This window comes from Lycium barbarum, chromosome 10 (genome assembly GCF_019175385.1).
Source record: "Lycium barbarum isolate Lr01 chromosome 10, ASM1917538v2, whole genome shotgun sequence".
Lineage (NCBI taxonomy): Eukaryota > Viridiplantae > Streptophyta > Magnoliopsida > Solanales > Solanaceae > Lycium > Lycium barbarum.
This window is the reverse complement of record NC_083346.1, coordinates 61,706,758-61,778,846: the sequence shown is the minus strand read 5'-3', so window position 1 is coordinate 61,778,846 and position 72,089 is coordinate 61,706,758. Positions and strand designations below refer to the sequence as shown.

Sequence of the window (72,089 nt, the reverse complement as noted above, 5' to 3'; positions counted from 1 at the left end):
AGTGAGCAACCATATGCAAATTAAAATATTTTCAAGGACTCAATGGAATAATCAAAACGAACTGTCATTTGAAAATCAGGACAATAGTCATATCAAATACCTTTTGGATGTCACTGTGGATTATATCAGAATAGAACTTCTGGAATCATATATACGTATCAAGGTATATCAAAGACTCAATGGAATAATCAACACGAACTATCATTTGAAAATCAAGACAATAGTTATATCGAATACCTTTCGAATGCCACTCGGAAACATATCAAATATCCCTCGAATGTCATCATGAAGTATATCAAAGAGCCTTAAGAATCATAATCATATGTCGATATAGTATGAAACATCTTATAGAAGGCTGGACATTAGTTATCATAGAGTTCCTAAGAATAGGAACTGATATATATCGACTATTATCCAACGTACAGAAAACTGAAGAGGGAAGCTCAATCACTTAAGAGTTCTAACATCAAGAAGTGAATAAGAATCATAAATCACACTCAAAACTTATGAATAGAATTACCCCAAAGTTCATATCATTCATCGCTTAGATCTAAGACATGCCAAAAGAAAGAAGGGACAGCTTTACATACCTGCTAACGACTATTCGCAAACTCGTTCGCTTCGTCGCTCTTTTAGCCTATTTAATATAAAAGTAACGTTATCGTTAGTAACTACACCTTCTAGTTCATAAATCCGTAGCCCATCGCTTATAGAACTTATTCTTTAACTTATACTATCTCGTTAAGGGTTTTTTATTATTAAGGATTTAACGAAAATCGGGCAGTATTTCCCCTATATATTCGCCTAACCTGAATTTCCAATTATTCTCCTGTTAACACAGAGATACCAACAACAGAGATATACATATAAAATTCTCACAATTCAGCCCATAACAATTCCAACAACCTTTCTGAATCCATTTCAATCCACAATTTCCTATAACATCGATTTCATGCATTCTCTAAATTCCAACTTCGTCCACTCCAATATTAATAATTCCATTACAATACTATTAACACAATTATACCACAAAAGAAGAAAATCTTACCAAAATTTTCTCGGAGGAATTTCTACACTTAATTGCTCCAATTTTACAATTTCTTCTTCCTCGATTCAATACTTTATGTCGTACTTTCTTGAACGTGTAGAACATCTTTGGGGCAAGAATTTTTTTTTTATATGATGATCAGCCATGGCCGTAGCAGCCATGGCCATATGCTTCACATATTTCTTTCCTTTCAATTAATTTGAAAGTGAAGATGAAATGCACAACTTAATAAGTCATCCATTTCACTTTTATAAGTTGCCTCCCATGTGGACACGTTGCTGCCACTAATCCTTGACCAATTGGTGCCACGTGGCAGCCTACTTGGTGCCACATGGCAGCCCTTTTTTATTTATTTATTTATTTATTATTTTTCTGTGGAGCCCACTTCTATTAATTAAATTAATTAATCACTAATCCCTTACTTAATAATTTAATCTTAATTAATTAGTTCCAATTCCCCAATAATATTTTTACACTAAATAAATTTTATGAACGATTTATGTTCTAATTAAAATTGAAAATTGAAAATTAAAGGTTCCTATTTCATGTCCGAAAATAATTCCGCCTTTAAATTAAGTCGATTTGCTTGCGAATAATTCGACGTATAAATAGACGGGGTATAACATCCTTCCACCCTTTTAGAACATTCGTCCTCGAATGTTAAACTGATCCTGAGTTCCCAATACTTTCTCAAGTGTCCTCTTATTCAATTACGCCCTTCACATACCTCTTCCATTGGTCGATTCGCTGTGATTCATTATAACGCATTCCAGGCCTCTACATAGTCATTCCTGTAATATCTCCTCTTTCTGTTGCTTCCTGAGGTAATAATTCCACGTCATTGCCTTTACCCTCCTCTTACTTCGCAGTCCATCGTCAGTTGTATTGTGAGCTCTTCCGTTGAAATCTTACTTTCTTCCTTGTGCGCTTAGTCTTAACTTGGCCCCTTCTTCTCTTATAGTTATTCCCTTAAGGTATCGTTTCCTTTAGCTTACCTCTCAATCTTTAAATATGATTTTAATAACGCGCAGAGGTCCCTCGTCGGTTCATTAGACTTTAATATCCCTAGAGTATCACATGTCTCTGGTACCTGTGAACCCTTCGCAGGTTCTACGAGTAAAACGAAATTTCCCGGAGGAAAACATTTTTGTACTCCAATATCCTTGCTTTACTCCGCTGTGACAGTCCGTATTCTGGAATCCTCAGCATCATGTGTCACTTTCTGACTTTCTTTTAAAGGTCTTTAACTATCACTTGTTTTTACTTCTTGATTTCCATCTTTAGGGTTGGCTATCAAATAGCACTAGGGTCCCCTCATATTATAGTTTTACTGTCATCCAGTAACCCGTAACCTGCTTGTTCCGATTGTCTCGGTTAAATCATTTCGTAATTTCCTTTACTCTAATTGGCAATACTTTAGGCATATTACCTCGTGTCGTTTCTCTATTTTTGACTCAAACTCTTCTATTGCCCCTTTACTCAAATTTGCTCTTAGTTCTCCTACCACGCATCCTATTGCAACCTTTACACGAATATGTGTAGGTGCTCAAATCAGCCCAGAAAAATACCTTAGCGTCGCCACGCTAGTCTTTATGCAGACCCTATATCTTTCTCCTATCTCTTTCGGTTGATATCAAGGCTCAACTATGGCTTCTGCCCTCAATACTAATTATATCTCTGTAGTTTTGCCTCAAACCATCTTATACCTTTATTTGATGTATCCGAAATATCGAAATCACATTATTGTTACTGAATTCTTATTCTTCTTATCAAGTACTCACTTGGTCTTATTCTTCGCATACAAATATTCGTAGGTTGCATAACTATTCTTGTACAATTCGTACAAAGTGCATCCAATCTTAGTCATAGTCTTTCCTTCTCCTAGTTTATTCTGCTCTACATGTCTTATTGTACTAACACTCACTTGCTGTCTATTTCGCCATACTTCTTTCCCTTCCTCTATTTACCATTTGGTTTTCTCATATCCTACTATAGGAGAGGTTTCCTATCCTTTCTCCTTTGCTACTTATATGTCACAATATCATTAGCCAATAACTCCGTTGCCAACATCTTAACCTCTAATCCAGTATAGCCTTGCTATCCTTTATAATATCTTTTAAGTTACTCGTTACCATTCTCTTGTCGTATTCTTCCTTTTTATAAGCATCCACCTTCTGATGTTATATTATCAAAGATCTTTACAAATAATTCTCAGCACTGTCTCAAATGCCATCTTGGCTTCTATCCGTTTATTGCTGGCGTTCAAATCTCACTAACTTGTTTCAGCAAGGGATCTCACTTGAAGTTAAAATATCCACATTAAATGTGTTGCAGTGCCGGTTGTTTTCATCTTACACTTGCATCTCTCTCATCCGCTTCCCCCATTTTGGGTGTACCTACATCATTATCTATTTATATTCTACTCTATGTCCCCATTTCCAATTTTCAAATTAATATGATTCTTTTCCAATACATTTGGTATACTGCACCATATCCATGTCTTTTCTTTATCATCTATAACTTAGATTACCCATGTATGAAACTCCAGCGCAATCACGAGGCGATGAGAACTCTCGATATATAGTACAAAATCTTATCTGATGGTTGGTACTCGAGTAATGTAACTAATGTAGCAATTTATCCGAAGCCACATTCCATTCATTCCAATCAATAATTAGCTAGTGCTTATAGTTCTTTCAAATTCTCAATTAGGTAGCACTTATATTCTAATGATAAGTGTCCCAAGTTTTCTTATAACACTATCTTTATCCCAACGGATATCACCTGTTTCCTCTAGTAAACTCACCATGCATCAGTTGTTTCACAAATCCACAATCCTTGTCCTTTAAGGATTTCACTATTTTCGAGGTGAGGTCACATATACGCAGTACTCCTTTATGCCTCATACTTTTTCTCTCTTGTTGTATATCCAACGCTAACTTCTAACTTACTCAAAATCATATCAAATTCGTCTTAATGGTGGTCTTGTCTTATCACCTTCTCGTCATACTACACCTTAAGTTTGTAGCTATATATTTCCCTTTTGTCCTATACTCATACTTAATTAACTACGTCTATCTTGAGTGCTTCCTTTAGTATTCCTTTCATTTCTCCAGTCTATGTCCATCTTTTATTTCGTGCACGAGGAATCTCATGCTACCCCTATATCCTTCGGAAAACACTGCTTCTACATAACCCCTTTCTCGTTTTCAAAACATATTCTGTTCATCTCTATTTGTTTTTATCATACCAGTCATTTCTGGCATTCATTCTGTCTTGTTGCTCATCTTCCTTTAGGTTGGTCTTTCACAATTCTGTCACTTGTATTACTTGTTTTCCAAACTATACATGTCATAACGTATCACTACACTGTAATCCCACTCGCTTTCTTCTTATCTTCCTCTTTCTATTAACTCCTTCTCTTCCTGTGCTCGCTTTCGCTTTTGTTACCACTTGACTTTTATTCTGAACTTTCCCTATAGAACTTTGTAAGTCTTTCTTATTCGTTCTACATTTGTTTTTCTGTTTCACACTAATCACATCATATCCTTTAGTTACTTCCTTGCTAGGCTTTACTCATTTCTATAACAATCCTTATGGTATTCATATTACATCCTGCTCGTAATCCATCCTATAACGTAATACTTTTTTTTTACATTATTCACGATTCTTACTATGTTTTAATTACACTCTATGGACTAGGCGTACTTAACCCTTCACCCTTTCTGATCAATCTTACCCTTAATATCTCACAAGTTGTCTTATCAATACCTTCATAATTTGTCATAATTCTTCCTCCTCCGTACTTTTTTCTCAATCATACTACTACTCCTTTTAACTGTAAACTCGTCGTAATTTATCCCTACTTATCGGTTCACTCGATACCTCAATAAAATATTTTGTTAAGAGTTGCCACCTTTTTCTAAGTCATCCCTTAGTATCACAAGCCCTTCCGAATCATCCTAGCATTTCATCAACAATCTATGAAATACATGATCCTAAACAGCCCACAAGTTTGAGCTTTCCTTCCACAATTTCCATCTCCAATTAGTTGATTAAGAACTAATAAAATGTCACCATAAAGCATTCTTCAACCACCACCAGAAGAAAAACTAGAATCCGACAAGCACCATAGGACTTCTAGTGCTTGATTCACATGGTTTACCTCCAAATTTGTTCTTGGGTCACGAACGAACTATTTAGTTCACAACTACTTGTCGTATGCTTTGTATTCTTCCAATGAAGTGAAACTTAATTGCTGGACGTTTTTGAATATGAGCTTTTCTAAGGTAAAAATGTGGTTGGAAAATATTCTGGTCCGTCCAAATGAATTCCAAACTTTGCTGCTCATATATGCTTTTTCGAAATAAAATTTTCTGAATAAGAATAATGCCTCTTACGGATGACATGGAGGGTACCTCTTAAAGCTTTAGTCCAACATAATAAATTTACCCTATCGGTATCACTTTCAAGACATATTATGAACTTATATCTCATTCTCTTCTTTTTCCTATTTCTGGGAAAATTTGGGCAGAGTTTCCTCTGTACTTCTTACTATCCCAAAACCTACACGCAGGAAATACCAACAATGCCTCACAGGGCCAACATATATACATATATATCATATCGTATCATAGCCTCACAGGGCTCCCAATTTCCAGTAAAAAGTATAAAGGTGTCGAAACTTACCTAACATATTGCACCTCGAGACGTACCTGATCCTTTAACGATCCGTCCTGTTATACTTTCCTATCTGCCTTCTCTTTCATCCCCAACTTTATAATTCAATCATATTGCAATATTCCTACCTTATCTGACATACATCATACGTGTCGTTGCTTACCTGTGTACTTTTTAGCTTCCAATATCGTCAGTCGCTTCCTTCTGTCGATGTCGTTCTTCAGCTGAAATCAAAGGTTAGTATAAGGAATTTCATTTCCTATGGCTGGGCTCTATCGCACGATCTTAGATATGTGAAAGGTAACATCCTAAATGTCATGTAGCTTCCTGTTTATAGAAGTGGTGCACAACACACCGATAAACAAGACTCTCTACTAGACACAGTCTGTAGACACTCCGAGGACGAACTGCTCTGATACCACTTTTGTCACGACCCAACCCCGTGGGCCATGACTAGTGCCCGAACTGGACACCCGTATACGAACCTGTTACATATAATCAAACTGAATCTATGAATAACATGGAGACTTGCAAAAGAACTCCAACGGTTCATCACATCGTCATATATGTATATTCAGATAAACTGTTTCCTGAGGAGTCACAACTGATCAAATCATAAAACGATACGCAAGCTGACAAGGCTGCCACTACTCATCAATATCATGTCATATGCAAGCCGACAAGGCTGCCACTACAGACGTACATCATATCATAGCACATCGTATAGACACAGCTGAACAGAACTTATACACAACCCACACATATGTCTACAGACCTCTAAGAGTACGAATAGCGAAATATGACGGGACAGGGCCCTGTCGTACCCCTGGATAACATATACATATATATATCATAAGATCTGTACTAAAAGTCTAGACTTCAGAACAATGGAGCTCTCCCAAAACAGCTGAGTAGAAGTCCTATGCTGAAAGGTCACCAACCAACTGACTATCTGTACCTGCGGGCATGAAACGCAACCCTCGAAGAAAGGGGGTCAGTACGGAATATGTACTGAGTATATAAAGCATGAAATACAGTAAGAAGGATCATAACTGAAATACGGAGTACAGAAAACAAGTACAATGTCCAGAATACCAAAACACTTGCCTTTGAAACATAAATCATGCATGTCAATATCATATATCATATCCGGCCCATTATGGGACTCGGTGAACCCACCACCCCGTCTTTGGCACCATAACACAGCATAACACTATAAACACATCATAACTCCATAACACAGCATACTCCATAACACAACATAACTCCATAACACAGCATAACACCATCATACATATATATATATATATATATATATATATATATATATATATATATATATATATATATATATATATATATATATATATATATATATATATATATATATATATATATATATATATATATATATATATATATATATATATATATATATATATATATATATATATATATCATATTCCGACCCTCTAGCGAGGGACTCGGTGAACAATGCAGTGAGACTGTGCACGATAACATATCCTGGCCCGAGACTCAGTGAAAGACATATTGAGACATGCACGAGTGGAGTAGTGAGCAACCATATGCAAATTAAAATATTTTCAAGGACTCAATGGAATAATCAAAACGAACTGTCATTTGAAAATCAGGACAATAGTCATATCAAATACCTTTTGGATGTCACTGTGGATTATATCAGAATAGAACTTCTGGAATCATATATACGTATCAAGGTATATCAAAGACTCAATGGAATAATCAACACGAACTATCATTTGAAAATCAAGACAATAGTTATATCGAATACCTTTCGAATGCCACTCGGAAACATATCAAATATCCCTCGAATGTCATCATGAAGTATATCAAAGAGCCTTAAGAATCATAATCATATGTCGATATAGTATGAAACATCTTATAGAAGGCTGGACATTAGGTATCATAGAGTTCCTAAGAATAGGAACTGATATATATCGACTATTATCCAACGTACAGAAAACTGAAGAGGGAAGCTCAATCACTTAAGAGTTCTAACATCAAGAAGTGAATAAGAATCATAAATCACACTCAAAACTTATGAATAGAATTACCCCAAAGTTCATATCATTTATCGCTTAGATCTAAGACGCATGCCAAAAGAAAGAAGGGACAGCTTTACATACCTGCTAACGACTATTCGCAAACCCGTTCGCTTCGTCGCTCTTTTAGCCTATTTAATATAAAAGTAACGTTATCGTTAGTAACTACACCTTATAGTTCATAAATCCGTTGCCCATCGCTTATAGAACTTATTCTTTAACTTATACTTTCTCGTTAAGGGTTTTTCATTATTAAGGATTTAACGAAAATCGGGCAGCATTTCCCCTATATATTCGCCTAACCCGAATTTTCAATTATTCTCCTGTTAACACAGAAATACCAACAACAGAGATACATATAAAATTCTCACAATTCAGCCCATAACAATTCCAACAACCTTTCTGAATCCATTTCAATCCACAATTTACTATAACATCGATTTCATGCATTCTCTAAATTCCAATTTCGTCCAATCCAATTTTAATAATTCCATTACAATACTATTAACACAATTATATCACAAAATAAGAAAATCTTACCAAAATTTTCTCGGAGGAATTTCTACACTTAATTGCTCCAATTTCACAATTTCTTCTTCCTCGATTCAATACTTTATGTCGTACTTTCTTGAACGTGTAGAACATCTTTGGGGCAAGAAAAAAAACATTTTTTTTATATGATGACCCCTTAAATTTGAGGACAAATTCTTTTCAAGAAGGGGAGAATGATACAATTCGAGTGGCATCAAGACCTTTTACAAGGAGCCAAGCGAGGGAACTTCAATCTATGCAAGCATTGTTCATGAGGAGGGACATACTTGAATACACTCTAGCACCTTTCCGGGGATTTCAAGTGTTCATGATAGCATGGGAGGATGGTTTGGAGAAGAGGGTGGAAGATGATCATACTTGCAATGTGGCTATTACTTGAAGATTTGCAAAATTCAAGCTTTGTTCCCAAAAGAAGACACCCAAACAAGGCCCTTACTTCATTAAGGGTAAAAGTGTAATAGTGTAGTTGTCTTCTTTTTAGCCTTAGTATAAGTAGTAGTTTCTTTCATTTTAGAAGACTTAGATTATTTTGATTATTATTACTTGATATTTGGATATTGTAACTCTTGAGAGTTGAGTGATTGTTAGCCTTGGATTGGGTGTTTGTTGAGAGGATAGCTTATTAGGGATTTTAATCCCTCTTGGTCATCCTAAGAATTTGGTTGCTTCTTGTTCTTCAATTTAGAGGTCTTAGTTTTCTATAACTTGGGTTGCTAAATTAAGTCTAAGTTGTGTCAAATTATCTATCTCTTTTATTTCTTGCATTTTCCTTGTTGTTTCGTTTCCAATATTGTATCAATTGGTATCAGAGCTTAGTTTAGGTTTGTTCCACCAAATCTAATCTTGGGTTTTGATTCAACAAAAAAAATCGAAATTCAAAAAAAAAAAATCGAATTTTCTTGTTGATTTTGTTGAATCTAGTGTTAGATTAGAGTTTATTAGTGTTTCTAGAGTCTAAATCTTCAATTTCGAGTCAATTTGGAGTTAGGGCAAAGTGTTCCACCATTGTTGCTTCAAAGCTTCAAGAACAAGGTTGGTGGGTTTGAAGAAGGTGAAAAAAATTGAGGGTTCAAGTTGATTGGGGTTTGTTCTCATGTTGATAAGGACTCTAAATCCGAAATTTGGAGGTATTTGGCTAAGGATTGAAGGATCTACCATTTTTGAAATTTGAAGCTTTAAAAACTTCAAGAACTTGAAAGTGGGTCTTGTTGAAGAAGGTGAAATTGAGGGTTGAAACCTATTGGGCTTTGTTCTCTACATTAAAGAGAACTTAAATCCGAAATTTGAGCCAATTTGGAGTTGATTTGAGGGTAGTTGAATTTTTGAATTGTTCTTGTGTTCTTGAAGACCTTCATATCTTCATAAGGAAGAAGACTCTCCAAAGGGCCATTTGATCCAAAAGTTGTCAAATAAAGTTGTGAAAAAGTGTTTGTGGGCCCAACAAAAACAAAAAAATCAGAAATACCTTAGTCTAAATTTCTGATTTAGCAAAAAAAAAGAAAGCATCGAATTGGCCCATATGCGACACTACATGCGAGTCGCATGTTGAACCTGCTAGTCGCAGGTGGTGTCGCACCTTGTGACAGAGAGTTGAACATTTTGGGAGCATCATCTGCGAGACGCGGATCACCATCGCAGGCAGAACCTGCGAGTCGCAGGTGGTGTCGCACCTTGTGACAGAGAGTTGAGCATTTGGGGTGCATCATCTGCGAGACGCAGACCACCATCGCGCGTTGAACCTGCGAGTCGCATGTGCTTCACAGGTGTCGCAGGTTGCGCATTTCAGGTTTTTCAACTCTAATTCTCTTTGATTCCATTCCTAATCCTTTTATTCGATTCTTACAACTAATTAACAACTAGTAATCAACCTTATTAGTTGCTAAATTAGTTCTTGTGTCCGCATTTCTTTCGTGCCAATTCTTTTCGTGCTTTTCGTCGTTTTGCTTCGTTGTTAATTTCTTGGTTCAAGTTCATTAGATTGAATTGAGTCGTCCGTATTTCTTAGTCTAACAAGAATCTATTCCGACCAAGAGTAGAATTTGAACCCTTGTGACTGGTCGACATTAACAAGCACACAATCTTTGGCGGAAGCAATTTGTGAGGCAATCAAAGGTGCGCATACTTGAGCGATTGTGAGTTGATCTTACTAATCTAACGTGTTTGCTTGTTTTGTTGAGTGTCTTAATAGGTACCATGGCTACGGAGGACGAAACTCGAGTTCCCACCGGGGAACTCACACTAGCTGATGTAATGAGGGCCTTACAAGCCTTGAACGATAAGGTGGATAGTATGGGTGGTCGAATGGAAAACATGAATGGTCGAATGGAAAACTTGGGAAGTAGGGTGGAAGCAATTGAAGGAGGTAGTAGGGAGGTCTCATATTCGCCCCGAGTGCAATACCAAGGTGGCACAAGTGGAGCTACTCGAAGCACTTCACTTACATTGTCACCCGGCACCTTCCATCATCTATATAACCCCACTCCCCAAAACACGACTCTCACCCCACCAAACAACATTCCCATAGGCCAACGGAACAACCCACCCCCACAAGATCAAACTCCAAATGACCCACATCCAAATGACCCACCCATAAATGCACCAATGCCACCCCAAAACCGTCTAAACATCCAACAACCAAATGAGGAAGAGATAGAGGAAGCTATACTTGAGCACGAACATTATGGTGACCAAGGTTGGAGGCCACGAGGGCAAGCACAAGGAGGTTATCGAGGGAGAGGTGGAAGGCATGGTCCTAACCCTCACATGGGTAGGCAAAAAGGGTACCAAGGTCACGACCATCAAGGTTATGATGACGATGGAGATTTCAATGGGAATCATGGTTATGGAGGAGGGCGAGACATGAGTCTCAATTCCATCAAGGTTACTCTCCCAACCTTCAAAGGAAGTAGTGATCCCGATACATTCCTTGATTGGGTGATGCATTGTGATAGAATTTTCTTGACGAATAACATGTCCGAGGTGAAAAAGGCGTCTTACTGGCATTGCTCAATTCGAAGGTTATGCCTCCACATGGTGGGAAACTCAGTGAAAGCAAGAAGAATTATTGGACTCCCGCCCACACCTACTTGGGATGAATTGAAGGAGGCCATGCGGCGTAAGTATGTCACCGAACGCTACAAACAAGAACAACTCAAGAAGGTGTATACCTTAAGGCAAAACAAAAAGAGTGTGGAAGAATACTATGATGAGTTCCAAATTGTCAAGATGAGAATCGACTTTGACGAGGATGAGTTAAATGCTATGACTCGGTTCCGAGCCGGGTTAAATGGTGACATTGTCTCCCAAATGAGACTCCACAACTATGGGAGCATTGAAGAAACCCTTCAAGCGGCTATTGAAATAGAGGAGGGTCTCAAGGAAGACAAAATCAATAAGTCAAGGGGCTATGTGAGTTCATGAAACAATAACAAAGAACGAGGAGCCTTCTCCTCCAATTGGAAAAAGAATAAGGGCCCCATGCAAGAAGCCAAGAAACCATTTGTGAAGAATGCTCAAGTTGAGAAGCAAGTTGACCTCCGAAATTTGCTCCAAAAGAAGGAGGTACGAAAACTCCTATTCAATGTTTTAAATGTCATGGCTTCGGTCATAGAGCAAGCGAGTGCCCTAATCGTAGAGCGTTTATTTTGAGAGACACTTATAGTGAGGATGAGGAAGAATGTGAGGAAGGGGACGATGAGGGCAATCATGAGAATGAACTTCATAATAGTGAAGGGGATGGAGTTGAAGGTGATGATGAGCCTATTGTACCTCTCTATGTGGTGCGATGGACCATGATAAGCAAAGCAATGGATGACCCAAGTCAACGGGAAAATCTCTTCCATTCCAAGTGCATCATTAACCAAAACACTAGCATCATGATCATTGATAGTGGGAGTTGTGCCAATGCTGCTAGTACCACCCTTGTTGATTTCTTGAAACTTTCCACCACCCGCCATGAAAACCCATACAAACTTCAATGGCTTAATGAATGTGGTGAGTTGAAGGTGACTAGGCAAGCTATCATCAAATTCGCGGTTGGGAAGTATCACGATGAGGTGTTATGTGATGTTGTTCCCATGCAAGCGTGTCATCTTCTACTTGGCCGACCATGGCAATATGATAGGTCCGTCAACCATAATGGGAGAACTAACCAATACACCCTTGTCCACAATGGTGTCAAACATGTCTTGAATCCCATGACCCCCTCCCAAGTGGGTGAGATCTATAACAAAATGAGGGAGTTAAAGGAGAAGGGACATGTTGCATTGCAAAAGAAGAATGGGGGGAACGAGGGAGTAGAGGAAAGTAGTTCTCAAGAGTTGAGTGGAAAGAAAGGAGAGCTTAGAGGAAAAACCAAGGTGTCGCTTTTGGCGAATTGTGGGGAAATTAGGGAGGAATTAGGGGAGCGTCAACCGGTGATTCTCCTCATGCATAGGGACTATGTATTGCACACTAATGAGCTAATCCCTTCTTTTCCTAGTTCTATTTCTTCTCTTTTGCAGGAATTTGATGACGTGTTCCCAACGGAACTCCCAAAGGGGTTACCACCCTTGAGGGGAATTGAACACCAAATTGACTTTGTTCCGGGGTCTCAATTGCCAAACAAACCGGCTTATAGAGCCAACCCGGATGACATTAAGGAGCTTCAAAGGCAAGTGGATGAGCTTCTTGAAAAGGGAGTTGTGCGAGAAAACATGAGTCTGTGTGCCGTGCCCGTGATCTTGGTGCCAAAGAAAGATGGATCATGGCGCATGTGTGTTGATTTCCGGGCCATCAACAAGATAACGGTAAAGTATCGCCATCCCATACCTCGTCTTGACGACATGCTTGATGAGTTGAATGGTTCATGCATATTCTCTAAGGTAGATCTTAGGAGTGGGTATTATCAAATCCGGATGAAACCCGGAGATGAGTGGAAAACCGCATTCAAGACCAAGTTTGGTCTATATGAATGGTTGGTGATGCCTTTTGGTCTCACTAACGCTCCTAGTACTTTCATGCGTTTGATGAATCATGTCATGAAACCTTTTATTGGCAAATTCGTGGTTGTGTACTTTGATGATATTTTGGTGTATAGTAAAACCATGGATGAGCATGTCATTCACTTGAAATGTGTGTTTGAAATGCTTAGACAAGAACAACTTTATGCTAATGTTGCTAAATGCTCTTTTTGTGTTGATGAAGTTGTTTTCTTGGGTTTTGTTGTGAGTTCAAGGGGCGTTGAGGTTGATGAATCCAAAATAGACGCTATTAAGAATTGGCCAACTCCTAAATCCATTGGTGATATTAGAAGTTTTCATGGACTGGCTAGTTTTTATAGGCGGTTTGTTAAGGGGTTTAGTACCATAGCCGCTCCTTTAACCGAGGTAATCCGAAAGGATAAACCTTTTCTTGGGGTGTGGAGCAAGCAAAGGCTTTTGAAACTCTAAAACAAATGCTTAGGTACGCCCCGTTGTTGCAATTACCCGATTTTGACAAAATCTTTGAAATTGAATGTGATTCTGCAAAGTAGGTATTGGTGCCGTTTTGATGCAAGACCAAAAACCCATTGCCTATTTTAGTGAAAAGCTTAAGGGTGCGACGTTGAACTACTCCACCTATGATCTTGAATTGTATGCTTTGATTAGAGCTTTGGGTAATTGGCAACACTACTTGTGGCCTAAAGAGTTTGTGATTAGGACCGATCATGAGTCCTTAAAGCATCTTAAGACCCAAGGAAAGTTGAACAAAAGGCATGCTAAATGGGTTGAATTCCTTGAAACCTTCCCTTATGTAATCCAATACAAAAAGGGAAAGGAGAATGTAGTGGCGGATGCCCTATCAAGGAAACATGTTTTGATTAATACCTTGTCTTCCAAAATGATGGGTTTTGAAAGCTTGAAGACATTGTATCCCGAGGACCCCGTCTTTGCAAAAATCTTTCTAGATTGCGAAGAGTGGGAAAGGGAGAGGTGGATTAGGGATAGGTCTTCTACTCCCTATTCTAGATTTGATGGTTTCTTGTTCAAAAACAAGCGTTTATGTGTGCCCATGAGCTCTTGGAGAGAATTATTTGTGAGGGAGGCATACAATGGGGGATTGATGGGACATTTTGGGATTGATAAAACTTTGGGAATTGTTGAGGAACAATTTTATTGGCCTCATATGCGGAGGGATGTGGCTAAGATTTGTGGCCAATGCATTGAATGTCGCGGCGCCAAGTCTAGACTCCTTCCCCATGGATTGTATACCCCTCTCCCCACCCCTCAACAACCTTGGGTTGATATTTTGATGGATTTTGTGTTGGGTATTCCTAGAACCAAAAGGGGTAAAGATAGCATCTTTGTTGTGGTTGATCGATTTTCTAAAATGGCTCATTTCATTGCTTATCATAAAGCTGATGATGCTCCTCATGTTGCCTCTTTGTTTGTTGAACATGTGGTAAAGTTGCATGGTATTCCCAAAACCATTGTGAGTGATAGGGATCCAAAATTCCTTAGCCACTTTTGGAAAGAATTGTGGGGACGGCTTGGTACCAAATTGTTGTTTTCTACCTCTTGTCACCCACAAACCGATGGCCAAACCGAAGTTGTCAATAGGACCTTGGGTTCTATGCTTAGGGCCATGGTTAAAGGAAAATTAGCATCTTGGGAAGATCAATTACCTTTGGTTGAATTTTCTTACAATAGTCATTCATAGCACTATTGGCATGTCACTTTTTGAAGTGGTTTATGGTTTTAACTCCCTAACCCCTTTAGATCTAACCCCTTTATCTCAAGATGTTGTGTTGAGTTTAGATGGCAACAAACGAGCCGAGGCCATGAAGAAGTTGCATGAGAAGGTGAGGCTTCACCTTGAGAAAAAGAATCAAGAAACGGCCAAGAGAGCAAACAAGGGTCGCAAACGAGTTGTGCTTGAACCGGGTGATTGGGTTTGGGTACATTTCCGAAAAGAGAGGTTTCCCAACAAAAGAAAGACCAAGTTTATGCCTAGAGGAGATGGTCCATTTGAAGTACTTGAACAACTCAATGATAATGCATACAAAATTGATCTCCCACCCGAATACCAAGTTCATAACACCTTCAATGTGTGTGATCTCTCTCTTATGGTGGTGCAAGATGATGACCCCTTAAATTTGAGGACAAATTCTTTTCAAGAAGTGGAGAATGATACAATTCGAGTGGCATCAAGACCTTTTACAAGGAGCCAAGCGAGGGAACTTCAATCTATGCAAGCATTGTTCATGAGGAGGGACATACTTGAAGACACTCTAGCACCTTTCCGGGGATTTCAAGTGTTCATGATAGCATGGGAGGATGGTTTGGAGAAGAGGGTGGAAGATGATCATACTTGCAATGTGGCTATTACTTGAAGCTTTGCAAAATTCAAGCTTTGTTAAAGAAGACACCCAAACAAGGCCCTTACTTCATTAAGGGTAAAAGTGTAATAGTGTAGTTGTCTTCTTTTTAGCCTTAGTATAAGTAGTAGTTTCTTTCATTTTAGAAGACTTAGATTATTTTGATTATTATTACTTGATATTTGGATATTGTAACTCTTGAGAGTTGAGTGATTGTTAGCCTTGGATTGGGTGTTTGTTGAGAGGATAGCTTATTAGGGATTTTAATCCCTCTTGGTCATCCTAAGAATTTGGTTGCTTCTTGTTCTTCAATTTAGAGGTCTTAGTTTTCTATAACTTGGGTTGCTAAATTAAGTCTAAGTTGTGTCAAATTATCTATCTCTTTTATTTCTTGTATTTTCCTTGTTGTTTCGTTTCCAATATTGTATCAGTCATACAATCAATCATCGCTTCATCATTATTACACATCTCATAGGCATAACATAATCTTATCATCATTATACATTTATCATTTAAAACATACATTAGGATTTGAAGATAGTTATGGCTATGTTGGGGTGACATCAGGTCGTGAACCCCCGATCATACTATGGAGTAATCATTGATATCATATCTCACCTTGAAAGAACTAACAATCTAAGGTGAGTGTACGCAAAGAGAAGCATCGATGGAAGAATACTTAGAATTATTAGCTTCATGGACATCCTTTGTTATACTAGGATTTCTCACACTTCTGTTCATCATCATCATTATCATGCTTGTATCGTATTTCCTTCCTTAATCACATGCGCGTGTAGTTTCGCATATTCATGGACTCATAGTCTCTATCGTATAAGAAGATCATGGAAAAATTTGAAAGATTCATGCCTTAGAAAGAAAGGATTGGTCTTACATACCTTTTCGTCTAGTTACTCTATCGCTCGAACGTTCCTCTTCAATATTCGCGTTTCTACCTTCAAGAGAAGTCGCACGAACGTTAGCTAATTGATTACTTAAACGTGCTCACTATTTCTAGGAAAATTTGGGCAGCATTTCCTTTGTTTGTAAAACTTTTCTCATATTCTATATCAACTCCCAAACATTCATAACAACGTTCACAATATAATAAACAACAATCGTCATCCATCTATACTATTCACATTTCACAATTTCACTTCAATTTCCCCATAATCATGGTCATAATTCACTATTACGTTCTTTCACGTATAATTCTCATTCCATGTTCTAAATGTCATTCATAATCTACTTACAATCACAACATGTCCATATACATGCTTCATTCCAAACTACTACTCAACAATAGCACTATTCCCACATTTATGACCCACTTTCTATATTCTTCAACAATTCAAGTGTTCTAACTCCTAAATATCTTAAACATCATGAGAATATCATAAAACTTACCTTATATATTGTAGGAACAAGCCTTGAGTAGCTTCTTGCACCAAAAACCCTAACTCACGTCCTTTGAAATTTCTTGGCTTAGATGACTTTAATGGGTTTTATACTCTTGATTCTTGTTGGTTTGATGAAGTTGATCATCAATTTCCTTTGAGTTCTTGTGGATGAAGTGTATGGAACCTTCTAGAGGTCTTGAGAGATGAAGAAGTGTGTGTGAAATGAAATAAATGAAGTGGGAACATCATTATATAATCAGAACTTATTCAATACGTCGGGACTTCCACGGACACTTTCATGGTCCGTGGAATATTATATGGTTCGTGGTTCTGGTAGTGGTTCACCACCAGAGGACCATCATCTCTACTGGGTATTCCACGGACCAGTATACAGTCCGTGGAAAGTTTCACGGGTCGTGAAACTGGTCGTGGAACTCACAGCTTCTTCCGAAGTTGTTCTCGTCGTTTCGTTATGTAAAAAGGTCATAACTCTTGATCCCGATATCGTGTGAGGGCCCACGACCTATGGTTGGAAAGATCTTTCAATTATTTACAACTTTCATTCTTAGTGTTTTTCCAAATCCCAAACTTATAATGGCGTTTTGGCCCCTCCAAGTCAGATCATCCGAAAATGTTTCCTTAAATCGTCCTTTTGGATGGCTTATGCCCATATTTGGCTTATGCGTCCTTCTTATGACTTGCTCAACTTTTCATGCACTACTCATATATCTCTTCATTAATGATCTAAACATCCCTATAACTCGTCCTCAAAGCCTTACCAGACAATCATTAACACAAAATTTTACGGAACCTTTCCTAAACCTCACTTCTCCACCTGTCCTTATCAATTCTTATCTCATCAATTCATATAACTTCAAGATCTTAACGTATGCATTCTAAAACCACTAATTATCCATCTTATAATCCTAATAACTTCCTACTACCCTTAAGATCGCGTTGGTTCATTCGCTATGCGACGACATGAAATTTCCAAGGCGTAACATTCTTCCCCCCTTTTGGAACATTCGTTCTCGAATGTTTAACACTCCGGATTCCTACGAAAATTTTGGAAGAGTTTCCCCTGTAATATGGCGCTACCATCCTGTCACAAAAACCCATAATAATAAGGCCTCACAGGGCCACAACACAATAGAACTATAAATTAGCCACACACAACCAAAAGCATGAAAAGTAAGCATACATAATGTTGGTGTTTCATCTTGAATCTCTCCTGGGGGTTGGAATAAGTGCGGGTACTTGAACTTCATACTCTCTTCAGCTTCCCAAGTCATTTCTTCTCGGTTGTTGTTTCGCCACAACACTTTGACTGAAGCTACTTCCTTATTTCGAAGTCTCCGTACTTGTCTGTCTAATGTAGCAATGGGCACTTCTTCATACGTTAGCTTTTCTGTGACTTGAACATCATCAATTGGAACAATTTTTGTGGGATCTCTAACGCACTTGCGGAGCATCGAAACATGGAAAACTGGGTGGACTGATTCCAGCTCTAAAGGCAAGTCCAATTCGTAGGCTACATGACCCACCTTACGGATAATTTTATAAGGTCCAATGTATCATGGACTCAACTTCCCTTTCTTGCCAAATCTCATCACTCCTTTCATTGGCGACACTTTCAGAAATACTTGGTCTCGCCGGCGATTGTCCGCATAAGATTTTTGGCGACTTTAGGCTGTCAACAATCGATCTCGGTTCACTTTGACTTTTTCTACTGCTTGCTGAATCAATTCAGGGCCTATTAGCTGTACTTCTCCTATTTCAAACCATCCAATCAGAGATCTGCACTTCCTTCAATATAATGCTTCATATGGAGCCATTTGGATACTGGAATGATAACTATTGTTGTATGCGAATTCGATTAGAGGCAAATGATCATCCCAACTACCTCCGAAATCTAGAACACATGCTCTTAGCATGTCCTCCAAAGTCTAAATAGTACGTTCGGCCTGTCCATCAGTCTGCAGATGAAATGCCGTACTCAGCTTCACTTGGGTACCTAGAACTTCTTGGAAGGACCTCCAGAACTTGGCTGTAAACTGTGCTCCTCTATCCGTGATAATGGATATTGGAATACCATTGAGTCCCACAATCTCCTTGATATACAACCTGGCATAGTCCTCTGCTGAATATGTGGTCCTGGCTGGAAGAAAATGAGCTGCTTTCGTGAGTCTGTCCACGATCACCCATATAGAATCATATTTTCCTCGAGAACGAGGTAACCCCACAATGAAATCCATGTTGATCACTTCCCATTTCCAAGTAGGGATTCCCATCGCTTGCAATAACCCTCCTGGCTTTAGATGTTCGATCTTTACTTGTTGGCAATTTGGACATTGGGCTACAAATTCGGCTATGTCTCTTTTCATGCCATCCCACCAATACATCATCTTGAGATCATGATACATCTTTGTTGTTCCTGGATGAATAGAATACCGAGAATAATGAGCTTCTTCTATAATTCTGCAACATTTGGAACACACAGCCTGCCTCGGTGTCTAAGAATCCCATCAATTGAAATTACAAAGGGAGACTCCTCTTTTTCATGAACTGTGTCCCTATAATGGCTCAACTGAGGATCTTCATATTGTCACTCTTTCACCTCCATATTCAGAGACGAAACTACGGGATTATTAACACTAACTCCTGCACTACCCAAATCGATTAGACGTACTCCAAGATTAGCTAGTTGATGGAGCTCATTAATCAATTCTTTCTTCTCCGAAGGAACTGCACATAGACTGCCCATTGACTGGCGGCTAAGCGCATCAGCTACTACATTTGCTTTTCCGGGGTGGTATAAGATGTTCACATCGTAATCTTTTAACAACTCTAACCACCGCCTCTGCCGCAGATTTAACTCCTTCTGCTTGAAAATGTATTGAAGACTCTTGTGGTCTGTATAGATATCAACATGCACGCCATACAAGTAATGTCTCCACATTTTTAATGCATGACCAGCTAATTCGAGATCATGAGTCGGGTAGTTCCTTTCATGTTTCCGTAGTTGTCTCGAAGCGTAAGCAATAGATCTACCATGCTGCATCAACACACATCCTAACCCAACGCCGGAAGCATCACAGTACATAACATAACCATCTAGCCCTTCTGGAAGTGTTAAGACTGGAGCTGAGGTTAATCTGTCCTTTAACTCTTGGAAGATGCATTCACAATCATCATTCCACTGAAATTTGACTGACTTCTGGGTTAGCTTTGTCAATGGGGCTGACATAGAGGAAAATCCCTCTACGAACCTTTTGTAGTAGCCTGCCAACCCCAGAAAACTACGAACTTCGGTAGGTGTCGTCGGCCTTGGCCAAGTCTTCACCGCTTCAATTTTCTGAGTGTCGACTCGAATGCCATCATCTGAAATAACATGACCCAGAAACATTACAGAGTTCAGCCAAAACTCGCACTTTGAAAATTTTGCATATAATTCTCGGGCTCGAAGAATTCCAAGAACGATACATAAATAATTTGCATGTTCTGATTCTGTGTGAGAATATACCAGAATATCATCAATGAATACTATCACAAATAGATCCAAGAGTGGCCTGAATACATTATTCATCAAATTCATGAACACTGCCGGATCATTAGTCAACCCAAACGACATCACCTGGAACTCATAGTGGCCATATCTCGTTCTGAAAGCTGTTTTAGGAATATCCACTTCTCTAACTCTCACTTGGTGATACCCCGAGCTCAAGTCTATTTTAGAAAACCGCTTGGCACCCTGCAGTTGATCAAATAAATCATCAATCCTTGGGAGAGGATATTTGTTCTTTATTTTCACCTTATTCAACTGCCTATAGTCGATACACATCCGTAGGGAACTATCTTTCTTTTTCACGAACAAGACTGGTGCTCCCCACGGTGATGAACTGGGTCTAATAAACCCCTTCTAAAGCAAATCTTTCAACTGGATCTAATAAACCCCTTCTCAAGCAAATCTTTCAACTGGGTCTAATAAACCCCTTCTCAAGCAAATCTTTCAACTGTGTCTTTAACTCTTTCAATTCTGTCGGAGCCCTTCGATACGGAGGAATAGAAATAGGCTTGGTGTCCGGCAACGCATCAATGGCGAAATCAATCTCTCTTTCTGGAGGAAGACCTGGAAGTTCATCAGGAAATACATCCGGAAATTCATTCACTACCGGAACAGATTGGAAAGTTGGTGACTTTGCTTCGGTGTCATGAACTCGGATTAAGTGATAAATATAGCCCTTGGCTATCATCTTTCTTGCCTTAAGGTAGGAAATAAACCTACCCTTTGGAGACGCTGTCTTACCCTTCCATTCGAGCACGGGCTCTCCCGGAAATTGAAATTGAACTACTTTCATTCGGCAATCAACGCTAGCATAACACGATACCAACCAATCCATACCCATAATCACATCGAAATCTAACATTTCCAGCTCAATTAAATCAGCTTTCGTCTGGAGATCACATATCACAACTACACAATTTTTATACATTTGTCTAGCTATCACGGGATCACCAACCGGAGTAGATACCTCAAAAGGTTTAATTGGCTCAGGTTTCACCCCAATACGACCAGCAACATACGGAGTAATATAAGAGAAAGTAGAACCCGGATCTATCAAGGCGTACACATCATGGGAAAATATGCATAATGTACTTGTAACCACATCTGGGGAGGACTCCAGATCCTGTCGTTCGGCTAAAGCATATATGCGCGGCTGAGTGGGACCTGAAGTAGATGCTCCCTCTCTGGCTCTACCTCGAGCTGCCGACATCTGAGGAGTCTGCCCTACCAGGCGCACTGAGGAGGAACCCGCTGCTGATCCTGTGGGCTGAACCCCACCTCTACCATACCTCGAGGGACACTCTCGCATCAATGCCCAGTCTGTCCGCAAATATAGCAAGAATCTGTGCCCTGGCGACATGGCCCTGAGTGTAATTTTCTGTACTGGCTACACTGTGGAACTGGTGGTCTCCTCTAACTATAATCACCCCCAAACTAAGAGCCTGATGCTCTCGAACTCTGACCCTGTCCTGAAGGAAAGGAGCGATCAAATCTCCTATCTTCAATTGGTAAGAGTCGATTCCCTCAGGGGAATGTAAAGGGCTTGAGGTCACGGGTTCGAGGCGCTGCAGCGTGCTATCTCGAATTGTCTGTGATTTCCTGCCGTACAATACCTCCAGTAGTCATGACTAGTCAGCAGGGCGCAGATGCCACAGCAGTCAGTTCATGGGGTCAGATACCCAGAGGTTCACAGCATGGTCAGCGCCCAGCTGTGGGTCCTCACAAAAAAGGCGACTTTTTGTCGAGGATCCACAGTGATCTGCACTGTAGGTTGCCCCCTCTACTGACTGCTGTGGGTATCTGACCCTGCTGACTAGCTGACATGCATCTGCGCATGGACTACTGAGCTATTGTGGCAAGAAATCACAGACAATTCGCACACGCTGCAGCGCTTCGAACCCGTGACCTCAAGCCTTTTGTCCTCCCGAAGGAAGCGCCTCTTACCAGTTGAGCTGCAGCTCAATTGGTAAGAGTCGATTCCCTCAGGGGAATGTAAAGGGCTTGAGGTCACGGGTTCGAGGCGCTGCAGCGTGCTATCTCGAATTGTCTGTGATTTCCTGCCGTACAATACCTCCAGTAGTCATGACTAGTCAGCAGGGCGCAGATGCCACAGCAGTCAGTTATGGGGTCAGATACCCAGAGGTTCACAGCATGGTCAGCGCCCAGCTGTGGGTCCTCACAAAAAAGGCGACTTTTTGTCGAGGATCCACAGTGATCTGCACTGTAGGTTGCCCCCTCTACTGACTGCTGTGGGTATCTGACCCTGCTGACTAGCTGACATGCATCTGCGCATGGACTACTGAGCTATTGTGGCAAGAAATCACAGACAATTCGCACACGCTGCAGCGCTTCGAACCCGTGACCTCAAGCCTTTTGTCCTCCCGAAGGAAGCGCCTCTTACCAGTTGAGCTGCAGCTCGATTGGTAAGAGTCGATTCCCTCAGGGGAATGTAAAGGGCTTGAGGTCACGGGTTCGAGGCGCTGCAGCGTGCTATCTCGAATTGTCTGTGATTTCCTGCCGTACAATACCTCCAGTAGTCATGACTAGTCAGCAGGGCGCAGATGCCACAGCAGTCAGTTATGGGGTCAGATACCCAGAGGTTCACAGCATGGTCAGCGCCCAGCTGTGGGTCCTCACATAAGTCTGCCTCGATCCCCCTCTATAATCGCTACCTGCCCCCAAAGATCTGCCCTTTTGCTTTGCCTTCTATCAATGTCGCGATCACCCTTTTGTGGATGTCGTTGTCCTTCTAAATTATGAGCATGGGCTTGTATCCGGAAAATATCCATCCCTTCTTGTAGCGAAGCCGTCAAACAATCCTTGAACAAATGTGGCCTCAAGCCACTCACAAATCTATGTACTCGATCTCCCATGTCGGCCACCATAGTCGAGGCATATCTAGCCAAGGAATTAAATTGCAGGCTATACTCCCGGGCACTCATATTTCCTTGCTTAAAATTTAGAAATCTATCCGCTCTAGCTCGGCAGACCTCGGGTGGCAAATAATGGCGAATGAAAGCATCTACGAATTCTTGCCAAACGGGAGGAGGTGCATTCTCTTCTCTCGATGCTATCCAATTATTATACCACAACACCGCCATATCTCGGAGTCTATAAGATGCCAACTCCACAGATTCAGTCTCGGAGGCATGAATGATCTTCAATGTCCTCAACATCTCATCAATGAAACCTTGTGGGTCTTCATCCGGCTTTGACCCGAAAAACTCCGAAGGATTTAAACTCATAAAATCACGGGCTCTGGTACTAGCTGCCCGATCACCTAAACTCACATTTTGCCGTTGTGCCTGGGCAGCAACCAACTGCGACAATAGATCACTTGTTGACCCGAAGCACCCGGTGGGGGAATTGGAGCTGAAGCTCCCCCTTGTTCTTCTACATTGGGCGGAGTAGAGGAAGTATTAGATAAAGCCTCATTATGTGACACGTCCTCGTCTACATTCGTGGGCGGCTCTCTTTCTACCCGCCTTTTTGTCGTAGTCTTGCCTTTCTGGGCAGCTGTAGCTTTTCCCGTTGGCGGCATTCTGAAATCACAACACACTATTAGGGAGGATAAAATCTTAGACACGGCTTTATCGCACGATCTCATAAGAAGAAAGATAGTCATTTTTCCTAAATGCCCTGTAGCCTCTTGTTTATTAGCGTGGCGCGCAACACAACATAAACAAGACTCTACTAGACATGGCTCGTAGACACTTCCTAGGACTGAACTACTCTGATACCACTTTTGTCACGACCCGACTAGGGGCCGCGACGGGTACCCGGGGCTAACCACCGAGCACCGCTCATTCTATTACTTATCATACTCATTTAACTCTCTTTTATCAAACTTATACTCAAATCGTAAGAAAATCATATTTCATTTGGGAACATAAATACTTTTATAGACATAAGCCTCCCGGCTATCAAAATGATAATATACACATATACACATATACACATATATATATAGTGGTAACCTTGTGAGACCATGTAACCCACACTGCGTATCTACGAGCCTCTACTGGAGTGCTAGACATAAAGACGGGACAAGACCCCGTCGTGCCCAAAATACATATACATATCTACACAAAAGAATAAACCAAGTAGCACCTCCGGAATAATAGAGTGCTCCTGTAATCTACTAGTGGCTCCTATGGATCTGCACCGTCTCCCTGTCTACCTGTGGGCATGAACACAGCATCCAAAGAAAACGAAAGTCAGTACGAATATTGTACTGAGTATGTAAGACATGAATGAAATCAGCATAATAGAAGAATCATAAACCATAGGAGAAGGATAAAACCTGCATGAGTTCTATAGGTGAGTACATTTCATACATATATCGCATTTTTCATAATCATGGACCATGTATTATCATAGCACATATAACATCACATCATCATCATCGTTAACCCACGTCCGGGTAACCATCATGCGCCGCCCACTAGTGGTGTCATGCCCGGCCCTCTAGGCATGGTGTAATCATAGCAGCCCACTAGTGGTGTCATGCCCGACCATCTAGGCACGGTGGAATCATAGCAGCCCGTATTAGCGGTAACATGCCCAGCCATCTAGGCACGGTGGAATCACATCGTCATACAATCAATCATCGCTTCATCATTATTACACATCTCATAGGCATAACATAATCTTATCATCATTATACATTTATCATTTAAAACATACATTAGGATTTGAAGGTAGTTATGGCTATGTCGGGGTGACATAAGGTCGTGAACCCCCGATCATACTATGGAGTAATCATTGATATCATATCTCACCTTGAAGGAACTAACAATCTAAGGTGAGTGTACGCAAAGAGAAGCATCGATGGAAGCATACTTAGAATTATTAGCTTCATGGACATCCTTTGTTATACTAGGATTTCTCACACTTATGTTCATCATCATCATTATCATGCTTGTATCGTATTTCCTTCCTTAATCACATGCGCGTGTAGTTTCGCATATTCATGGACTCATAGTCTCTATCGTATAAGAAGATCATGGAAAAATTTGAAAGCTTCATGCCTTAGAAAGAAAGGATTGGTCTTACATTCCTTTTCATCTAGTTACTCTATCACTCGAACGTTCCTCTTCAATATTCGCGTTTCTACCTTCAAGAGAAGTCGCATGAACGTTAGCTAATTGATTACTTAAACGTGCTCACTATTTCTAGGAAAATTTGGGCAGCATTTCCTTTGTTTGTACAACTTTTCCCATATTCTATATCAACTCCCAAACATTCATAACAACATTCACAATATAATAAACAACAATCGTCATCCTTCTATACTATTCACATTTCACAATTTCACTTCAATTTCCCCATAATCATGGTCATAATTCACTATTACGTTCTTTCACGTATAATTCTCATTCCATGTTCTTTTATGGCATTCATAATCTACTTACAATCACAACATATCCATAATCATGCTTCATTCCAAACTACTACTCAACAATAGCACTATTCCCACATTTATGACCCACTTTCTATATTCTTCAACAATTCAAGTGTTCCAACTCGTCAATATCTTAAACATCATGAGAATATCATAAGCCTTATATATTGTAGGAACAAGCCTTGAGTAGCAATACCCTTCTTGCACCAAAACCCTAACTCACGTCCTTTGAAATTCTTGGCTTAGATGACTTTAATGGGTTTTATACTCTTGCATTCTTGTTGGTTTGATGAAGTTGATCATCAATTTCCTTTGAGTTCTTGTGGATGAAGTGTATGGAACCTTCTAGAGGTCTTGAGAGATGAAGAAGTGTGTGTGAAATGAAATAAATGAAGTGGGAACATCATTATATAATCAGAACTTATTCAATACGTCGGGACTTCCACGGACACTTTCACGGTCCGTGGAATATTATATGGTTCGTGGTTCTGGTCGTGGTTCACCACCAGAGAACCATCATCTCTACTGGGTATTATACGGTCCGTGGAAAGTTTCACGGGTCGTGGAACTCACAGCTTCATTCGAAGTTGTTCTCGTCGTTTCGTTATGTAAAATGGTCATAAATCTTGATCCCGATATCGTGTGAGGGCCCACGACCTATGGTTGGAAAGCTCTTCCAATTATTTACAACTTTAATTCTTAGTGTTTTTCCAAATCCCAAACTTATAATGGCGTTTTGGCCCCTCCAAGTCAGATCATCCGAAAATGTTTCTTTAAATCGGCCTTTTGGATGGCTTATGCCCATATTTGGCTTATGGGTCCTTCTTAGGACTTGCTCAACTTTCCATGCATTACTCATATATACCTTCATTAATGATCTAAACATCCCTATAACTCGTCCTCAAAGCCTTACCAGACAATCCTTAACACAAAATTTTACGGAACCTTTCCTAAACCTCACTTATACTCCCCTGTCCTTATATTGATCTTATCTCATCAATTCATATAACTTCAAGATCTTAACGTATACATTCTAAAACCACTAATTATCCGTATTATAATCCTAAGAACTTCCTACTACCCTTAAGCTCGCGTTGGTTCATTCGCTATACGATGACATGAAATTTCCAAGGTGTGACAGCCGTCATTAACTTGTTACTCATCATTCTCGTCCGATACCTATCGTATGCCTTGCCTTCTCTTCAAAACTTTCTTTTCTGACATCGGATGTCTTTGAAATCTTACTTAGGGTCATCTAATGTCATTATTTACTTATTGAAATACCATACACTTCGTGTTCTTCGTTAGCCCATTCACTGTGCATCAACGGGAAATTTTCTGAGGATAGCTGGATCCAGGGTCCATGAGAGCTTAACCATCGAAACTAAAAATGATGAGTATACCTGTGACAACATCAGTACGGGCATCGATATCCTGACGCCCGGTCAAAGCATACAAACGGTTTGGGCCACTGCTTGTGTTGCCGGATCTAGCTGGTGCACGTCCTGCCTGAGTCTGGTTATTATGAGGAACTGACGAATTTACTGACTGAGTTCGATTACCTCCTGTGCCCTGTCTGATTGAAGGGCAATTTCGATGAACATGGCCCGGCTGGCCACACCCATAGCAAATATTCAATCCAGAGCGGCACTCCCCAGGATGCCTCTTACCACACTTAGCACAAATCGGATTGGTTAAATTACTCTGAGTCATACTGTCCTGAGACTGGGAGCTTGACGACCTGAAATTCTGCTGACAATCTTTCCTCAACTTGGAAACTGGAGCACTTTCTGTGGACGGAGCAGGTCCGGCTGACCTGTTCTTAAAGAACTTTCTGTTTTCATTACCGCTGAACTGTCCGGTAGACTTGGCCCTCTTGTTGAACTCCTTGTCTTTCTCTTTCTGCAAGGCTTCCTCCTCCTTCAGCCTTGTCTCATTCTCTCGTACGAAAGCAACTATCTTAGAGATAGTCATCCCCCCATTCTGTGCGGCAATATGTGCCCCATCGTACAAATAGGGATCAAGACCCCCAAAAAAACTCCTCACTCGTGCCCTCATGTCCGGTACCATATTTGGAGCATGCTTAGCCAGACTGATAAATTCTAAATAGTAGTCCTGAACTGACCTACCATTCTGTTGCTCAGCCTTATCTTTTCTGACTTCTATTGGCATGAAGTGGTCTAGGAATGCACTTGTGAATTCATCCCATGTAGCATTAGGTGCATCCTCACCTCGGGATAATTCCTAAGATTCATACCAGGGGTTAGCAATGTTCTGCAGCTGATGAGCTCGAAAAGTAGCTGCTTCGGTTTCCGTAACTGTCATATTCCTGAAGATTTTCTGAAGGGCATCAATGTAGTCCTAAGGGTCCTCATCTTTCTTTGTCCCCGTAAAGACCGGGGGATTCATCCTGAGAAAGTCCTTAGTCTTAGAAGACTCTCCATTACCTCCTGAACTTGACCCAGATTCTTGACGTTGGGCCTGAGCTGCTACCACTGTGTGAGCATATTGATAGCATTCCTAACATCCCCATCCGAATCACTAGGAGGTGTAACTGTAGGAGCGGTTGGGGCTGCTATCTGAGTCGGAACGGTCTCTTCGCGAGTTGCTTCCGCAGTAGCCCCTTGGCTGGTGGCTGTGGCCTTTCTGGTGTACTTCCTTTTCGTAGGCATTTTCTGAAAATACGTACACGCACGAATTAAAAAGGCATCCTGAAAGTACAGCTTTAACTGCACAATCTAGAGTATGAAGGAAGTGAGACAAATGCAAGCAAGGCCCGAGTGCCGTGCTTCGCTCGGACACATGCAAGCAAGGCCCGAGTGCCGTGCTTCGCCCAGGATACCAAGCTTTGTCATGCCCTGAACCATGGCCTGGGCGAAGCACGGCACTCGGGCCTTGCTTGCATGTGTCCGAGCGAACATCATGGCTTGCTTGTCAACATGGGCATCAAAATAATATAATTTATATGATGCAATTTAAATGAATCATTAAAATGTAATTGCGGAATAAAGTCTTGAAATTATCTCATAGCATGAAAAATCATGAAAACGTAATAGTCTGCAAACATAAAAGCATAACTGACTCTGTGAACTAACATTTGTCTATGAAGCCTCTAAAACATGCCTGAATACTACTTACCAGGACATGGCCCTGGACTACAATAAACTGAATACTAGTGCAGACTCCATGTTGAACCCCGAGAGAAGTGGGGCTCACCAATAAGCTGATAACTGAGGTGATCCTACTGCGCAGGTGTATGCTCCTGAAAACCGGTATCTGCACCGTGAAGTGCAGGCCCCGGGAAAAAGGGAAGTTAGTACATGGTGAATAGTACTAGTATGTAAAACCTGCTGAAATAAAGAACATGGCACAACATAGGTATAGGACTTGAACTGAAACTGAATATAACTTGAACATGAGCATGAAACGTGAGTAAAGTCTGAAAACAGTAAATCAATGGAAATACAGATATAAAATTGTTTGTAACGTGGGGAATGCTATAATATAACCGACAACATGATCTGGTGCTTGCGTCCTACCAGCAGAACACTCACACCTTGCTAGGGATATGAGATTTAAGTAATAATAAGCATGTAAGGATCCAAACTGCATAATGAAGGTGTTGCCTCCTTGCTGACAACCCTTATCCTACGGTGGCTACGTAGTTTCAGGATTTACTGAGCCTTCTCGGTTAACTAAGCAAATCCCAAAAACATGAACATTATATAGTTGGTTAAGAAGCCCATGATTTTCGTGAAATAACTTGTAACATGGTTTCGTGAAATAACTTGTAACATGATTTCATGAAATATCTTGTAACATGGTTTCATGAGATAACTTGTCATAGTCTTGCAAACATGTTCTTGATTCATGAGTAATAACAATAGTTCATAATTATATAATAATTGACTTGAAAACATGCTTGTAACTTGCTAGATAAAAATCATAAAGTTTCATATAAACATAATGAGAACACATGAGGAAGAATTCATGATTCATGGATTAAGCTAGGGTTCCTAATAACCGTAATGGAAGATTAGGAATACAATAACGAATATAGATACAAAATTCATGTACATAAATACGGGCTACCAATATGTTGGCTTTAATGCCCTAGGATTTGAACTTCATGGATATCAAGAAACAGAGCATGGGGAAGAACGTAGAGATTCCCACATGTGGATAGAAGTTCTACATACCTTAATTGCTTCAAAACTTGAATTAAAGACTTGAATTTTGGAGAAGATTTCCTAAATCTTGATTCTTGAACCTTGAGATGGGTTTTCTTGAAAACCCTAGATTAGGAACAATAATTTCTTGCTTAGATTATTAGAGTATATGTTAGAATTGAGTTGGAAAGGTTTGGATTGACTTACCTTGATGTTTTGGATTGTTGCTAGGGCTTAGAATAGTGAATAATGAAATAAAAGAACTCAAGGCTTGAATTTATACAAAAGTGAGGCGGAAATTATGTGGACATATTATACGGTCCATATAATATGACCATATTTTATCATGGCACAAAACAGAACGTCGGGTTGAGGTTTCATGAAGTACGGACGAGTTATACGGTCCGTATAAAATTATATGGGCCGTATAACCAGTTCGTATAACATGACCAGTGAACAGACTGCTCTGTATTCCTTCAGTAAAATGGCCATAACTTTTTGTACAGATGCCCCCCCTTGACCCCCATAATATACCGTTGGAAAGGTATTTCAAAGGACTACAACTTTCATTTAGGAAGTTTTCTCAAATTCCTAATTAATAAAAGGGTTATGGTCGTTCGAAGTAAGACCCTCTACAAACTCACTTGCAAACATGCCCCGTAGAGTGGCTTCCAACTTTGCTTTTCCCAAAGACATTTCTTATGACTTGATTAGTTTTCAAAACACTTCTTATAACCCTCATATTGGTTCCATTATATTCTCATGTTACTCGAACCTTCGCCCGAAGCTACAAGGTGTTACACCTTCACCTTGTAGACAAGGGCATTTTTGAAGGTGGGAATGTTATATCCATAAAGATTAAGGGAATTAGTCCCTCAAGGGTGGATATTATTCTCACAGGTTGGATCATCCAACAACTGAGATGTTAAGAGGAACTGATTTCTTGACATAACTAAGACAATTGATACCCATTTTTCTACTCTCACTCACAGGTGGAGATTGCTCGACTTATTTGCAATCGTACTGAACTATTGAAGTAGTAATAAGGATCCCATTTGATTACTTCATTCTTGGCGATTCTTGTTTGATTGTACAGGTTTTGACAAACCATAATGGATATCCCTATTCAACACAAAGTTCCAATCGGCATTGGACATCTACACTTCTTGAAGGAAAAGATGCACCTAAACTACTACTGTAAACAAAGTAATCACAATTGTCTCCTGGTAGCTATCATTCAAAATTTTCTCTGTACAGATAGATTATGTAAATTTATTACATACAGCTCTTGATTCGTTAAAAAACAACTACTTTTCTATGCAAGAGGTTCCAAAATTTCAAAGATCCATCATGTCAACAGCACTGAGGTCAAGTAGTCCAACTTTTGATGATCGTCTAGACAACAGATAAACTCAACGCACAAGAACATCTCACACTCCAACAAACTTAGTTAAGGCAGAGGTATCAAGAGCGGTGAACTCTTTCACGGCATTAAGCACATCATGAGCAAGTTTTACAACATCCTCATTGCTTGGTGCCTAAAATGATTAGATAGTATATATCATATTATTGTAGTTGCAGAAAATTGCAAGAGCTTAAGAAATAATCAAAAGGAATAGTTCCAACCTCAGTATTAAGGGGTAGAACGGGGTCATGTAGTGAAAGTCTTAGAAGGAACCACCCGCCCTAACCAGAAACTCTAACCTGTCATCAAACAAAATTGATTGTTTGACTACTATTCCCAATATATATATATGCAGATGTCTAAGGATTAGCAAATGATAGTAAAAGAATGGCAGACCAACAATAGGATACATATGCACATGCAGCAACTACGACTAAACAAATGAAATATACTGGCCATAAACAGTTGTCGTTCACTATGCTCCAATTTGAAGGAACTTTTAATAAAAAATCAATGATATCAACAAGAATAATTTCATCTGCTTCTGCCTGGACAAAAATTGTTAAAAGCTTACCCCTTCATAGTTAACGGGTGCTTTCAGAAGCCTAGCATCCGAGTCCACTGTATTCTCAAGTTGCTTTAACCCTGCTTCACCATAATCACGGAAGGATCTGGAGGCACAAGCATGCTCCTCAATTTACAGAAATACAATAAGCTCAGCCAAATTAAATTGCAAGGGACACCTTATCATACCCTCCTTTAAGATCTGAGTGATTCGGATCAATCTTTAGTCTAAGTTCAACAGCAACAGCTGGTTCTTCGAGACCCTCCACCATGTCAGTCAAGACTTTGCTGCCGCCGCTTAGTCAGGATGTTCTAGCTGATGCAAGCTTATTCAGTAACTTCACCTGCAAGTGTTGAAAACCAGCAAACGAGTTCTAGAAAATGTACTGAAAACAAAAATCATAGATAGAGCCCAGAGACTGGTTTTGGCAGAATTGTACCATAAGATATGCACCATCATCAAGCCAATGATTCTCCTTGAGAGCTCCATGGCCACTAGTTTCAATAGCCAAATGTGCTTCTTCTTCACCAACTGAGTTCTGTTAATATTCTACTATTAAGCACAATCTGTCTCAGATAAACTTAAACAAGGCAACAAAGGTTTTGAAACAATATTAGAAAAGCAAAGAAATTGGAAATGGCCATAGTTTTAGAAGTTCAAATGTACTATACTAGACTTACTCTAAGGTCATTGAGAAAAAGATGATTAGTTATCAGAGGATTCCAGTTTGTCTCAACGCTCAAGCCTGAAAGTTTGTGATTGTATTCAAGAGAGTGCTCAATTTTAGAAATAAACCCACAAGTTTGTGTTGCTAGCTTCTCTCCTAGATTGATAATTTTCAGGTTGCCCTATCACCCCAGGTGAAATGAAGTTAAAAAATTTCAATAGAAGCAAGCAAAAGTTTAAATGACAGCAGTAGCTCCTAAAACTAGTCACGTGTTTGTGTAGTTGAAGACTTCATAAAAGTGTTATAGCCCGTATTTTGTACGTTTGGATATTTCAAAGTCGTCGTGGAAAGTTAAGGACGAGACCATTTTCAAAAATTATTTTAACGTACAAGTTGTTATGAATATTATTTATGACTATTATTGGTATGGAAATATTGTGAGAGGCTAAGGGCAAAAAGAGAAATTCGCAAAATGGTTCATGGAAATAACGTGGAAGGCTAGGGGCAAAATGGTAATATTGAGAAGAGTCGAGGGGCAAGTTTGGAATTGGGAAAGAAGAATAAATATATAGGTGTCTTGAAATAAATTCTCTAGAAAATTGAAGAAGGAGACCATGTGACATGCATGTGGGGTGTGGGCCACACCCCACTTGGATGAAATATGTATATATATAGATATAATATATTAGTCATCTTTTCCTACTTAAGAAAAATCTAGAAAATTGGAGAAAAAAAGAGCACATGACCGGCCATGTGCTATATTATATATATATATATATAGCAAGACATACTAGTCATCTTCTAACTCAAGAAAAATTTGTAGAAACTTCAAGAAAAAAAATGGGGCATTCGGCCATGCATAGGAAAAATTGGCCCTATGGAGAATTCATCAAAAAAATATTTTCTCCTAATATTCCAACTAACTTGAAGGCTCTAATTAACATGGAGGAGTTGTTGGAGCAAGCAAAATATTCATTCTTGCAAAATACCGACCCTAGCCGAGAGTTGATAAGTCAAGTGGTGGAGGTAAGAATTCATCCCCTTTTATATGTTATGGGTGATTATATTGTAGTATGTCACGCCCCGAACCTGGGCCTGGACGTAACACGGCACCCGGTGCCTGACTGCATGTGACCGAGCGAACAAACTGGCTGACTGAATCAACATGTGATATCAAAACATGACTGAATATGGAAACAACTAAACACATGATGATATACTAAAGGTCTGGCTGAGATCATAATGCGGAAATACTTAGACAATCTGAAATATATCTGACTGTAGCCAACACGGCTAAACCAAAACGATTGAACAACTGCCAACAAGGCTAACATAATAAATGTCTGACTGTCTGAACTGTGTCTATGAAGCCTCTAAGAGTACTGAATAATAGAGCTGTCTATAAACTGAAATAACTGGATAGCTGACAACGCCCCGAAGAAATGTGGGGCTCACCAGTAGCTGATACGTGCACTCCTAATTAGCTGAGTCGTCAACCTGTGTATCGTTACCTGCATCGCGAGATGCAGGCCCCCAAGCAATAAAAAGGGACATCAGTACATTTGAATTGTACTGGTATGTAAAGCAACTGAAGCAATAAAATACTGGAACTGAAACTGAAACTGAAACTGAACTAAACAGGAAAGCAAGAAGCTGAAGTACTCCCTGTTCTGGATGAAGAATCACTTATAAAACTGTAAATATAACTGTGGCCTGGGGCCCAAATAATGTGCACAAAAACTGTGGCCTCTAGCCCAAGCAATACGTATGCATAAACTGTGGCCTAGGGCCCAAAAATACAGATACAAGTGTTCAACATTAACAATTTACAAGACTGAGACTGGCTATAGCTGATAGCATGATAACTGTTTCTGATTATAGGACTTATGCAAATAACTGGTTATACACTGACTGAGACTCATGTGATAACAATGCATAAGTCTATAAAGATTATGTGCTGAGTTCATGATGTTCAAAGTGACAACCATGAACGAATTCTGTAACCAAGTTGGCATAAAACACAAATAATCCTCAATTGTAAAAAGATACCATTCACACAAAGTGAAGATTTCACCGGGGTCAAAAGGAAAAGATACCCACATATCACGGGAAAGGAAACAAGAATCACCTTCCTTTTTCAAACAAAGACTCCCCCAAGATAGTGCTCTCAAATCACACAAGGTGTCGCCCGGATCAAAGGGAACGAACATCCATCTAGTGTGGTCAAGAACACAATCGACTAGATCATAAGAGCCTTCTCCCACATAAGATGCACACCCTATTTGCTCAAGAATGTCATCATATGCAAACAAGTAATAAAGAAAGGTATCACGTAAAATGACTTCCTCATCAATATCACTCCCCAATGTAACCTCACCATACGGTTCAAGGACAAGTAATCCAAGGGGTTACTATGAAGTTGAACATGAAAGGAAGAATTTGCAATTTCTAGACAAGAATTACCTTCCTTTGTAACACTCTCCTTCTCCACAAATGGATCACAATTCCTCAAAGGAAGATCTCCATCATAGGAAAGCGTGTCTTCATCCCATAGTGGGTTACATATCACATTATAGCCTCCAAAGGAAACTAAACGTTCAGCATTACCAAACACCCCACTAGCTTCATCACTCTCACTAGTCATGTCATCCTCAAATAAAACATTATCCTTTACAAGAGAGTAATCAATGAACAATGAGGAGTCAAAGCATGTCATTTCACTCTCAAAAGGACCAATGTTATCTTTCAATGTATTTTTGCTCACATGACTATCTACATGACACATATCACCACTACAACTTGGAGTCTTATCACATGACACTAGAGTACGATCAAGAGACCCATTTTGACATGAAACAAATAAGGATGAGATGTCACATTCTTTCAATTGACCAACTATATCAACATTATCACTAACTAGAGGTACATTAAACACATCACAAGGATCCTCAAGTAGTGAATTATCATTAGAAGCAAGTTGATCAACACTAGTTGGTAGTATGTCAAACTCGCAAGGATTACTAACATGATGACCACATGACATTGTACTACCAATCAATTCACAAGTGTCAACACTAGGTGGACACAAATCGATCTTGCAAGAAGAATCAATTTTGTCATCTAAAGGATCAACTAGTGTTTGAGCACCTTCATTCGATAATGCACTATCATTCAAAGCACCAGTGTCAACACTAGGTGGACACAAATCGACTTTACAAGAAGGAACAATTCGGTCATCAATAGGATCAACTAGTGTGGGGACACTTTCAACAATGGCATTATTAATACAAGGCAAAGAAGCATTAGGCTTAACGCAAGGTAAACTAACTTTCATGCTGGTCTTGACATTAAAATCACACAAAGATGTAGGAGTATAAGGATAAGTGATCTTACCTTGGTGTTCATGCAAGCTCCTTTGACCAATGGAAAGAATGGTTGTGGCCGCCGTCCTTGCCTTCAAGAATGGGGTTCTCTCGAAAGAGGTACCCCTCAAAGATTCATTTCTTCTCACATGTGACTTGGGATATTGGCTTCTCAATATCCTTTTAATGTCCTCCCAAGTCTTGATGGGACTCCCCACTTGTCTCCCACAACATTTCACATACTCCCAATATTTGACAAGCTTTGAGTCAAAAGTTTGAACGGCTAAGTCCATCTGCATTTCTTGTGAGTAGTTGTAGCTAGCGAAGATTTCATCTATTATGGACTCCCATTTCTCATATTCTTCTCCACTAGCTTCCTTAGCCAAGGTAGGCCATTTCACATGGGTATCTCGCACTTTCGAACTTGGACTCTTCCTAGAAAGTATGCATGGAAAGAGAAATTTCCCTTTCTTGTCCACTACAAATCGATGCCAATCTTGTTCATGTGGGATTCCATACTTTTGGAACCAAGGGACTCCTAAACATACATGACAATTATCCATTGGAAGAACATCACACCAAACCTCCTCTTGGTACTCGCCAAGTGAAATGGATACCATCACTCTCTTATCAACCCAATACCCTCCCTCGTTATAAGGATTTCGCCTATTCACACAAGGTAGCCTTAACTCTTCAACCGCACGAGGGGTGATGAAATTGGTGTAACAATCATCATCAAGCACAAGGATTCCCTCTCTACCACAAAGGTTCACCTTGGTCTCCATGAATCTTCTCTTTGGAACCACCTTCTTTTGCATAGGACGACTCCAACTAGTACTCACATTCCCACTCATGCCTCTTTGCGTCGGATAGGAAGTACTACAAGAAAAAGCATACGCATGCCTACTAGAAGTTCTTCCGTAATCAACATTAGCACTTCCACTACCTTCATAGACATACTCTCCACAATTCTTATTTGTATAAGGATTTTCCCCATAAGACCCATAAGATACGTGTGAAGGAGAGTTATACCTCAAGTCGTCTTCATCATCGTGATGTATAGCACAAGAACCTTCACCTTCATCATGTGAAGCATAACAAGTTTCTTCTTCATCCCCATCTTCTTCATGAGACACATGAGTACCACTCTCTTCATATTCTCCTTCAAAATGGTAATTCTCTCCTCGAACTTCCTCATAATCACCATTTCCCATATAGCCCTCATATTCCTCATCGCCACACTCTTGATAGCTCCCATAGTCCTCCCCTTCATAACTACAGCCATTATCGTCATAACAATCATAATCGCCACCACATGAATCGGAATCCATGGAGAAGTACCTGCAAAGAACACTTAGCAAACACGTTAGTAGTAAAGAAACCTCACCACACTCGTGTTTACACTCGTTTGTGCTTGGCTAGCACCACTCAAATGAACTCACACACTCTTGCCTTTTACCACTCAAATGGATTGGCCGATGTTGATTCTCGATTGGATTGGTTGCTTGTAAGGTGCACAATTACTACTCGAGATCGGAATGGAATCTTGTAGACTCAAGAAGAATGAGGACGACTCAACAAAAACAAACGCACTTGAGCCAAGAAATTGACAACGAAGAAAAGCACGAAATAATTGGCACGAAAGAAATGCGTACACTAGCAAACACAAGTAGGAACAACTACTAAATGGCTACTAGTTGAGAGACACAAGAAAATGGAGTGCAAAAATCGGGAAAATAACTAAAATTTCGGACCCGGGTAGGTGATAATTTGAAAACACGATCGGGAAGCCCCAATTGATCCAAGGTATCAATTTGAACTAATGAAATTTTTTAAATTTCTATACTCTTTTTTTTTTTTTTTTTGTTCCGTACCAAAGGATTAGGGACACAATACCATCAACTAAGGATCAAGAAATTTTTGTTTTTGAGAAATGAAATCAAAGAGAATTAAAGTCGAAAAAACCTGAAATGTGCAACCCGCGACGCCTGTGCAGCACCTGCGACTCGCGGTTCAACCTGCGATAGTGATCCGCGGCTCGCGGATGATGCAGCCAAAATGCCAACTCTCTGTCACAAGGTGCGACACCACCTGCGACTCGCAGGTGCAACCCGCGATGGTGTTCCGCGACTCGCAGATGAGGCACCCCAAAACGTTCAACTCTTTGTCACAAGGTGCGACACAACCTGCGACTCGCAGGTTCAACATGCGGCTCGCATGTAGTGTCGCATATGGGCCAATTCGATGTTTTTTTTTTTTTTCGCAAAAATCAGAAAACTTTGACAACTTTTGGATCAAATGGCCCTTTGGAGAGTCTTCTTCCTTATGAAGATTTGAAGGTGTTCAAGAACACAAGAACAAGTCAAAAATTCAACTACCCTCAAATCAACTCCAAATTGACTCAAATTTCGGATTTAAGTTCTCTTCAATGTAGAGAACAAAGCCCAATAGGTTTCAACCTTCAACTTCACCTTCTCCAACAAGACCCACTTTCAAGTTCTTGAAGCTTTGAAGCTCAACAATGGTGGAACACAAACCCTAACTCCCAATGTATTCGAAATTGAAGATTTAGACTCTAGAAACACTAAGAAACTCTAATCTAACACCAGATTCAACAAAATCAACAAGAAAACTCGATTTTTTTTTTTTTTTTTTGAATTTCGGATTTTTTTTTTTTTGAATCAAAACCCAAGATTTAGATTTGGTGGAACAAATCTAAACTAAGCTCTGATACCAATTGATACAATAACGGATACGCGGAAGCAACAAAATAACAAGGAAAGTAAAGGATAGATAGATTGACACAAGAAAATGGAATTAAAAGCAACCTAAAGGTGTATCAAACCTAAAGACCTCAATTAATTAGCATAAACAAGCACCAACCTCTTAGGATGACCTCAAGGGAATTGAATTCCCAAGCAACCAATCCTCTCACAATCAAAGATTCAACAAGAGCCATCCATGGCCTCTCTCATAAGTTTCTCTCTCTAGAGACAACTCTCAAAATCACTCATCTTTTCTTCCAAATGTCAAAAGTCCCTAAATGAAATGAAAGACTAACTATTTATACTAACTAAATAATAGAAGACCCTATTATTACATAAATGCCATTAATGAAGCAAGGGCCTTGTTTGGCTTGTCTTGTGGAGATGGAAATCTTGAATTTCCGAATGTGGCCTCTCGTAAACATAGCCTTCCCTGCTCGGTGGCTACTTAATGCTCTTCCATCTCGCATCCGTCCTCTCCATGCTATTATCCAAACTTTGACTCCACGGGACGGTCCTCGAAATGTCTTTGAGGCAACTCGGCTTGTATCAGCGGTGAACTCTTTCACGGCATTAAGCACATCATGAGCAAGTTTTACAACATCCTCATTGCTTGGTGCCTAAAATGATTAGATAGTATATATCATATTATTGTAGTTGCAGAAAATTGCAAGAGCTTAAGAAATAATCAAAAGGAATAGTTCCAACCTCAGTATTAAGGGGTAGAACGGGGTTATGTAGTGAAAGTCTTAGAAGGAACCACCCGCCCTAACCAGAAACTCTAACCTGTCATCAAACAAAATTGATTGTTTGACTACTATTCCCAATATATATGTGCAGATGTCTAAGGATTAGCAAATGATAGTAAAAGAATGGCAGACCAACAATAGGATACATATGCACATGCAGCAACTACGACTAAACAAATGAAATATGCTGGCCATAAACAGTTGTCGTTCACTATGCTCCAATTTGAAGGAACTTTTAATAAAAAATCAATGATATCAACAAGAATAATTTCATCTGCTTCTGCCTGGACAAAAATTGTTAAAAGCTTACCCCTTCATAGTTAACGGGTGCTTTCAGAAGCCTAGCATCCGAGTCCACTGTATTCTCAAGTTGCTTTAACACTGCTTCACCATAATCACGGAAGGATCTGGAGGCACAAGCATGCTCCTCAATTTACAGAAATACAATAAGCTCAGCCAAATTAAATTGCAAGGGACACCTTATCATACCCTCCTTTAAGATCTGAGTGATTCGGATCAATCTTTAGTCTAAGTTCAACAGCAACAGCTGGTTCTTCGAGACCCTCCACCATGTCAGTCAAGACTTTGCTGCCGCCGCTTAGTCCTGATGTTTTAGCTGATGCAAGCTTATTCAGTAACTTCACCTGCAAGTGTTGAAAACCAGCAAACGAGTTCTAGAAAATGTACTGAAAACAAAAATCATAGATAGAGCCCAGAGACTGGTTTTGGCAGAATTGTACCATAAGATATGCACCATCATCAAGCCAATGATTCTCCTTGAGAGCTCCATGGCCACTAGTTTCAATAGCCAAATGTGCTTCTTCACCAACTGAGTTCTGTTAATATTCTACTATTAAGCACAATCTGTCTCAGAGAAACTTAAACCTTGGCAACAAAGGTTTTGAAACAATATTAGAAAAGCAAAGAAATTGGAAATGGCCATAGTTTTAGAAGTTCAAATGTACTATACTAGACTTACTCTAAGGTCATTGAGAAAAAGATGATTAGTTATCAGAGGATTCCAGTTTGTCTCAACGCTCAAGCCTGAAAGTTTGTGATTGTATTCAAGAGAGTGCTCAATTTTAGAAATAAACCCACAAGTTTGTGTTGCTAGCTTCTCTCCTAGATTGATAATTTTCAGGTTGCCCTATCACCCCAGGTGAAATGAAGTTAAAAAATTTCAATAGAAGCAAGCAAAAGTTTAAATGACAGCAGTAGCTCCTAAAACTAGTCACGTGTTTGTGTAGTTGAAGACTTCATAAAAGTGTTATAGCCCGTATTTTGTACGTTTGGATATTTCAAAGTCGTCGTGGAAAGTTAAGGACGAGACCATTTTCAAAAATTATTTTAACGTACAAGTTGTTATGAATATTATTTATGACTATTATTGGTATGGAAATATTGTGAGAGGCTAAGGGCAAAAAGAGAAATTCGCAAAATGGTTCATGGAAATAACGTGGAAGGCTAGGGGCAAAATGGTAATATTGAGAAGAGTCGAGGGGCAAGTTTGGAATTGGGAAAGAAGAATAAATATATATGTGTCTTGAAATAAATTCTCTAGAAAATTGAAGAAGGAGACCATGTGACATGCATGTGGGGTGTGGGCCACACCCCACTTGGATGAAATATGTATATATATAGATATAATATATTAGTCATCTTTTCCTACTTAAGAAAAATCTAGAAAATTGGAGAAAAAAAGAGCACATGACCGACCATGTGCTATATTATATATATATATATATATATATATATATACATACTAGTCATCTTCTAACTCAAGAAAAATTTGTAGAAACTTCAAGAAAAAAAATGGGGCATTCGGCCATGCATAGGAAAAATTGGCCCTATGGAGAATTCATCAAAAAAATATTTTCTCCTAATATTCCAACTAACTTGAAGGCTCTAATTAACATGGAGGAGTTGTTGGAGCAAGCAAAATATTCATTCTTGCAAAATACCGACCCTAGCCGAGAGTTGATAAGTCAAGTGGTGGAGGTAAGAATTCATCCCCTTTTATATGTTATGGGTGATTATATTGTAGTATGTCACGCCCCGAACCTGGGCCTGGACGTAACACGGCACCCGGTGCCTGACTGCATGTGACCGAGCGAACAAACTGGCTGACTGAATCAACATGTGATATCAAAACATGACTGAATATGGAAACAACTAAACACATGATGATATACTAAAGGTCTGGCTGAGATCATAATGCGGAAATACTTAGACAATCTGAAATATATCTGACTGTAGCCAACACGGCTAAACCAAAACGATTGAACAACTGCCAACAAGGCTAACATAATAAATGTCTGACTGTCTGAACTGTGTCTATGAAGCCTCTAAGAGTACTGAATAATAGAGCTGTCTATAAACTGAAATAACTGGATAGCTGACAACGCCCCGAAGAAATGTGGGGCTCACCAGTAGCTGATACGTGCACTCCTAATTAGCTGAGTCGTCAACCTGTGTATCGTTACCTGCATCGCGAGATGCAGGCCCCCAAGCAATAAAAAGGGACATCAGTACATTTGAATTGTACTGGTATGTAAAGCAACTGAAGCAATAAAATACTGGAACTGAAACTGAAACTGAAACTGAACTAAACAGGAAAGCAAGAAGCTGAAGTACTCCCTGTTCTGGATGAAGAATCACTTATAAAACTGTAAATATAACTGTGGCCTGGGGCCCAAATAATGTGCACAAAAACTGTGGCCTCTAGCCCAAGCAATACGTATGCATAAACTGTGGCCTAGGGCCCAAAAATACAGATACAAGTGTTCAACATTAACAATTTACAAGACTGAGACTGGCTATAGCTGATAGCATGATAACTGTTTCTGATTATAGGACTTATGCAAATAACTGGTTATACACTGACTGAGACTCATGTGATAACAATGCATAAGTCTATAAAGATTACGTGCTGAGTTCATGATGTTCAAAGTGACAACCATGAACGAATTCTGTAACTGCAACCCTAGAAGATAACAGTTCTATATCATATCATGAAACTAGGGCTAAACTATATTCTGAGTCAAATTGCGGACAAGTATGAAGAATGAGGCGTAGGGAGAATCATGAATATTCCCTAGCGTAGATAGTTAGCCTCACATACCTTAATTCCAGCCTTTGAGCGTAATACAATGTTCGTCAACCCTTTCAACTTTGATCTATATCAATACAAGTCAAAGGGATTCTATATTAGCAATAATATTCATGCTTTGGTCATCTAAGCATTTTATCAAACACTTAGTGGGCATGAAGCTCCACAGTCTCCATTAATGGTGATTTCTTCACCCAATTCCCATTCTATTACTCCTAGGTGATTCTACAATCTTAATTAGATGTAATTAACATCATTCTCCATCACCCATATGAATACAACAATCCCAAGTCAACAATCCAAAAACCCTAGCATAGTTCATATAATTCTCTTTATCAAACCCAGTTACTATTCTCCCAAGAACTTATCAACACTTTAATCATCATGAAACATCATAAAACTTACCTTAGTTATTGTAGGAATAAGCCTTGAGTTGAAATGCTTCACTTGAACAAAACCCTAGTTCCACCTTCCATGGAATTTCTTGACTTGAATGGATTTGATGTGTTTCTCACACTTAGTTTTTGTGGATTGATGAAGTGGATCTTTAGTTTCACTTGGATTCTTGCATATGAAGTGTTTGGATGGCTTTAGAGAACCCTTGAGTCGTGTAGGAGAAATTGGATTGAAAAAATGAGTTTGGGTCTCTTATTAATATCTTAAAATCTGACCCATCGGGCAATTCTACGCCCATTTTTATGGATCGTCAAACTGTTTGACGGACCGTCAAAATGGTCCGTAAAATTAACCAGCAAAAATTGAGTTTCTGTGACCATTTTACGCTGGCTTGAGTCAATTTGACGGACCATATAATTGTTTTACGGACCGTCAAAATGAACCGTAAAACTGCCAAGCAAAATATGGTTTTCTGTGACCATTTTACGCTGGCTTGAGTCAATTTGACGGACCGTATAATTGTTTTACGGACCGTCAAAATGAACCGTAAAACTTCCCAGCAAAATATGATTCTCTGTGACCATTTGACGAACCGTATAAATGTTTTACGGACCGTCAAAATGTTCTACGGACCGTCAAATGGTCCGTCAAAATTCTTCTGCTCGGACAGTCTGTCGTATAATGGGCATAACTCTTTGTACAGATGTCCGTTTGAGGCCCATAATATACCGTTGGAGAGATATTTCAAGGGGCTACAACTTTAATCAAGGAAGTTTTCCCAAAATCCAAATTAATTGAGGGGTTATGGTCATTGGAAGTAAGACCTTCCATAAACTCACTTACAAACATGCCCCGTAGAGTGGCTTCCAACTTTTCTTTGCCCAAAGACATTTCTTATGACTTAATTGGTTTTCAAAACACTTCTTATAACCCTCATATTGGTTCCATTATATTATCATCTTATGAGTCAAACTTTCGTCCGACGTTACGAGGTGTTACATAGTATGTGAAAATGGATGAAATTTATGGTGCATGTATGTGTGGTGTGATGCCGAACATGGTAGTATGTAGAGGTAATGAATTGATTTTATTTAGTAGTTTGATTGTTGTGTTGTGAATTCCATAATGTAAAATGAATGAAAAACATGAAATCATGCATGTTGAAGTTGTGGCCATGTATGTGGTATGGTGGCCGAATATGGTGGGGTTGTGTAAGACAAGTGAATTGATTTTATTTAGTATTTTGGGTGTTGTGTTGCGGATTTTATGTTGCTAGTAAAAGCTTAATGATCTTAATAAAGTTGTAGTAGTTGGAGACTTGTTTTAGAGGGTTATGTAAATTGGACATAATGTTCTCGCATGCGTGGAAGGTAATGTTGTTAGTGTATAACTCATGAATTTAGAAGTAAAGGATGTGGTTGAAAGATTGTAAGGTTGGGGTTGTTGAATTGAATTGAATTGAATTGAATTGAACTGAATTGAATTGAATGTTGGAGTGTTGCTAGAATAAATTGCTAGTATTGTTGTTGGTTTGGCCGGGTTGAATTCCCGGATTGTTGTTGATTAAAATTGGCCGAGTTAGAATCTCGGGGGTGGTATATTTATAGGGGAGATGCTGCCGAAATTTCGGCAGACCATAAGTGAATGTACTTGAAAGGTTAAGACAAGTATATGTCGATGAATCTAACGATAATGTCGATCTTCTTGAATGTAGACTAACAAGTTGGACGAATAAGCGTAGCTAGTAAGGCGCGACACAGGTATGTAAGGCTCGTCTCTTTTCTTCCAAAGGCATGATCCCCACGTCATAATGTCTTAAATGTTTTATATTTTCTTTGCTTACAAAAGCTAGAAGTCTATGACTCTAAGGTATAAGTCTTTCCCTAATAGTTCATAATTGTTCTTTTTTTTCAAAATGTCCATATTTGCCAAAAACCAAATTTTAAGAGATTGAAAGCTTTTATGACTAAAATGATGGATATGATTTTATAAAGACAACGATGACGTCAAATATGAGAGAATGTCTATGAAAGATATGTTGACGATATGTTCCTACCATGAATATGACAATACGAAAATGTTAAGCTATTTCTTGATTTCTCAACTGCATTATGGATAATGACTACTTTAAAGGTTCCAAGTATATGAAACAATGTCTTATGATCCTGTTTTATGTTTTCTCATGATGACACTCTTCATTGATAGTCTCGCCTTATAATACTAGTTCCTTCAAGGTGGGACACGGCGCCCATGGCTACTCCAAAATATAATCGGAGGTTACCGACCTTACGTCACTCCGATGGATACACGATTTTCTTTGGGCTCTCATGCATGCTATATATGTATATGAATATGTACATGGGGGGAGGGAGGGAAATATGGAGGGGAAGGGACATATGTTGCGCCATAGACGCATTGCCACCTGGTCAGCTGGCGTTATATCATCCCGGACGCGGGATATATGGGAGAGCCGACGTATTTCGGTGCTATGTGGGCGAGCCGACGTTGTTCGGCGCTATGATATGATATGATATGATATGATATGATACGATACGATATGATATGCTATGATAAGATATGATATGATACGATACGATACGATATGATATGATATGATATGATATGACCAGATAAGCATGCATGGCATCCGCCCTAAGGGGCACTCACATGTACAGGTTACTCCTTTATCTTATGATATGTACTATATTCCCATACAGTTAATATTTGTATGTTCATCTCTTACTATGTTACTATTTATGCCTTACATACTCAGTACATTGCTCGTACTGACCCCTCTTCTTCGAGAGCTGCGTTTCATGCCGCGCTGGTACACCCAGATAAGCTGAAGCTAGTATAGAAGAAGTTCCAGCGAAGTTGGTAGACCCCACTCGCTTCTGGGAGTGCTGCCGAGTCAGAGCTTGTATGTTAGGATTTCTGGATTGATGTTAGAGACTTTGCAGACAGAGTCGTGGGTATCGGGAGTTAGTTTGTCAGTGGCTCCATCAGCCGACATGTCTTTATGTATATACTATAAAGCTTCATATGATTACAGATTTTGAGATTAACAAAAAGAAAGTTTTTGAAAGTCTTGTTATGTATTTCATGATTATTTGGTTTAGAGTCTAGAGAGATTAAGTATGTGATAAGAGTCAGTGGGTTCGCTCGGCTCCGAATATGGGGTCGGGTGCCCATCACACCCTAGTAAAGTCGGGGTGTGACAAAAAGGACTTAGCACAATGCATCAAATTCTTGGTGGAAACTAGTAAATCCATGAATTATAAACAGAACGTTAAAGTTTGAGATAAGTTATTAAATTAGAACGGAGGTCCGGGATCAGCGCTCACCTTTCTCTTTACTAATAAGCAAAAGAGTTTGCAAAGAGCACAAGTGGTCTCATACAACTTTCTGGAGTCATAAATTGTTTAGAATATTAGGTAAGGAGTAAAGTTTCCTTTTCAAGAAAGAGGACGTCTTTTTCTTTTTAGGGATTGGTGGAGATTATTCAACACAATCCGAAATGTGAAGGACATTAGATTTGGAGAGATGGTACTTTTTTCACTGGAGAAAGGTGAGTAAGATAATGCTATGACATGACGACCAAAAGCACATGAAATAGAATCCAAACTGTCCTATTCGAGACAGCACGTTGCTATCTGAGACTAGGCAACTGGACAATTCCGGCAACCAAATAAGACAACAAAAAGATCCATCGTATGACAGACATGCTTATATTATGTTTACAAAGATGAAGGGACCATCGAGATGCTACAATCAGAACCCTGCATCAAATAACCAAATCGTACCAGATGAATAGCCTCATCAATTACATTCGTGTATCCTCTTTTGAACCTGTGATGCTTCCCTCCTGAAATAATATTATTAAAATTAGCAGCCATTCTCACCACAAGGATATCACAGGTGACTTTGACTTCTCATATGACCTAATTTCTTCCCAATAAATGTTGTCAGCCCATCTGATGTTACACTGTCCGTGATAATAGAGGTCCCAGGATGCTGGTCAAACATTAAAAAAAGTAGCAAACAGTTGAGATGCTTGTTACAGCAGAGTTCTACAGACGTTTATCAAGAAGAGATACTCACTTCCTCCAAAATAATTGCAGACATTAAAGCAATCAAACGATTTCGGTTAAATTCACGACCGCTCGAATCCACAGCCGCAGACCTGACCAAAACACATATCAGAAAAGGTAACTGACAACGCCTACCTCCATTGAAAGCAAAGACTTGTATACGGCACGTTACCTGTCAACGTCTGTATCAAAGATGATTCCCAGATCAGCCTGTAATCAAGTACTGCCTTGGTGATAGCTTTCATGGTTGTCTTATCCTCTGGATTGGGTATATGATTGGGAAACAAACCTAGCATGAGAATCAAATAATTAGTAAGAGTCACTTAGAAATCTGTATATGAAAATTGCAGGTTTATCTTACCATCTGGCTCCAAGAATTAATAGCACCCAGAGGCTCAAGCACCTTTCCCTGAAATTCCAGAAAAATAAAATATGATCAAAGCATCTAAAGAGAAACAGTGGGAAAAGATAACAGTGATATACACAGAGATACTACAATCAGGTGTTGAAGCAATCCTATTACTTTAATCTATTGTAGATAAGGTAGAGAGAAAGAGAGATATCACTAGATGCATCCTAGATTGAACCTTACTGAAACAATAGTATTCAGTAGAAAGAGGCAGATTTCACGTTAATAATTTGCTGTCACCTATCAAAAGACTGTCGAACTTGCCACCAAATTAGTAAGCCATTAGGCTTCCATGGAGTCAACTTTCTCTATAGATAACTGTGGGGACAAGAAAATTTTCCCAGTTTAAATTTTCATCAAGAGTTTTAGTCTTCGTCTTGGAGGCCCCAGGAAATTCTTTTTTCTTAAAAATATCTCTTTATGATACAAAGTTGTTTTGATACAAATGTGTACTAGACATCCCAAAAGTTTAATCATCCATGTATACAGCATGGAATTTCCTAGTGACATTACAAATACAAGTACAAAAATCTAAGTTGCTCGGACTCTTCACTTTCAGTGCCGCACCCGTGTCAACACGACATGAGGGGTGGTGTGGGATCCCTACCGGATTTGGTCAACTAATTTTGGGTACTTAGACCAAAATCGACGGAGAAATTCAAGACAAATACAATGATTTTGGTATTCAAAACAAAAAACGAAGGTGAAATTGAAGAAAATGGAACACCTTGTATATAGAAATTTCTATGTCAGTCCTTTTCCTTTTATCTCCTTCTGAGATTCTCCTCATGATCAATATTTTCTCCTCCAATACCTTATAAGTTTTCTATATAATGTCTCATAACTTAATCATATAAATCTATTTTTAGATATTTGAATTACTTTTAGCCAAATCCCCGCACCCATATCCATACCCCTGAACCTTATGGATCCGACCTCTAGATCCACAGCCGTATCGGACACCCATACCCGAATCCAAGCAACCTAGCAAAAGATACCACTTTTCACTCAAATTGAATTCCCCACTCCTTCAAAGGTCCGACTATTGCTTTCCCTTGATAACTACCAGAAGATACACAAAGGAGTGCATATCTTTTTTTTTCTTGGGGTCCATGTTGTACGTCGTCTAACTTCTCCTTTCCACTTGCAACTTTGGTTGGATGAGTTATTGTAGTGAGATTAACTTATCGAAGAAAGTTGTTGCCAGATCATTAAGTTGCTCTTTATTCTTAGAGATATCAAAACCATCTAATCTGACAATGATAATGGTGAGAGACCTAATCGGTGATGTGATTGGGCCATGGAGGTGGGTGTGGACCAATAAATTCTGGTAAGGTTTTTGTGGAAATTGATAAAAAAATAAAAAGGTGTGGCTAAGTATGTTAAGTTATGGTAACAATACACATACACATATATACAAATGGATACACACATATCGTTTTCTTCTTCTTGGTTTTTCTTATAAGTTGTAGCTATTGCTTTTATTGGTTCAAAAGGTTTTCATGAATAATAAATTAGACTAGAAACGACATCGTTTGGCCTTTTAATTAATCATCTCATTAACGGAATTAGGGACATCATTTAAAAGTTAGTTAAGTGATTGTGCGGCTCAGATTAGAAGAGAATGGAGGGTGCAGATTGCTTGATGGAGCCAAGTATAAATACTCCCAAGATACAGATGAGGAGCATGTGAAAATTTGGTAAATCTCTCACCCTTATCTCGTGTTCTTCTTCTCTCCTAAAACCCATAATTCTTTTCTCTCTCTCTTTTCTAAATTCCCTTCTTCCCAACCAATTCTGTTGCTTTGTATCTTCTCTAAGTGAATGGCAACCATTATCAAGTTACAGATCGTGTTTTAATCTTCAATTTGCTCTACATTTCAGGTATGTTATCTAATGGATCTGGAATTGCTGAGTTGATCAATTGAGCTAAATTAGTAGTTGTTATAGTTTATTTTAGTCGAACTATTAGTATTGACTACTGTGACTGAGTTTTATTGCAATTTTGAGATTATTAAGTTGTAATTTGACTATTGAATGCATTGAGTATTGTGGAGGTGATTGATTAGTTGATAAATCTATCTCGAGTTTATTACATTTGGTATCAGAGCAACGTTCTTGACCATACCTGTGAGGATGACGGGGGCAGAAGGCACTAGATCTAAACAGAATGAGGAGTTGTTTAAGAAACTAGAAGGTCAAATTCAGTCTAATAAAATGGACTCTGATTCAAAATTTGGAACTATTGATGCTAAGTTGAGTGAGATGGGGGCAACCCAAGCTGAGATGAAACAAATGCTAGAAGACACTCATGTAGCTCTTAGAAGATTAGTTGATAGGGGCAATAGGAAAGCTACTAGTGAACAAGTTGAAAGTAGCAAGGGAGATGGACTGTTGCCTAGACCAAGATCAGTTGAAGTTCTAGAACAAAACACTAGTGTGAATAGGGGAGATCATCAGCCCAAACTCCATTTTCCTATAGACAATGGGGGTGAACCTAGAGCTTGGTTAGAAGGTGTGAAAGATACTTCACTGTGTTTAAGATCACTAATGTGGTCGAGAAACTAGAAATGGCAACTCTGCACTTGGAGGGTGATGCTGAAGCTTGGTATTTCTCTTCACTCTCACTAAGAGACGGGTGAGGTGGGAAGAGTTCTGTGAGGAGCTGATTAGGAGGTATGATGATGAAGGCAGTGAAAGGGTAGTGAATGAGTTCAAGTTGCTAGTCCAAACTAGTACAGTTAATGCCTACATGCAAAAGTTTGAAGATCTGAAAGCCTTGGTGTTGATGAAGAATCCAAGAGTTCCAGAAGATTTCTCGTTGGAATGTTTCATTGGGGGCCTTAAGGAAGAGATTGGTGAAACTGTGAATATGCATGAACCTTACAATTTGACTCAAGTTGTTTCTTATGCAAGAAAGCAAAAGAGAATCATCAATGCAAGGGAAAACAAGAATAAATGGATGCATAAAGGGGTGGTGGTTCCTACTAACAAAATGAATGATAGAAGTACTTTTACTCCAAAGAGGCCTCCTCATGCTGTGTCTAAGCCAGAAATGAAACCTGATTATAGGAAGATTCCAGGAGCATGTTGGAGATGTGGTGAGAGGTACCACCCAGGGCATGTGTGTAAGGACAAACAATTGAATGTCATGACTGCTATAGAGGAAGAACCAAGTTCAGATGTACCAGGAGGTTTGAGCAAATCACTCAAACACAAGAAGAAGTAGAAATAGAGGAAGAGGGAGTTTGCCTGAATGCCATGTCAGGAACTGCTGAACCAAACACCTTTAAGTTGAGAGGTTGTATCAAGAAGAAATCAGTCTTGCTACCGGTAGATTCAGCTAGCACTCACGGTTTCTTGGATAGTCAATCTGCAAAAGAGCTTGGATTAATAGCTCAGGTTGCTACACCCTTGAGAGTTACTGTAGCAAATGGGCAACAAATGTATAGTCACTATAGTGTGACTCTGGTCAAATGGAAGGCAAGTGGAGTAGAATTCTGTGACAGTTTTAGACTACTAAATTTAGGCAGTTGTTACATAATGCTTGGGGGTGACTAGATGAGGGCACACACACCTGTGACTTTTGACTATGAATTGTATGTCCTAAGGATCAAGCAGAGCGGGAAGATGGTTACATTGAAAGGGGATCTGGGTCAAGGAGAAATGCAACAGATCACAGCCAAGACAATGGGTAGCACTTCTTGCTCACTTATTCACTAATATGGAAGGTGTAGTTGCTGGTAATGATAGGGACATGCCCCCAGGGGTGCAAGATGTAATTGATGACTTTAGTGGGGTGTTTGAGGAGCCTAAAACTCTACCCCCAGCTAGAGAGTATGATCATGCCATTCCCATAATACCTGGTGCCCAACCTGTATCACTCAGACCCCATAGATACAATCATTATCAGAAGACTTAATTATAGAAGCAAGTAGCAGAAATGCTGCAGTTAGGCATCATCCAACCAAGCCATTCACCTTACTCATCACCAGTCCTCTTGGTGAAGAAAAGGGATGGTAGTTGGAGATTCTGCATAGATTATAGAGAGCTCAACAAGATGTAGTCAAGGACAAATTCCCTATTCCTATAATAGATGTTTTGTTAGATGAGTTGGGAGGATCCAGATTGTTTTCTAAGTTGGACTTAAGGGCAGGTTATCACCAGATAAGAATGAAACCAGATGATATCCCAAAGACTGGTTTAGGACTCACCATGGACATTTTGAGTTCAAGGTAATGCCATTTGGACTCACCAATGCACCAGCTACATTTCAAGCACTCAAGCACTGATGAACTCCTTGTTTGGTGCTTACTTGAGGAAGTTCATACTAGTGTTTTTTGATGACATATTAGCCTACAGAAAGTCCTTGGATGAGCATGTTGAGCACTTAAGAATCACTTTCAAAATATTAGAGAAGAATGCACTCTATGCTAAGAGGTCAAAATGCACCTTTGCTCAGTCCCAGGTAGAACATCTTGGTCATATTATCACATCAGAAGGAGTTACTACTGATCTAGGAAAGACAGAAGCTATGCAAAACTGGCCTAAACCCAAGAATCTTAAGGAGTTGAGGGGATTCCTTGGCTTAACAGGTTACTATAGAAGGTTCATCAAGAACTATGGTAATATTAGCAAACCTTTGACCTCATTATTGAAGAAAAACTCCTTTAATTGGGGAGTGGAACCTGAAGCAGCATTTGATCAACTAAAAAGGGCTATGAGTACTGCCCCCATATTAGCTATGCCAAATTACACTAAAACTTTTGTTGTTGAGACTGATGCAAGTCACGGGGGAATTGGAGCTGTCCTTACTCAAGAGAACAAACCAATAGCTTTCTACAGCAAAGCTTTGGCAACAAAACACTTAAGGAAATCTGTCTATGAGAAGGAGTTCATGGTTGTGTTAGCAGCTGTGGATAAGTGGACACACTATATACAAGCAGGACATTTCATAATCAAGACTGATCATTTCAGTCTCAAGTACTTGATGGAGCAGAAAGTCACAACAGCCATCCAACAGAAGGGACTCACCAAGCTTCTTGGTCTAGACTATGAGATTTAGTATAGGAAAGGAACAGAGAATAGAGTAGCAGATGCTCTCTCTAGAGTACCAGAAGAGGGGGGGAGAAATGAATGCTATCACTGGAGAGCAGCCGGACTGGATGCAAGAGATTGAAATGAGCTATGAGAATGATGACCATGCACAGGACTTGATCACCAGTCTTTCAGTGGATCCTGCTGCTCATGATGGATACAACTACTCAGCTGGAATACTAAGATTCAAAGGTAAGATTTATGTGGGGAAAATTACAGCACTTAGACAACAGGTACATACACTATGCACTTATCAGCCTTGGGTGGACATTCAGGACAGCAAGGAACACTTAGAAGGTTGCAGCTATATTTTTTCTGGCCTGCCATGAAGAAGGATGCACAGGAATTAGTATCCACTTGTGATATCTGAAAGAGAAGCAAGGATGAGAATATAGCTCCACCAGGTCTACCTCAACCCTTAGAGATTCCTCAACAGGCTTGGAGTGACATTAGCCTAGATTTCATTGAGGGATTGCCAAAATATCATGGTCAGGATGTGATTTTGGTGGTGATTGACAGATTCACCAAGCATGCACATCTTCTAACATTACAGCATCCTTTTATTGCTGCTCAAGTTCCTGATCTGTTCATTAAGGAGATTTATAGACTCCATGGATTTCCAAACACCATGGTGTCTAATAGAGACAAGGTTTTCACCAGTTCTTTCTGGCAACATCTCTTCAAAACAGCTGGCACAACCTTATGTATGAGTTATGCATATCATCCAAAAACTGATGGTCAAACTGAGAGACTTAATAGATACCTTGAAGGTTACTTAAGAGCAATGACAATGAGCAGGCCAAAGGAATGGAAATCGGAAATCTTGGTTGCACCTGGCTGAATGGTAGTACAACACAAACTACCATACAGCTTTGCAAAGTACCCCTTTCTTTGCTCTCTATGGTTATAATCCTCCTCAACTACCACTAGGACCAATGATTGACACCGATGTCCAATCTGTACAAGATCTTATTCTGCAAAGAATTCAATTTCAACAAATTTTCAAGGATCACCTAGTACAAGCTCAAGCAAGGATGAAATGGTATGCTGATAAGAGGAGATATGAGAGGCAGTTATTGGTTGTTGATTGGGTTTACCTAAAGCTACAACCCTACAGACAAACATCTATAGCCTTGAGAAAAAATCTCAAGTTATGTCCCAAGTACTATGGTCCATATCTGGTTGAACAAAAAGTTGGGAATGTGGCTGAAAAGTTGAAACTGCCTGATACTGCATTGATACACCCAGTATTTCATGTTTCACTTCTCAAGAAGAGGGTGGGTCCTAGTGTTGTCCCTCAACTGGAATTACCCTTGGTGAGTTCTGATGGGCAGATGTTAGTCAAACCAGCAGCTATACTACAGAGGAGAATAGTGAAGAAGAATAATGGTGTTGCAGTCAAAGTCTTGATTCAGTGGGCAAACTTAGCACCAGAGGAAGCAACTTGGGAAGATTGGACCGTCATCAAGGCTCAATTTCCTGAGTTTATACAGCAGCAGCAAAAGCATTCTTGAGGACAAGAATGTCTTGAAGGAGGGTGGAATGTAGGGACATCATTTAAAAGTCAGTTAAGTGATCGTGCGGCTCAGATTAGAAGAGACTGGAGGGTGCAGATTGCTTGATGGAGCCAAGTATAAATACTCCCAAAATACAGATGAGGAGCATGTGAAAATTTGGTAAATCTCTCACCCTTATCTCGTGTTCTTCTTCTCTCCTAAAACCCCTAATTCTTTTCTCTCTCTCTCTCTCTCTCTTCTAAATTCCCTTCTTCCCAACCAATTATGTTGCTTCATATCTTCTCTAAGTGAATGGAAACCATTATCAAGTTACAGATCGTGTTCTAATCTTCAATTTTCTCTCCATTTCAGGTATGTTATCTAATGGAGCTGGAATTGCTGAGTTGATCAATTGAGCTGAATTAGTAGTTGTTATAGTTTATTTTAGTCGAACTATTAGTATCTGGTTGTATTGAGTACTGTGACAGTTTTATTGCAATTTTGAGATTAAGTTGTAATTTGACTATTGAATGCATTGAGTATTATGGAGGTGACTGATTAGTTGATAAATCTATCTCGAGTTTATTACATCATGCAATGTATGGAAGGCAAAAGCTGTTGAGACACAATACAAGGATAAAAATTACCACAAAGAATCCGCCTGCTCCATTACCTGCATCAACAACGATATGGAACCCTTCCAGTGGCTTTTCAGAGAATTGAACCACAAAAAGAAGGAAAGGAAAAAAAAGGTGAATGAGCAGTAGCAAGAGCCTGAACAACATGGGTTGGAGAAACAATTAAGGTAGCTACATATCTGAAGAAGTTCGGGATATTTTCATTAGATTGGAAGTACACAGAACTCTTCACAAAAAGAGATTCTTAATCACAGGTCAGGTCAACACCACAGGAGAAGTTCCCAGTTTGATTGGAGTACCATCACAAAAGTATCCTTATGATTTGCATCTATTTCCTCAAAACAATGATATTCTCATTAATCTAGAAACATGGTAAAAGTACCTATATTCCCTGCAGCTTTGCGGACAGCTGTTACAAGATTAGATGCATAAACAGACATGTAATCCACTCTTTTCACAGATAGAGAAACAGCTGTTTCCGCCCCCTTAGAATCATTATTTGCAATATTTTTGTATATATCAACAGCTCGCTCGAAGATATCTTCGATGTCGGATTTTCCAAATCCTCTTGCACTTGTAAAGAACTTGTACCCATTCCTGTTGTAGGGAAAATGGCTTGCTGTTGGCAAACAAAATTATCATATAGAAGAATTATCCAGCCAGCATTAAGCCACATTCTATTAATATCAAACTGTATGAACTCCCACAGTGAACCAAGCTAGCATACAAGAGAAGCAGCAGCCCCTCTCCACTTGCAAGTACCAGATGGTAAAAACAAGGGAAAAAGCATAAGTAACCCCCCCCCCCCCCCCCCACCAAAACACACACCCACCCCACAAAGGCCGAATTTCCAATTACACACATAATCTTACACTTTATCTCTGTGGGGACCTATTATACCCCCTGAACTACTTTAAAATGGAATAAATACACCCCTAGGTGCTGAGGTGGCACAGAGAGTGTCTCACTCTCTTGAAAACATGTGAGGCGAAAATAAGTTAAAATCTGATCAATATCATTTTTTAATTGGACACTATACAGTTAATTAGTACACATAACTAATAAACATTAAAACTTAAGCTGATATATTTTTAATTATTTTCCTTTCTTTCTTTGTGAAATAGAGTCAAATCTTATAATTTTTGCCTTTTCATCGAAATACAGTTAATTTTCTCCAACGAAAATTTCACCAGCAGCCACCGGAAAAATCATCAAAAACACCATTAGAACCCATTTCCTAACAACCCTTCCATCACCTTCTTCACAATCCACCGTTGAAAACCATTACAAAAAGTACTAAAACACCTGGTCTAGTCGATTACATAGAATTTGGGTTTCCTTGTTTCTCCGTTGCTTAACCTGTCGCCGCCACCAGAAGTTGATATCATCTGTTCCGCAGTCAAGGCTCAAAGAGCCATTATTTATTCTGACATAGTCTTCTTTGAGACTAGGAGAGTAGTTTTGTAAGCCTTTAGATGAGTCTGTCATTAGTTTTGTAAGCCTTTAGATGAGCCTGTCATGTATCTTCACACCAGAATCAACAATCCAAGAATTAAGGTGAGCATAAAAGTAGTACCTGACTGCACATGATTAGATGTGGCAACAAAGGGTGTGTCAAGCTTGATCAGGAGTCAGCAAAGATGTTGAATTCTATCCGAAGACAAAGTTACTCCTAAAGCATTTACCTGAATATCTCCAAGAAATTTCTAGATTTAACATAACCAAGCAAATTGTTTGGTCAAGGTCGTGGTTCCTCTAGATTAAATCTGTAAAATGCTCCCAGGCACCTTTCCCAAGAAATTTCTCTCTCCTACTTTTTAGGAGGGGGAACCATCCTTTCTCTGGTGACATCCCACCGGAATTCTCCTTTCTCTTCAGCCTCTCAAGCTATTGCCTTCTGTGGTTGCTTTTCCTTTCTTTCTCTTCAGATCCCTAACATCGACATCCTCTGTTCAAAATGGGGGAGAATAGAATTTATTTCAACACAGGTTTTAAATCTTTTGACATTACGAGATGGTCTTCTGGCAACTTTGTATGGTATGAGTGGGTAGAGGGAAGCAGAAAGATGATGAGAAGGACATCCATGAGCAGTAAAATCATGGAGTGGATTTGTTTCACTCTGAAAGACAAGCACCTCTCCATTAATATAACCAAGCAATTTATAGACTTAATCTAGAGCAAACAAGACCTTGACCAAGCAAGATACATGTCAGCCACATATATTTTTACAACACTAATTTGTGAAAGAGAATGATTATTCACTGCCTTTGTATCCCCCAATCGGACTCCAAATCAGAAAATAGAATTTTCTTCTAGAAGAATAAAAGCTGAAAAAATTGCAGAAGTTAGATCTGCCTCGCCAGAACCCTAGCTCCGATGGTTGGAAAAAGTTGAAACTAACTGGGTGCCAGAAGGAAAAATTTTATTCAAAAAAGTCGTCGAAAAAGGTCGCACTCGCTGGCGCGTGAAGCAGATGCATCACCCGAGCTGCGACTCGCATGCGGCAGTCTTTGGCGGATTTGTTTCCTGGGTCTGGTTATCGGAGGAATGGGAAGCCTGTGTTGGTATTAGTTTTCCCACAACACTAATAGAGGGCTCGGAAAGCTACTGTAACAGTAAGGGAGGGAGAAAATCGACCTTTTTTTGAGAAAAAGGAACCCCTAGTGCTGAGAGGGAGAAAAACTCACCTCAAAAGGCGGCAATAGCTTTGATAACATGTAGATTTCAAAAGAAGAGAAAGCTTCTCAGTATTTCAGTATGTCTTTACATCCATGAGAAGGGGGTATTCATACAATGAATCCTATAACTAATTAAGGAAAGACAATCAATTACAATAAAAGGAACTACTCAATTTCTATAATTACGCCAGGAAAAATAATGTCTCCTAAAGTCATGCTAATTAATCAACACAATCAACAAATCTTAAAACAACACTTTCTAGACATATCTTAATTGGAAGTGCACGAATAGTAAGCTAACACAAATTCCATGTTTCCCAAACCCAATAAGAAATGATGAGGTGGGAATGAAGCAAGTTGTCTTCGTAGAGATTTGAATCAAGCTATTTCTAATTAGGTGGCATAATTCAGCATTGTGTTGTATATTAAGGACCAAATGTCCGGTTATAAAATTTTCTAGAAAAACAAGAAAACAAAAAATGGGTTATTAGCTTTAGAAACGATTAACTAGTACTTGCGCAGAAATTTTCCAAATCAGCACCTGAAGTTAGAGCATAGAACAAGCTCTATAGGTTACAGATTACAGCACACACAACTATACCAGTTATGAAGATTCATTATGATTTTTTTTTTAACTTTGGGTGTGGGGATGTCACGACCCGTCTACAGGGCCGCGACGAGCACCCGGTGCTAGCCCACCCGGGCACCCCTTAACTCACTTTTATGCTTACATCTAGGTGAGCCATACAATTAAACATATAAATCTATTTGTTCATCATACCAGTCCCATTGGACGACAATGCCTTTATATAATGATTGGCATCTATGCCACATCAACGTACATGAGCCGACAAGGCTATCAAAAAGATATACAAAATATGGGTCGACAAGGCCAGACATATCTAACCATATACAAGTGAATACGAGCCTCTAAGAAGAGTATAACATATCACATGAGCGGGACAGGACCCCGCTGTGCCCTAATTATGTACACAAAAGAATGAGTACCCAAAAGCTGTGGCTCCGAATGAAATGGAGCTCTGCTAGGTGGTCTCTGAGAATACCGCTATGGATCAAGCCTGTCTCCCTATGCACCTGCGGGCATGACGCAGCGTCCACAAACAAAAGGACGTCAGTACAAAGAATGTACTGAGTATGTAAAGCATAGTCAATATCAATATAGAAGCATAGATAGCAACATAAGAAATAACATAGGATGGGAGATGGCAATATCATCGTTATATGCACTTACTTGCCTTTCATTGGAACTTTCCATTGCTAGTACGTATTTGTGTACATACATCACTATCCGTATTCCACCATAATACCCGTACCATATTTGTGCTCGTATTCGTATACATGCCCTTATTCACATTCATATACATGGTCATATCATATTCGTATTCATATCATATACATAATCATGTCATACACATAGCATCTATATATCATACCCGACCACGTAGGATCAGTGTTTCATACATATCAGGATATAACATACCCGACCATGTAGGATCGGTGTTTCACGTACCCGACCATATATAGGCTCGATGATCATACATACCTGTCCAACCAAGGCTCAGTGTTACACGTACCTGGCCCTACCAAGGCTCAATGTTGTCCATACCCAACTGCAGTGGTGTGCGCACGTTACGTAAATATACATACATATACATCTATACATATACTACCCGACCATATAAGCTCGGTGTTCCATAATAGTCATACATATACACAATAGCTCATAAGCATCTTTACTTTTAACCCTATTATCTTAATCGTCATCGTTATTATCATTATAGCCATCATTAATACCATTATCACTATCATCATCATTCATTTCATCTACCTTAATAGGCCTACTCGTCATGCGAGGAACTTAGTACAATCGTAGCGTATCAAGAATCGTGAGCTTACAAGCTCGGAAGATCAAATCATTTGAAAGACAACATACTCGTATAGAGGATTTAGATGTTTGGCCAAAGAACCATGCCTTATGAAAGAAGGGTTAGCCTTACATACCTTTTCCGATCAACTATTTTACACTTGCGCGTTCTCCTCCAATGCTAGCGTTTCTACCTTCATTAAAGTCATACTGTCATTAGAATCGATAGTTAACATATATGACGAAAACTAGAGGAAATCGAACAGCATCTCCTCTATTTATACGACATTTCTCCATGACGTATATCAACTCCCAAACGTCAATAATACATTTGCAATACTATAACAATAGCCTTTAGTCACCTACATTACCCATATTCTCAATTCACTTACAATTCTCCATATTCAAGATCATAACACATGATTTCATCCATTCACATACAATGTCTAATTCATGATCTTAATGTCATTTATAACCCATTCATGTCACAACACAACAACAATCATGATTCAATCCAAACTATTTCTCAAAATGGTACTATTCAACATTCATGACCCATTTTACCATACCTTTCTACAATCCAAGTATTTCAACTCTCCAATACCTTAAGCAACATATAATTATCATGAATCTTACCTTAGATTTCGTAGGAACGAGCCTTAGTTGATAATACTCCACTTTGAGCAAAACCCTAGTTTATCTCCATTAGGATTTCTTGACCTTGGATGATCTTTGATGGTTTCTTACACTTGATTCCCTTGATTTATGTTGTTGATCACCAAATATCCTTGAATTCTTTTGGAATATATGTAGAGAGATGTTTTAGAGAGAAGGGGGTGTCAAGGGAAATGAAATGAAATATAACTTGGCCCTTTCATTTATTGAGCCAAAATCTGTCCCGACCAAATATACGGACCAACATACGGTCCGTATAAATTGTACGGGCTGTATGTTTGGTAGTACATTTGGTCCAGAACCTTTGGCCTTGCTGGGTTGGTTATACGGTCCCAAACATACGGACCGTATAAATTATACGGCCAGTATGTTTGGCCGTATAACTCCCATGGGTTGCGAAGTCCGTTTCGTCGATTCGTTTCTCCAATCCTTGTGGAACCTTCTTAACACTTGTTCAACACTTCAATACCAATCTAAGGGACGTTATCACACTTCTCCAAGACACCATTAAGTTCTCGTTAACTCATTACTCGCATTTCCTTTCCAATACTTATCAAATACTTTGCCTTATCTTAGCCAACTTTCTCGTCTTACATCGGATGCCTTTGAAATCGCACTCAGGGTCATTAAACGTCATTTCTTACTCATGGAAACATCATACACTCGTACTCGTCACTAGTTCATTCACTTGCGTACCAACGGAGGATTTTCCGAGGTGTAACATTCTTCCCCCCTTAAGAACATTCGTCCTCGAATGTTAAAGTGTTCGGGAATTCTATAAAAATTTCGCCAGAGCATCCCCTATAATATGGCACTACCATCCTATCACAACAACCCATAATATCGATGCCTGACAGGGCCACAACACAATAGCATAAAATTTTAGCCACACGCGACCCAAAAGCATAAAAGGAAAACATACATAACTTATAATCTTGACGTCTCATCTTGGATTCCTTCCACGGGCTGAAATAAATGCGGGTATCTGGATCGCATACTTTCTTCCGCTTCCCATTTCATTTCCTTTCGCTTGCTGCTTCTCCATAGAACCTTAACTGAGGCCACTTCTTTGTTTCTAAGCCTCCGTACTTGCCTATCTATTATGGCTATGGGTATCTCTTCATAAGAAAACCTTTCTGTCACATGTACATCACTTATTGGCACAATCTTAGTAGGATCTCCTACACATTCCCGAAGCATCGAGACATGGAAAACTAGATGGACTGACTCCAATTCCGGAGGTAGATCTAATTCATAGGCTACCTTGCCCACTTTTCGTACAATCTCATAAGGCCCAATGTACCGGGGACTAAGCTTCCCTTTTTTGCCAAATCTCATTACACCCTACATAGGCGACACTTTCAAGAATACCCAATGTTTCACTTTGAACTCCATGTCTCTTCGACGATTATCCGCATAGGACTTTTGACGACTTTGGGCTGCTAACAACCGATCTTGGATAAGATTAACTTTCTCTATAGCTTGCTGGACCAAGTCTGGCCCTATCAATTTAGTCTCTCCTGTTTCAAACCACCCAATTGGGGATCTACACTTTCGCCCATATAAAGCTTCATACGGTGCCATTTGGATGCTAGAATGATAACTGTTATTGTAAGCAAATTCAATGAGTGGCAAATGATCATCCCAATTACCTCCAAAATCTATAATACATGCCCGTAACATATCTTCAAGAGTCTGAATGGTACGTTCAGCCTGTCCATCCGTCTGTGGATGAAATGTCATGCTAAGGCTCACTTGGGTCCCTAGACCCTCTTGGAAAGACTTCCAAAAGTTAGCTGTAAACTGAGTCCCTCTATCGGAGATAATAGATACCGGAACACCATGGAGTCTCACTACCTCTTTAACATAAAGCCTTGCATAATCTTCTGCCACATAGATCGTTCTGACCGGTAAGAAATGAGTTGCCTTTGTGAGCCTATCTACAATCACCCATACGGAATCATACTTACGTCGAGAACGGGGTAAGCCTGAAATGAAGTCCATGTTAATCACTTCCCATTTCGAAGTTGGGATTTCTATAGTTTGCAACAATCCACCCGATTTTTGGTGCTCGATTTTCACTTGTTGACAATTGGGACATTGAGCTACGAATTCCGCTATATCTTTCTTCATTCCATTCCACCAATATATAGACTTAAGATCATGATACATTTTCCTCGCACCGGGGTGAACAGAATAACGAGAACAATGAGATTCTCTCAAAATCTGGTGGCGTAAGCCTGCCACATCGGGAACACATAATCTGCCTCGGCATCGGAGAACTCCGTCTCCTGAAATATCGAATGAGGACTCCTCTTTCTGAGGGAGTGTATCTCTTTACTGCATTAGCATGGAATCTTCGTATTGTCGCTCTTTCACTTCTGCTACTAGCGACGAGATTGCTGAATTCTGAATAGTAGTTCCCTTGCTACCCGAGTCCACTACTTGAACTCCTAGGCTAGCTAATTGCTGGAGCTCACGAGCCATTTCTCTTTTCTCTGGTCGTACATTGCATAATCTTCCCATAGATCTGCGGCTAAGAGCATTAGCCACAACATTCGCCTGATACAAGATATCAACATCAAAGTCTTTTAACAATTCCAACCATCATCGTTGCCGCAAATTTAACTCTTTCTGCTTGAAGACATACTGAAGGCTCTTATGATCCGTATAAATATCCACATGGACACCATATAATTAATGTCTCCATATTTTTAATGCATGAACCACTACGGCCAATTCTAAATCATGGGTAGGATAATTCTGCTCATGCTTCCGCAATTGCCTTGAAGCATACGCAATCACTTTACCATGTTGCATCAATACACAGCCTAGCCCAACACCTGAAGCATCACAATTGACAACATATCCTTCCAATCCCTCCGGAAGTGTCAAAAATGGGGCAGAAGTCAATCTACCCTTTAACTCTTGGAAACTACGTTCACAAGCATCTGTCCATTGAAACTTTGTCGATTTTTGGGTCAACTTTGTGAGCGGTGCAGAAATGGAAGAAAAGCCTTCAACAAACCTCCTGTAATAACCTGCTAAGCCCAGAAAACTACGAACCTCCGTAGGAGTTGTGGGCCTTGGCCATGTCTTCACAGCCTCAATCTTTTGACTATCCACTCGAATATCATCGGCTGCAACAATATGCCTTAGAAATGCCACTGAGTTCAACCAAAACTCACATTTAGAAAATTTTGCAAACAATTCTCGAGCTCGAAAAACTCCAAGGACAGTACGCATCCGCATGTTCTGCCTCGGATCTATAATACACCAAGATATCGTCGATAAATACGATCACGAATAAATCCAGGAAGGGCCTGAACACATTATTCATCAAATCCATGAATACCGCCGGCACATTCGTTAGCCCAAATGACATTACTCGGAACTCAAAATGACCATATCTTGTTCTGAAGGCTGTCTTAGGGATATCTTTCTCCCCAACTCTCACTTGATGATACCCGAACCTCTAATCGACCTTTGAAAACCATTTCGCACCTTGCAGTTGATCAAATAAATCATCAATCCTCGGAAGAGGGTATTTATTCTTAATCGTCACCTTATTCAATTGCCGATAGTCAATGCACATTCTCAAGGAGCAATCTTTCTTTCGGAGGAACAATACGGGTGCTCCCCACGGGGATGAACTAGGCCTAATAAAACCTTTATCAAGCAAGTCTTTCAATTGCTCCTTCAACTCTTTCAATTCTGCGGGTGCCATTCTATAGGGAGGGATAGATATAGGCTTAGTGCCTGGCAACACATCAATGGCAAAATCAATCTCCCACTCGGGAGGAAGGCCTGGAAGCTCTTCCGGGAACACATCCAGAAATTCATTCACTACGCGAACTGACTGAAGAGTCGGCGATTCAGCTTCTAAATCTTGAACCCAGACTAAATGATAGATACATCCCTTTGTGATCATCATCCTTGCTTTTAGATAGGAAATAAACCTACCTTTTGGTGACGTCGTATTCCCTTTCCACTCTAAAACTGGTTCTCCCGGAAATTGGAAACGAACCATTTTCATTCGGCAATCAACATTGGCATAATAAGAAGCCAACCAATCCATGCCCATAATAACATCAAAATCCAGCATTTCTAGCTCATGCAAATCAATCATGGTACGACGATCACAGATCATAATTACACAATTTCTATATACTCGGCTAGTTATTACCGATTCACCCACGGTGTAGACACCTCAAAAGGTTTGATCGACTCCGGTTCGACTCTAAATCGACCCGCAATATAAGGGGTAACATATGACAATGTGGAACCCGGATCAATCAAAGCATATACATCATGAGAGAATACCGATATACCTGTGACCACGTCAGGAGAAGACTCAAGCTCTTGGCGTCCAGCCAAAGCATAAACACGGTGCTGAGGATCGCTGGAACTGGGAACTCTCCCTCTGCCTCTACCATAGCCAGCTAGCGCATGTGAACTTGGCCCCGTAGGGCGTACAGATGCTGAAGATCCGGCTACCGACCCTGAAGGCTGGGTCCTACCTCTACCATGAACTGAGGGGCAATCACGCATGATATGGCCTGGTCGACCACATGAATAGCAACTATCTGAACCTGATCGGCATTGACCCCAATGAAACTTCCCACACTGGGAACATCGTGGCACGGGTGGCCTCACCTGACCCGAATCACCTCTAAACTGGGACTCTGAAAAACTCGGACTCGGCCCTGAACGAGCAGATCTATCAAATCTCTGGCCTGAAAACCGTGGAGGTGCACTGGCCATAGAATAGCCTGAATGTCTGGGGAACTTCTGCCTGTGCCCACCTCTAAACTCGCTCGTCGGACCCAAAGATCTAGCCCTCTTGCCATGTCCCGTATCTTGCTCGCGTTCACTTCTCTGCTGTTGCAAGCTTTCTTCTAAGTTCTGAGCATGGGCCTGAATGCGCGCAATGTCCATACCGTCCTGAAGGGACGCAGTCAGGCATCTATCCATCAAGTGTGGCCCTAGGCCTTTCACAAATCGGTGCACTCGGTCACCCATGTCCGTTACCATGGCCGAAGCATACCTAGCCAAGGAATTGAAGCGGAGACTATACTCTAGAGCACTCATACTACCTTGCCTCAGATTTAAGAATTTATCGGCTCTAGCTCGTCGAACTTCCGGAGGCATATAGTGTCACGCCCCGAACCTAGGCCTGGACGTAACACGGCACCCGGTGCCTGACTGCATATGACCGAGCGAACCAACTGGCTGACTGAATCAACATGTGATATCAAAACATAACTAAATGTGGAATAACTACTAAACACATGCTGATATACTAAAGGTCTGACTGAAATCATAATGCGGAAATACTCAGACAATCTGAAATATATCTGACAGTAGCCAACATGGCTATACCAAAACGATTGAACAACTGCCAACAAGGCTAACATAATAAATATCTGACTGTCTGAACTGTGTCTATGAAGCCTCTAAGAGTACTGAATGATAGAGCTGTCTATAAACTGAAATAACTGGATAGCTGACAATGCCCCGAAGGAATGTGGGGCTCACCAGTAGCTGATACGTGCACTCCTAAATAGCTGAGTCATTAACCTGTATAACGTTGCCTGCATCGTGAGATGCAGGCCCCCAAGAAATAAAAAGGGACATCAGTACATTTGAATTGTACTGGTATGAAAAGCAACTGAAGCAATAAAATACTGGAACTGAAACTGAACTAAACAGGAAAGTAAGAAGCTGAAGTACTCCCTGTTCTGGATGAAGAATCACCTGTAAAACTGTAAATATAACTGTGGCCTCGGGCCCAAATAATGTGCACAAAACCTGTGGCCTCTGGCCCAAGCAATACGTATGCATAAACTGTGGCCTAGGGCCCAAAAGTACAGATACAGGTGTTCAACATTAATATTTTACAAAACTGAGACTGGCTATAGCTGATAGCATGATAACTGTTTCTGATTCTGGGACTCTTGCAAATAACTGGTTATACACTGACTGAGACTCATGTGATAATAATGCATAAGTCTATAAAGATTACGTGTTGAGTTCATGATGTTCAAAGTGACAACCATGAACGAATTCTGTAACTGCAACCCTAGAAGATAACAGTTCTATATCATATCATGAAACTAGGGCTAAACTATATTCTGAGTCAAATTGCGGACAAGTATGAAGAATGAGGCGTAGGGGGGATCATGAATATTCCCTAACGTAGATAGTTAGCCTCACATACCTCAATTCCAGCCTTTGAGCGTAATACAATGTTCGTCAACCCTCTCAACTTTGATCTATATCAATACAAGTCAAAGGGATTCTATATTAGCAATAATATTCATGCTTTGGTCATCTAAGCATTTTATCAAACACTTGGTGGGCATGAAGCTCCACAACCTTCATTAATGGTGTTTTCTTCACCCAATCCCATTCTATTACTTCTATATGATTCTACAATCTCAATTAGATGTAATTAACATCATTCTTCATCACTCATATGAATACAACAAATCCCAAGTCAACAATCCAACAACTCTAGCATAGTTCATATAATTCCCTTCATCAAACCCAATTATTATTCTCCCAAGAATACATCAACACTTTAATCATCATGAGAAAGTCATGAAACTTACCTTAGATAGTGGTTGAACAAGTCTTGAGTGGAGTTACTCCTTTAGCACCAAAACCCTACTTCACTTCCCTTGGGTTTTCTTGAATTAGATGAACTTTGGCTAGGTTTCATACATTTGGGTTCATGGATTTGGTGTTATTGATCATGGATTTCCCTTGAATTTTCTTGTGGATGAATGTTAGAGAGTATTTTAGAGGTTTTCTTGACCAAGAATGATGAAAATATGATTTTGGACGAGTTGGGTCTTATTTAAAGTAGTCCAGAAAAGTTTGGAAAAAATCTCTCTGGCACAACTTGCGACGGGACTGCGGCGTCGCATGTAGTGTTTGCGAGTCGCATCCTGAGTCGCATCTTGTGACAGAGGGTGATATTCTGTCGAACAGTCTGTCGTAAAATGGCCATAACTCTTTGTGTATAGCTCCGTTCAAGACCCATAATATACCGTTGGAAAGATATTTCCAAGGGATACAACTTTCATCAAGGAAGTTTTCCCAAATTCTCAATTAATAAAGGGGTTATGGTCGTTGGAAGTAAGACCTTCTATAAACTCAGTTGCAAACATGCCCCGTAGAGTGGTTTTCAACTTTGCTTTGCCTAAAGACAGTTCTTATGACTTAATTGGTTTTCATAACACTTCCTATAACCCTCATATTGGTTCCATTATATTATCATCTTATGAGTCAAACTTACGTCCGAAGTTACGAGGTGTTACATATAGTGTCAGAGAAAAGCATCAACAAACTCTTGCCATACCGGGGGAGGTGCATTGGCTCCCCGCGAAGCCATCCAAACCGTATACCATTGGATCGAGACATCTCTCAATCTATATGACGCTAGCTCCACCGATTCGGTGTCCGAAGCATGTATCAATCGAAGCGTCCTCAACATACCATCAATGAAATCCTGAGGGTCCTCTTCCGGCTTTGACCCAAAGAATTCCGGAGGGTTCAAAGTAATGAAGTCGCGGGCCCTTGCACTAACAGCCCTATCACCTTGCCCCGAACTTTGCCTCTGAGTCTGGGCCGCAACCAATCGAGTCAGCAAATTAATGGCCTCTTTCACATCTTGGCCCGAAGCATCCGGTGGAGGAGCCGGAGGTGCTGGAGCTGGGGTTGAGGCTCCCTCACGCTCCTCAGTAATAGGCACTGTCTGGGAGGACTGAGATTGAGCCGCACTCTGGGACTCACTTTCCTCTGCTACCGGTGGCGGTGCTCTTTCAGCCCGCTTTTCTGCCACCGTCTTGCCCTTTTGGGCTGCTGTAGCCTTTCTCTTTACAAGCATTTCTGAAATACACAACACACGGTTAAGGAACAAGAATTTCTTGTATCATAGCACTATCGCACGATTCTTATGAAGAAAGAAGGTCAATCATTCCTATAATGTCCGCAGTTTCTTGTTTATAAGTGTGGCGCGCAACACACCCATAACCAAGACTCTACTAGACACGGCTCGTAGACACACCCTAGGACTGAACTGCTCTGATACCACTTTTGTCACGACCCGTCTAGAGGGCCGCGACGAGCACCCGGTGCTAGCCCACCCGGGCAGCCCTTAACTCACTTTTATGCTTACATCTAGGTGAGCCATACAATTAAACATATAAATCTATTTGTTCATCAAACCAGTCCCATTGGACGACAATACCTTTATATAATGATTGGCATCTATGCCACATCAACGTACATGAGCCGACAAGGCTATCAAAATGATATACAAAATATGAGCCGACAAGGCTAGACATATCTAACCATATACAAGTGACTACGAGCCGCTAAGAAGAGTATAACATATCACATGAGCGGGACAGGACCCCGCTGTGCCCATAATTATGTACACAAAAGAATGAGTACCCAAAAGCTATGGCTCTGAATGAAATGGAGCTCTGCTAGGTGGTCTCTAAGAATACCGTTATGGATCAAGCCTGTCTCCCTGTGCACCTGCGGGCATGACGCAGCGTCCACAAACAAAAGGACGTCAGTACGAAGAATGTACTGAGTATGTAAAGCATAGTCAATATCAATATAGAAGCATAGATAGCAACATAAGAAATAGCATAGGATGGGAGATGGCAATATCATCTTCATATGCACTTACTTGCCTTTCATAGGAACTTTCCATTGCTAATACGTATTTGTGTACATACATCACTATCCGTATTCCACCATAATACCCGTACCATATTTGTGCTCGTATTCATATACATGCCCTTATTCACATTCATATACATGGTCATATCATATTCGTATTCATATCATGTACATAATCATGTCATACACATAGCATTTACATAGCATACCCGACCACGTAGGATCGGTGTTTCATACATATCCTTATATAACATACCCGACCACGTAGGATCGGTGTTTCACGTACCCGACCATATATAGGCTCGGTGATCATACATATCTGACCAACCAAGGCTCAGTGTTACACGTACCTGGCCCTACCAAGGCTCAGTGTTGTCCATACCCAACTGCAGTGGTGTGCGCGCGTTACGTAAATATACATACATATACATCTATACATATACTACCCGGCCATATAAGCTCAGTGTTCCATAATAGTCATACATATACACAATAGCTCATAAGCATCTTTACTTTTTAACCCCATTATCATAATCGTCATCGTTATTATCATTATAGCCATCATCAATACCATTATCACTATCATCATCATTCATTTCATCTACCTTAATAGGCCTACTCGTCATGCGAGGAACTTAGTACAATCGTAGCGTATCAAGAATCATGATCTTACAAGCTTGGAAGATCAAATCATTTGAAAGACAACATACTCGTATAGAGGATTTAGATGTTTGGCCAAAGAACCGTGCCTTATGAAAGAAGGGTTAGCCTTACATACCTTTTCCGATCAACTATTTTACACTTTCTCCTCCAATGCTAGCGTTTCTACCTTCATTAAAGTCATACTATCATTAGAATCGATAGATAACATATATGACTAAAACTAGAGGAAATCGGACAGCATCTCCTATTTATTAGACATTTCTCCATAACGTATATCAACTCCCAAACGTCAATAATACATTCGCAATACTATAACAATAGCCTTTAGTCACCTACATTACCCATATTCTCAATTCACTTACAATTCTCCATATTCAAGATCATAACACATGATTTCGTCCATTCACATACAATGTCTAATTCATGATCTTAACGTCATTTATAACCCATTCATGTCACAACACAACAACAATCATGATTCAATCCAAACTATTTCTCAAAATGGTACTATTCAACATTCATAACCCATTTTACCATACCTTTTGATACAACTCGAATGGCATCAAGACCTTTTACAAGGAGCCAAGCGAGGGAACTTCAAGCTATGCAAGCATTGTTCATGAGGAGGGACATACTTGAATACACTCTAACACCTTCCCGGGGATTACAAGTGTTCATGATAGCATGGGAGGATGGTTTGGAGAAGAGGTTGGAAGATGGTCATACTTGCAATGTGACTATTACTTGAAGATTTGCAAATTCAAGTTTTGTTCCCAAAAGAAGACACCCAAACAAGGCCCTTACTTCATTAAGGGTAAAAGTGTAATAGTGTAGTTGTCTTCTTTTGAACCTTAGTATAAATAGTAGTCTATTTCATTTAGAAGACTTAGTCTATGTTGAATATTGATGTCTTGAAATTGTGAACTCTTTTTGAGTGTTGAGAGCTTGCTAAGCTAGAGATTGTGAATCTTGTGAGAGGATTGGTTATTAGGGTATCAAATCCCTATTGGTCATCCTAAGAGTTTGGTGCTCTTTAGCTCCTAAATTAGAGGTCAAGTTAATTCAAGAACTTTGGTTGCTAATTTGGATCTTTAGTTGTGTCAAATTATCTATCCTTTATGTTTCTTGTCCTTTTTTCTTCATTTTCGTATGGAATATTGTATCAATTGGTATCAAAGCTTAGTTTAGGTTTGTTCTACCAAATCTAATCTTGGGTTTTGATTCAACAAAAAAAAATAAAAAAAAATCGAATTTTCTTGTTGATTTTGTTGAATCTAGTGTTAGATTAGAGTTTCCTAGTGTTTCTAGAGTCTAAATCTTCCATTTCAAGTCAATTTGGAGTTAGGGTTTGTGTTCCACCATTGTTGAGCTTCAAAGCTTCAAGAACTTGAAAGTGGGTCTTGTTGAAGAAGGTGAAGTTGAAGGTTGAAACCTATTGGGCTTTGTTCTCTACATTAAAGAGAACTTAAATCCGAAATTTGAGCCAATTTGGAGTTGATTTGAGGGTAGTTGAATTTTTGAAGTGTTCTTGAAGACCTTCAAATCTTCATAAGGAAGAAGGCTCTCCAAAGGGTTATTTGATCCAAAAGTTGTCAAATATTTCTGATTTTTGCAAAAAATAAAAAAAATAAAAAAAATCATCGAATTGGCCCATATGCGACACAACATGCGAGTCGCAGGTTATGTCGCATCTTGTGACAGAAAGTTGAAATTTGGCTGCCTCATATGCGAGACGCATCTCACCATCGCATGTAGCACATGCGAATCGCACATGGTTTCGCATCCTGTGACAGAGAGTTGACACCTTGGTTGCATCATCTGCGAAACGCACATCGACCTCGCATGTTGCACATGCGAGTCGCATGTGATGCACAGCCGTCGCATATTGCGCATTTCAGGTTTTTCCAACTTTAATTCTCTTTGATTCCATTTCTCAAAAACAAAAATTTCTTGATCCTTAGTTGATGGTATTGTGTCCCTAATCCTTTGGTAGGGAACAAAAAAAAAAAAAGTATAGAAATTTAAAAATTTCCGTTATTTCAAATTGATACCTTGGATCACTTGGGGCTTCCCGGTCGTGTTTTCAAATTATCACCTACCCGGGCCCGAAATTTTTGTTATTTTCCAGATTTTTGCACTCAATTTTCTTGTGTCTCTCAACTAGTAGCCATTTAGTAGTTGTTCCTACTTGTGTTTGCTAGTTCTTGTGTCCACATTTCTTTCGTGCCAATTCTTTCGTGTTTTTCTCTTTTTTACTTCGTTGTTCATTTCTTGGCTCAAGTGCGTTAGATTGAATTGAGTCATCCGTCTTTCTTCGAGTCTAACAAGAATCTATTCCGACCAAGAGTAGAATTTGAACCCTTGTGACTAGTCAACATTAACAAGCACACAATCTTTGGCGGAAGCAATTTGTGAGGCAATCAAAGGTGCGCATACTTGTGCGATTGCGAGTTGATTTTACTAATCTAACGTGTTTGCTTGCTTTGTTGAGTGTCTTAATAGGTACC

General features: G+C 39.7%; 1 pseudogene; it reads right to left on the bottom strand.

The window, feature by feature from the left end:
* Positions 1–31,269: 31,269 nt before the first annotated feature.
* On the bottom strand, positions 31,270–55,613 carry LOC132613013 (uncharacterized; annotated as a pseudogene).
* Positions 55,614–72,089: the final 16,476 nt, after the last annotated feature.